The sequence below is a fragment of the Sparus aurata genome, chromosome 23, assembly GCF_900880675.1.
Source record: "Sparus aurata chromosome 23, fSpaAur1.1, whole genome shotgun sequence".
Taxonomy (NCBI): Eukaryota; Metazoa; Chordata; class Actinopteri; order Spariformes; family Sparidae; genus Sparus; species Sparus aurata.
Window position 1 is genome coordinate 15,653,676 of NC_044209.1, and position 66,153 is coordinate 15,719,828.

The window sequence follows — 66,153 nt, forward strand, 5'->3', positions numbered from 1 at the left end:
CATTTGGCAACTTTAAATTTCCACATTTGCACTTTATCCTTTTACGTTTGTGCCAGGAAGGCAAACTCCCTCTAATCTCACCTGTCAGTCACCCTGCAGTAATCGTTTCTCTCGCAGCCTCTCCCTGTTGGCTTCATCCATGTGCTGGATTTGTGCAGAGGACACCATGTTTTGCCAATACAGACGGCGAAGACAGAGAGTGAACTTTATGTTTCCCTTCGTCTGTAGCACTAATTTCCGGGAGTGAATGATCGCCTCAGAATCCGGATTAAATTTAAAATGTATTTTTTGGATGTCCGCAGATGAGCTGTCCTGCTGTCATCTGGACTGGCAGCTCTGCTGTGTCCCTGAAAACACAGACCCCAGAAAACCCAAAGTGAGACCAGATGAGTGCTCCAGGAGGGAGAGGAGGATTTGTGTGTGAGCGTGTGTGACTGTGTGTGCGTCGGTTAAAAAAGATGAGGTCAAAGACTCAGAATACATTCCCACAGGAATGAAGGCTCACAGACAGCCCAATGTGATTATCAGCTTTATGACAAAGTGAGGGTGTGGTGGTGGTGGTGTTTTAAAGAAAGAGGACAAATATCCAGCTTCACCATGACCACAACTCTTTTGAAGCTGCGCTGGTTTGTAAAAAGATTCACATAATCTCATTACATCACAAGTTAGATAGTTTGACATTTTGGGAGATTTGCTTTCTTTCTGAGTGTGAAGCCACTGAGCGACAGCCAGTTATCTTATCTTAGCATTAAGACTGGGAACAAGGGGAAACTGTCGGTTCTGGCTCTGTGTGAAGATCACACAATTTGCCTCTCAGCACCTCTAAAGCTAATTAACAAATATATCTTGTTTGTTTTATCTGTATGAACCAAGAAGTAGTACATAACTCAGCAAATATAACCCCAGAACATGGCAATTAACCCAGTTTTAAGTTTTTACACTTCACTTTTAAATACACAAGATACTGTGTTTTAATTAGTGAGCTCTAGAGGTGCTGGTAGACAGCTTTAGCTACCTTTTGACATAGCTACGCTACCTGTTTCCCTGTGTCTTAGCTTAGCCGTACTGAGTGAAGCTAACCAGCTGCTGCTGGCTGTAGCTATTTAGCATACGGGTACGTGAGAGGTATCTATCTACTCCTCTGACTCTTGGCAACAAAATAAATAAGCATATTGTCTATTTACTGTTTTTTTTATTTACCTCCATCCAAAACAATTGTTCCTGTATTTTAAATGCACAGTATATCATTTCTGCCTCTGGTCTCTCAACTTAAAGAAAGAAAACTAAGCTACAGACATTGCTTAAAGTTGTGAAGTAGGTCATGGTCACTATTACCAATTAAAATCTATATGACGTGATGATTAAAGTTGTATGTTATGTTTAAGGTGTTATATGTAAGAACTGGCCTCCTCTATGTAATACTCCAAACAAAGGGGGGCAGCATATTACCAGAGCAACCACCAACTGTATCTGCTGTTAGCTAGTTAGCTCAGTTAGCCGCGCAGTTAGTGTCTGGACTGGGAGCTCTGACTGGTATCATGTAAAAAAAATCATCGGGGCTAGCTGGTTAGCATGCCAATGTCAGCAGACATCTCTGTAACACAATGCATAAACGCCTTTGCCATGACATCAGAACTCATTTCTTATTTGGCTTATTTCTTTCAGTTCTGTTGATGACTTCCTTACTCACTCTCATGACGCATCCTCTCATGTTGCCGTGGAAGTTAGAGCCACGTGAATGTAAACACCAGCGATATGACGCTAATGATAATGTAGTCGGCATCTTCACATCAAAAGTTTGAAATCTGGGAAACATGTTCATCCACCGTGACTGCGTGTGAGCAGCCAGCATCGAGTCCAATGTGAAAACATCGAAACCTAAACTTAAATGGTTTAAACTGTGAAACATCCAATATTTAAAATTCATTTATCTCCCACTGGCCTGTTTTTTTTCCTGGGAGGTCACATATTTGGTACACTCCTGTCCCCTTTGGCCAAAACAACCATAAGCACCTTCACTGCTTGTTTGAGTCGCACATGATTTCGCATTCCTGTGAAATGCAGACAGGCCCCACAGGGTAGAAGCACATCTCCTGTTTCTGTTACACACACACACACACACACACACACACACACTTCCCCTCTGGCCTTCACAGGACAGGTGATACTATTTTAGCAGACCTGACTCAACAGTGAAGCAACGGACAGGGCAGTTTTTTCTCTCCCTTTTGGGATGACAGCTCTCTTTTTCTCACAGTCGATGTGACAGGTTGGAATTTAGAAAAACATGGGAAACTCCAGAGCACGGAGAGACAAACTGCTGTGGTTTTTACACCAGTAATTACGCTAAGTTAACACCCATCTGATGACTGTTTGTGTTTTTATTTACCGAGATCGCCCAGGTTTGAGTTGTTTACATGAATGAGCACATGGCCACTGGTTAAATAATGAGACTGTCACCCAGCGGCTCGTTTCGCATGCATCTTCGTCCCAGCCGATTGTTTTTGATTGGCTGGGCGAGCGCGAAAATTAACGAGCGCATCCATCTGGGTGGCGGTTCTGGCCCAGTAACAGTAGCGCAGTGTTTCGATCTGACCGTCCATGTCAGTGAATCGCAAAGATGGAAATAAAGTCTTTTTTCACACACTGGGCGGAAATAGATGGTGACAGTGACACATAAAAGGCAGTGCTGCGGTTTGGAGCTGACGTCATGGCAATCAACGTTTAAGTCGACGAGGCCTTTCAATGAAGGAAAGCCACACAGAGCAGCCCACAAGCATTTCACTAAGTAACAGTCTGGGATCGGGTACCGCAAGTGGTACATGTGCACGCAGACTGGAACAATAGTCGTCCACAGGCACATGGATGCATGCAAGAGACCCTGGAGGCATGGAGCCTCTGCACGCACATCCACACACTGTACAAAAACAGACACATGCTGCAGCTCAAGATGGTTCACCTCCATGGCTCCGTCAGATTTGCAGCCACACGTCTGAGTGAATCCCCCCGAAGAGAGCTGGGAGGCATGAAACTGTATCCCGAGCTCATCACGGTTGTCTCGTTTTTAACCTCTTTATCACTCCATTTTCTTCTTCTGCAAGGAAGACACAAACTGGCCCTCCCTCACTCTCTCCCCCTGCGCCTCCACCCTTCCCCAACACACCCAATATCACTTAGGAGTCAACCACCAGATCCCACTTTTCACCGCAGAGCTGTGGATTAGAAAAGAAGGCATTTCCCAAATGGTCTGCGGCTTGCGTGATGACATAATTGTCATCCAGTTTAATTCCCTCTGTGCTCTTTAGATTCTCGCTCGCCTGATTCTGCCGCTACAATAAAGCACCCAGAGAAGGTAAATAACAGTTTTAAAAAAAACTGAGAAAGGGACTCCTGTGCGGACTTGCTCCCTGGAAAGGCATCTTGTTTTTTATTGCCGAGATGAAAGACACGTTGGAAATAGTTGTGTGCAGCTGGTTTCCAGCGGTCGAGGAAGCCTTGCATACATTTTTGTTTGTATGAAAAATATCTGTGGGCTCGTATCGCTACACATGTTTATCAGTTATCAGTTAACGCAGCGAACTCTTCCTCCCATGTAAATGACTCCCATGTAGAACTCGGGGCAGTATGCAGGTCTAACACTGCTTAGTTCTTTCAAGGCCGTCGAGGCTGTTCGAACATCTCTCCTCTCAGACCTTCAGCACGTTCATTCTCTCAGTGATGTCTCTATAAACCTGCGGGGCAAGTCTGGGAGTCTCTGGGTTCTCCTGGAGGGGAAACGAAAGAGCGATGCACCTGCGTGACAGTGGTGGGGCACGAGGGGATGGAGGGTGGGGGTGGGAAGAGGAAGAGGAAGATGTGGATGGAGAGATCAGAGCGATTTTCGCCTCCCCGTCCATCCATCATTCCTACTAGCTTTGCGTACGTCTGCAGATGAAAGTTGGGAAGGCTCAAGGATAAGGGTGGGGCTTCACAGGCACTTTGTTGTCGGCTTTTGTATTCAGTGATCCTCTCCACCTAAGGGCTTGGCCGTTGAGCATCTAACATGTAGCAGAGGGTGTGTGTGTGTGTGTTTGTGTGTGTGTGTGTGTGTGTGTGTGTGTGTGTGTGACGTCTTTTATTTCTTCAAAAGAGCTGCATTTCAGACGCCACAATATGAGCATTAAAGGGACACTATGTAGTTTTGGGGAATGAACTTAAACTCTGTAATAATACAGAACACACAAGCTGTCCTAAGAGAAAAAAAAGGTCCCCAGAACACTGTTTGAAGCTAGAAAGATGGCAGGGTCCGCCACAAACAAAGCAAAACAGTATGAACTTGTGTTGCCCTTTAAGGTCGGTTTGTCTACTTAGTCATGACAAGAAAAATTAGTTTATACAATTTGTTGAGGCATAAAAAAAAAATCAGTCAATAAATATCTTTCTCTTCCGATTATAATTTCTTCCCAAAAACTACATAATGCACCTTTAAAATATATTTCCTAGGGAGAAAACCAGATTAAATAGGTTATACGTGCTACAGTGTATCCAAAGCAAAAGCAAAATTCTCTGATATACATCTTCAATTTTGTATTTATCCCAGACATAATGAAAAGCGCCGGGTTCCCCTTCGTAGGAAACTACAGCCAGGAGTTTCTCAGGGGCGATGGTTTTCAAAGATCTGTCATGACGGCTTAAAGGATTCCGCCCGGTGTCTCGCGGCTATCGCGAATGGCCGACAGCTTCTTCCTCCTCCTGGAAATTACAAAATGAGAGTGGAAAATTCTGCTTTTGCTGAGGAGGATTCGTAATTTGCTGTAATGGCTGACACATGTAGACGCCATCAGCAGGCCTCCGGCTATGGAAATCTCTATCAGTGGTCCAAGCAGGGATGCAGCAGCGGCGGGCGGGGCACACCTGCAGGCACCGGGGTTGGAAATGTAGTCTGGATTGCACACATACATGCATAAATGCCTGCACATGAATGTGAATGTACACAATGATATATCAACAGAGAGACATATGATCCGACCTCAATCCTACACACACAGACACAGTTCACGACTGGCAGTTTAGTGTTTGTTTCCTCGACACTGCTGCTGCCTGTTTGTTTCTTTAATCTCTCTGTTTATATTTCTGCGTCCAAACCTGTCAGAGGAACTCCGACTAGAGCAATTAGCACGAGGGAAAAGCAAATAAAATGTCTGATGAAAGCAAACCCTGGATCCTGACCTCATTCTGACTGAATCTAGCCAGAAGACAGTCACTTTCAAAGCTGTGAATTCCTCAGTGCCAGACTGGCCTCTCTTTGGACGGATTTACAATGGCTGTTTGCGCTTCAAAACATATCATTATTCTATATTTTGCCTGGGTCATGTCAGTATCCGCAGACCTTTGTTTGAGAGCTTTTTTTTTCGAACTGGTTTGACATCTCAGACGAAGAACATTGCAATCACAGGCTTTGGGTTGCTTGACGTCGAGAAAGGGTTCATATATACCTTAAAGGAAAAGTTCGACATTTTGGGACAAAGTGCTTATTTTCTTTCTTGTACAGGGTCAGATAGAAAGATTGATGTCACACTCATATACGCTAAATATGAAGCTACAGTCAGCAGCTGGCTAACACAAAGCTAAAAACACAGAAACAGCAAGCATGGCTCTGTCTAAACCAATCCTTGGTTTGATGACTACCGTTGTAAGCCTCTAGTTTGGCACTACAGCTGTCACTTTCTTGTTTTTTTAATTTTAAGTCACAAATTGGACGCTTTGTGTTGGCCTCACTTTTTTAGACCTCGATAATTTATAGTCAATGGTCTAAATGTTACCAAATCCCCTTACCTACTTCCCGTTGTATCTTTTTACCTCAGCCAAGGGGGTTATGTTTTTTTGTTGGTTGGTTTGCGAACTGGATTACACAGATTCTTTTGAATGGGTTTCCACAAAACTTGGATGGAGGATGGGTCTCAGCCCAGAATAATCCCATTTAACTTTTGGTGTCGATCCAGATAAGGTCCATGTATTTTTTTTCTCAATTTCTTTTTTGTGAGATAGTGTGGATTTCTTTTTTCTCTGGAAGTGATGCATGGATTTCAATGAAACATTTGGCATATTCACTTATGTGTATACCAAAAGGACCGTTGGGCCTTGGCAGAGGTATGCACTCTACTGGGCGCCATTCTAGTTTGTTTCATTGGTACAAAACAAAAGAATAAATGTGGTATATCAGCTTTTTTGCAGATGTTAGCTGCTTCCCTGTTCTATAGCCTTTGTGCTACGCTGAGCTAACCAGCTGCTGTCTTCACATTCTGTTTAACAGACAGCTCTGAGAATGATATCAGTATTTTCATCTAGCTCTCGACAAGAAGGCAACAAAGTGTACTGTGTATAGCAATAACACAGAATTTTTGTGCCAGGCTACTTCTTGGTCGGGACCGGTAACTTCCTGGAGTCTCTGCTGGCTGCTAAGAAAAAAGTCCAGCACATAAAATGGCACTTAATTTTAAACTTTGTTTTTTTTTTGTGCAGACTAAACAAAACGAGATACAACCTGTTGCATCTTTGAGCTAAGTTAAGTTAGCCAACAGCTGGCAGTCGCTTCGTGTTTACCTTGCTGACAGGAGAGTTGTATCAATCTTCTTATCTAACAAAGCAACCGAGCCGTCTGTGTGTTCCCCGAGGATATCAGACAGATACAATATAAAAATCCTCAATTAGCTAATAGTCACTTTGCCAAATTCATTTATTATCTCTGTCTGAAACGTACCGTGGCCCCGGGCTGAGTGTGTACCAAGCGTGTGCGCGCCTCTTTTCTCAGGCAGATTATCTACCTCGGTTCCCCCGTCACCTCTCCTCACTCTTTTTCCATCCCTTCCTCCATTCAAACAGCCGCTTGGTGTGCTAGTCAGGTTCAAAGCCCCAACTCCATCTCTATGCCAGAAGAAACTCTACACCTGCTCCAGCTTCACAAAGTCAGGGGGAGAGATCCTGGCGCTGATCCTTCCTGTACAGCCCCAGAGGTGACACACTGCAGCCCTTCAGATACTGTATTTACGGGACAGAGCAGTTGCAAGGGGCCCCTCCTCGCTCCGGGCCTGTTGTTTCGGAGGCTTGTGTCACCGCTTCGGCTACGTGTTGCCTTCAATGTTAAGTCTCAGGGTGCAGGCAGAGTACAAGAGGTTTTGGATAGACATCCTCGGGGGCTTCTCTTATTCACAGGGCTGCCTGAGACATCTATCACGCGGGTTCAAAGGGGCAAGGAGGATTTTCCTCCGCCGGGTCAGCTTACATTTTTGTAAAACACTGATGTGTGCCTGTAGCTTTTGATAAAGTGCTCCGCAAAAAAAAACAAAACACATCACACAAGAAGCTCTGGGCATGTTTCCCCCAAGTGGATTCTCATAGATGATGTATGTTAATAATGCATCATTTATGATACAGCCTTAACAGAAAATGCACATAGAAATAAACACAGGCCCACAGTCCCAGCCTCTATATATGTAGGCATGATTATGTATAGCTGGAGGAGGGAGGGGTGGAGACTGGTAGAAAAGGGCGTAGGAGAAGTGGAGGAGAGACCTTGAATGGGAGATGAGTGGACTTCAGAGCGCACAGATACAGCAGACTGCGCATAAAGCAGTCATGATACATGGCAAAAGTTTCACACTTATTTCAGCCTTTTTGTGAAAAGAAAAAAAGGAGAGAAAGATTATGAGGATTCTTTCTGACATACCCACCGCGTCAAAAGCTCTCCGTGTGATGCTTCACTTTTGCGCAACAGGTTCTGCGAGATAAACAATTTTTTTTTTTTTAAAAACAGCATCACCTCCGATCGATGTGGGAAGAAGCAGCATGCTGGTGTCCCCGTTTTGGCACTTTTGGCACATCGCGCAGGAGATCAACTCATGGGATGTAGTGGATGCAGAGTCAGGTTCAACTTTGGCAAGGCGCTGTCCAAAGTCTCGGTGTTTTTTACCATGCTCCTGATCTTCACCTACTTCTTCTACTGCCTCAGCGGACTCTGCGATTCGGCTCCGAGAGCTTTGTACAGCCAAGAGACATTAGACTATGACATTTTGGACGATCATCGCCGCCTTTTCGACGACCTGCGACCGTCGCCGCGTCTCCTCCCCGACCGGAACCGCACAGCCTCCACCGCGGAGGCAGAGCAGGTGGACGCGCCGGGAGAGCTGGACGGCGCACCACAGGACGGCGGCATCCCAGTGTCCAACACGTTCGGTACCAAAAGGTTTCCGCAGGCGATTATAATCGGTGTGAAGAAGGGAGGGACCCGCGCCCTGCTGGAGTTTCTCCGCATCCACCCGGACGTGAGAGCGGTCGGCGCGGAGCCGCACTTCTTCGACAGGTTTTACGATAAAGGACTGGAGTGGTACAGGTAGGTGACAAATAAACAAAGGGCGCTTAGCTCCCAAAACTCTTGGTATAGGTCCAAAACAAGGCACAGAGGGCCTGAATATGCGCTTGAATCGGTTTAAACGATGTGAAACTCACTTCTAATCCACTTTTGATGCAAGAAATGTGCTTGAAAGGGACAATTCACCCCCAAAATGAAAATTCAGCCATCATCTTACCTGTAACCCACATGCTGATGGAAGGTCTGGTTAAGTTTCATAGTCCAAAAAACATTTCTGGAGCTTCACAGCAAAAAAGTGTTGCAGCATTCTCCTAAACAACTGAAGCAAACTTATTTATATAACTTATTATTACTAAAAAGAATAAAATGTCTCCAGACTGCTCCTCTCCTTTAAGAGGGGTGTAGATAACGACTTCTCAAATCAATGTGGGATCTCAGGGCTTCCAGAGAATTGGATCACTGCAGACGAGCTGTTTGGAGCCATTTGATGTTCTTGCTTCGGTTGTTCTTCTACATTTTAAAACAAGCCCCCATCTGCTCTGGCTGTTTAGAAGAATGCTGTTTTCGCTGTGAAGCCCCAGAATTATTAGCGGACTACAAAACTTCACCTGACTTTACATCGGTGTGTGATCGAGAAGATAATGAGTGAGTTTTCATTTTTGTATGATTTTTCCTTTAAGAATATGCCAACTTTTTTTAAAAAAAACCTTCACAACAAAGCTTTGGATGCCGCCTCAGAGAGTGCAGGATGATGTACAGCAGTGATGTCCCTGCTGACACCTGGGCAGAAGTGCTGATGTCACCTGTCAATAGTCTGGACAGCTCAACACTGTCCGGCTGATATATTCAGATCACCAGAAGCCAATATTGGCCCTGCACGCTGCACTGTAGATCAAAAGGCTGGTGGGGTCCCCGAGGAGCACTTCATCATCCTGACAGTCACCCAAACACCATTTACACACTTCAGCATGACATTAACATCCCCACCTTGTTCTGAGTGGGAGTCATACAGACATCAGTGACTGACCTCACTGATGCAATTAATTCATATCAGATCTTGGCTGCACGTCACAAGGATCGTCTTTTACAGTCTTGTACGTGGAGGCACATACATTGGCTACTGTCTTTGGTGACAGCGGCTGATTTAGGGGCAGACCAGAGCTATCATTTGGGTCTAGTTTAAGGGCCCTAAAGACGAGGGATTTAGGACTGGATGAAGCTGAATCCTGATCATCTCCAGATGTTCCCCGGCTTAGCTCCTGGAGAAGGTCCCAACTTAGAGCCAAGACTTCTCACCAGTGTCAGAAGGCTATTTCTGACCTAAAGGTGCCATAAGGAGAGGGCGAGGGTTGACAGGATGAATAGCACTGATAAACAAATGCTTTGGTGTAATTTAATCTTCTCTTTTTTTTTCAGCCCCCCCCTTTAGTCATGTTTTAACTGAGAGCATAAGGACACATGGAAACACTTTCACCACTGACAATTTTAGCATGCTGCTAAGCTTCCTCTCTTTTTTCCCTCATAAACACACACATGCGTTCTGGCACTTTTGGCTTGCTTATCTTCACCCCGTCTTTTACACTTCTCACATTTGTCCTTCTTCCCACATCAGTCTCCCTGCTTTTTACTCAACCTCCGCACCACTTTCGTTTGCGCTCCACTTCTCCTTTCCCCTTACTTTTTTCCTTTTTTATTTTAGTGTGTAGGGTGCATTTATGTGGAAATACCTGTGGCAGACCTGGTGTTTCCAGGCCGTGTTTTATGTGCGTTTCTGTGTGTTTTAATTAGCCTGACTGGTGCTGTAAAGCCGTCGTGCTTTAATGCTGCTGTTTTGTTCGTGCTTTAACGCGCCGGCGATGCTGACATGGCCTGTGAAAGTCGGATCGGTCTTAATAAGGGCTGCAGCTAATGATCGTTTCACGGATCAATCTGTTGATTATTTTCTCATTTAAATTTGAGCTCACTGTGATGTAAGATGCTTGTTTAGTTCTCTTGGCAGCGTAAACCCCCCAAAATAGTCAGTTTTCTAACATACATGCAAAGAAAAGCAACTAATTCTTGGATCTAAAAAACTTGGACCAGAACACATTTTGTGGTTCTGAGTGAACGATTTGCCAGTTTTCAGAATGGATGATGTCTTATTAATTGACTAATCTAAATATTAAAGGGGCACTTTGTAGTTTTGGAGAGGAAAATAAAACTCAGAATTATAATATTTATGTATGAACGAGGTAGTAATACAAACTCTTTTCCGTAACTGAATAAACAAGCTGTTCTCAGAGGAAAATAAGATCGCCAGAATGATGTTTGAGGCTAGAAAGGTGGCAGAGTCCGCCACATATAAACAGTGTGAAACTGTGTCCTTTGAGGTCAGTTTGTTTATTCAGATTATTCAGTCATGAAAACAAGGAAAGTTTGTTTATTCGATTCTTTTAAGGCTTAAAAAAATCAAGGTTTTTCTCTCCCGATTAAAATGTCAAACCTACATAGTGCTGCTTTAATCAAGTAATCGTTTAATTGCTTATCAGTATATTCACCAGAGCAAAACAGAAGAGGAAAGACTCCATTTGCAAAATAAGATGCTTCATGATTGAAAAAATATCTCAGTATTCGTAAGTGATTATTTTTCATGCTTTTTGTACGGTTTTGCCAAATTGCTGCAGGACAGATGGCCGAGTTCAACCAGTTCTGATGGGTGCAATCTACAAGAAAAATACTCCTATGCTGCTATTTTGCTGATTTAAAAAAAAAAAAAAAATTGTAAAATTGGCTATTTTTCTTCTCTGGATGTGAACTTGGCTGTAACTTGAGGTGGAAAAGGGAGTTGGAAGGATTAACAGCAACAATGGAGACGTGAGCAATGTGATCCTGGGTGAAATCACCAAAAGAGGATTCCCACTGTTGTCACCGAATCTCAGAAATTGGGGGGGGGGGATCTGTTTGCTGTCATCCGCGATGACCCACAGAGAAGCCGCTGGAAATGGCGGAGCTCAGCAGTGTGTGTATGTGTGTGTGTGTGTGTTGATGACAGCTAAAAGTCATCCATGTGGAAAAAAGCAAGTCCTCCTCACCTTACTGTCAGTGAACGGAGAGTCAACTCACTGTCACATCTGGAAGCTGACAAACATGGGCACACTTTCTCATCTGATTCAAGTTCCCCCGCTTCATCTGCAGCTCTCAGGTCAACACTATCATATCTCTAAAATCCAAAAGGATATGAATATTTCACTGGATCATTAATTTAACCCCTATACAGAACCAGTTAGCCCACATTGTCTTGTTCATTATCGCATCGACTCTCCCCTCCAGACATTTATGACCTTTGCGTGCTTGCATTTCAGCCATAACAGATAAAGAAAAAACGCCCTCAAATGCCTCCAGATATTTCTGTCTGATTCTCATAATGAGTAATAAAAGCACAGCCTTTGCCAAAGACACATTTCAGATTGAATTATCTGACAACAGTTTGTGCCGTTGTGATCCTCCGCCTGCTTCCATATGCCTTGGACGGGGAAGTGAGCACAGGCTGAAAGGCCATTTCAGCAGATGGATGAGAGTCGTGTGTCAGAGGCTGGACCGATCTGTACACTGGAGACACTTCACAGGCGCAGCGGTCCCTTGTTCCTCCAGCATTGTCCTCTGTGAGACAAACTTAGGCCTCATTCATGCGTGTTTTCCATCGCTTTTATCTCGGGCGATCCGGCCCGTCTTCTCCTCTCCACCCAGTCCGTCTCTCCATCCAAACCCCCTTTCTCTCGTTTGCATGTGTGCATACGAGCCCATTACGGGAATGGAAAAGCCACAAATAGTGTATTCAAAATGAGGCAGAGATTTAATGAATTTTCTGTGTTGTTTTATGGCTTTAAGGGGACTTCACGGAGTGATGGGTTTCATATGGGACTTGAGAGCCACCGCAGAAAACTGGAAAACCTCAGCTTTCCATGGCACAATGGTCCTGATTGTCATGGCTTTGTCACCATGATGCGGGCTGGAATGAGAAACCCATCAGTCTTTTTAAAATATCTTTTATGTATCTTCAGTCCCTTGATGATTTTAAAATCAGAGCACTGATTGCAACTGTCTTGTAGCAGAACAAGCACTTGTTATTTTAAAAGAGATGAAACACTTTGGATCCAAAATAACATCCTACAGTTTAAATACGTCATAGAAAATCCTTTATTTCTATTTGAGGGAAAACACCAGTCCACAGATTCCATCAATATTCTGAAAGCTTGTCAATTAGCTGACCTACAGTCTTGACACCAAAGGCCATGTCCGATCGGATTGCTATTAAAATATAGTACAAATCCTTTAAGGGCGGCAGCACAAGGGCAAGGAGAAATGGGATTGGTCCTTAAAAAGACATGGATTTTTGTGAATTAGGATATGAAGGATACGAAGCGATGACAACAGGTGAAAGTGATGATAAAATATTCAGGGAATGCAGGATAATGTATGGGCCATTTTTCATATTTCATTTTCAATCTAATATACACTGACTTGGACCAATTCTGTTGGATCAGAAAATAAAGTTATATACCTCCTTCTTCCTTTTTTACTTTTATTAATCCAGATCCTCTTAATAAAGGACTTTTAATCTTGTTAAAATCATTTCATTGATCGATTTTGACGCCAGCATTGAATAACATCAAAATACCCTCTGACCCTTTGCATTTTACTGAAACATTAAAACGCAATATGAAAAAAAAAACAGTCACTGTCCAGCCGACTTGGGGATTAGATTTTACTAATTGATTAAATTAAACTGACCTTTTTTCTCATTTACATTACTCCATCCTATTTTTTCTAAACAAATGCATATTTTAAAGGAAGGTTTCTGCAGTAAATTGTGTAAAATATACCTGCTGTCCTTTACAGTTCATAAACTAGAGTAGATCCCGCTTCTATGCAGTTAGATTACTTCACTTTTTTGTCATGGCTGTAATTCATCAGGTCTTTGCTGTGTTGGCATTACATTACAGGCATATTGCGAGGCATTGATCAGACATGACAGAGTGCCACGCAATATTTTATCTCCCTGTAGGCCCATATTGAGTTGTTGGTTGACTGGTTGACTGATCCATAAATTAATCATGATTGATTTTTGATTTCGTAAATATGACTTTAAATTTTTGTAGTTATTTGTTTTACTTCCTTTACGAGCTGTCAACATTAGCTTCTCTGTCGTATCTGGTTGGTGAGACTGTGTATGGTGTTCTGTTGGGGGCCAGAGTCAAACACTTAACATGTCAGTCAGGATTCTTGACAGCTGAAATGGTGAAAGTGGACTCTAATGCTCATGGGGCGATGTTTTCCAGAGTGAGGGTGATTTTCCCAACACCTCATTCTGTGTCCAGCCCCGAGGCCATTAGTGTTAGAGGCTGAACACGAAGTGATTGGTCTAGCAGACCAGGAAGTGGTCTCTGTAGTTCTGAGTCGTATTGTGTTTTAATGGCGGTGGGGTTTGGCTGGAGCTGGGTCTAGGTGATGTTATAAGGTTTGAAACGGCCCACACTCACACCCCATATGGTGGAAATTATTATAATTTGAGGTGCAATGTGGTGCATTTTGGGGGCGCCTGTTAAATCGTGTGGAGGTTTCAGTCGTGTCAGACTGCAGTTAGCTAGTGAGGAAAATACTGTGTGAAGGAATAATGGTTTGTGTCAGTTGGCCAAAATGAAATGTTTCAGATACTTGTTAGTCATGCTCAGTTACGCTGCTATTTCCAGAAAAGAATAACACCAGGTTGGAAATTGATGGGTGTCTCCAGTGGAAATATATTTTGAGCAAGTTAAAATATAAATAACCCTAAATAACAAATTGTAACCAACGACCAAGAGAACCACCATCTGTTAGCATCAAGCTAATATCAGTACAGTACATGGGAACAAATCCTTTTCCAAGCATCAAGAATCAAAAACTGTCAGTACTGAAAGTCTTGTTGACTACTTCTTTGATTAGATATTTTACAGATATGCACAATTGTTTTGAACACTTTCTTTGTACTAATATTATCCAGCCACGCTAGCAGCTCAGTGTGTTCTGTGGTAAACACAAGCTCATGACGCTTACACTTTTTGTTCAGCAAGATAAATTTCACAGAAGAACACAAGTTTTATGATTTTTTTTAAGTGAAAATAACCCACCAGAAGTAAAAAAAAAGAAAAGCTAACTTGCAACAAACAACGTCGTGGTCACAAGTCTTTGTTGTCACACTAAGGGTCTTATAATTAACACACTTAAATAAAAATTGATTGTACAAGTTGTAAAGTTAGAGTTATAATAGTTTGCAACTAAAGTAAAGACAGGCAAGTGTGTAGATGATTCTCTGTGTTTGGTGTGATGACATTTAATGTCTAACCTTTGTGGTGTTGTCAGCACCTGCAGTATTTACATGATAACACTTTAAAATTCAAGCATGGGGCATTGAATGATGTCTTTTATATTAAATATCATAACCCTGTGGTAACCTTATTTCGGGCATTTAAACGAAAAAGCCACTGACTTCAAGACAAGAGAACCAGAAGTAGGAAAATACTTATGTCCAGCTTTAGGACTCCAATGTAAGGGTGCCATTAGATTACCTTTTTTTTTTTTGTTGTTTTTTTTTTGGCTTTTATATTTTATTAAACAAAAACAACATAAAGATTAACTGTTTTGGCGTTAGCACGGATATAGAACATTTTCTATCAATACCCATCATCAGTCAGCACTTCCACCCTGTTAAGTGTTTCTGCTACTTCCATGTGCAAAATGCCAACATCCTGTTCAGCCTCGTAATTATGACTGGACGCCATGAAGTCACTAATTACCCACTGACCAACAAAAAATATTTGATTTCTTTATAGAAAAGCCCACACAGGAACACACATGTGTATGATTTAACCCCCCCAGCCACCCACCCACACACACACATGCACACACATATTCATATTCAAAGTCATTGCACTGGTACCCTGCTGTAAACCACCAAAGATGAAAATATAAAGCACTGTAGTCTCTGTGGAAGTGTAGCACTTCAGCTCACCTCCTGTCGAGAAAACCCTCCATTACTGCATCATTATTCATAAGAGAAAAATAATCTGATAACAATGTATTTAAAATCTGTGGGTGGCATTGGTCTTTCTGCCGGTCGTGTGGTTTCCCTGAGGGATCTAACCATCCACTTCCTCTCTCTGCCTATGGAGAGAGGTGACGGGTGTCGGCAAAATTCACCTCCAGGCCGACACTTGCATCGAGTGTTTAGTGTGTTTGTGTGTGGGACGAATATTGCTTTAGCTCCAATACACACTGTGTCGCTAGCTGTTGTGTAGCATTGTTTATAACGTTTTTGCTCAGTCTCATGCTCATCCTCAGGCAGCCTTTGGTTTTTACATGTTGATTTGTGTCTCTTTCAAACTTTGATGTCCATGACACTTTGAAGCCTGGTCGCCTGCTCAGGTTCCTGTATGAACAAAGAACATATAGACAGTATGGCGACATTTGCTCTTAGTAACCCCCAGACAATGACGACTCCTCTTGTGTGTGTGTCGCTGGCCTGTCGATGTGCTGTCATGGCAAACCTTAGTGCTTTGTTAGTGTGGTGTAGTCAGGTAGGTTTGACATTTTGCGAAAAACACACAAAGAAAATGCTTTTTTGTGGAGAGCTGGATGAGAACTATTGGTGCGACTCTCATTTCTGTCAATCTAACATATAGGTACCTTCAGAATCTGTTTAGCATAGCTTAGCATAAAGAATGGAAACTAGAGGAAACAGCCAGTCTTTATTTGTCCGAAGGACACAAAAATTCACAACGTAACACGCTTTAGTCATGTTGCACAGAGCAAAGCTAACTGTTTCTCTGTTTCTAGTCTTTATGTGAGCTAAGCTCACCAGTAGTAGCCTTTAATTAAAGGTGCAATATTTAAAAATCTTCGTTGAAAACATAAAAAATGTTCAGAATCAGAACGTGAAGAAATAACATCTTTGACATCATGACATCCATGTAGGCTCTTTGTACAGTGTTGAAGAGATACCTACTCAAGTTAGCATGCTAACCAGCTAGCCCCAAGCTGGTCTAAAGGGTCCTGTAGTAGCGGTGCAAACACCAACACTGCCTTGGTGCTCCAAGCTCCTAGTCCGGATTTCTAGCTGCACAGCTTACTGAGCTAACGAGCTAACTAGCTAACGGCTACAGTTGGCAGCAGATAGCAGTTACTCTGGCCCCCAATTTGTCTTGAGTAGAAAACAAGTATCTCTACTTTCCAAAATGTTGAACTGTTCCTGTAATTTACCCCTGTGCATATTCTTGCAGAGCCACAGAGAGCAGTTCGACTCCCGGCGAGAAAATAAATAAGCAAATTTCCTGATCTGTCAAACAATTTCTTTAACTGCTCTATTTGCTGCCTGTTGAACTTATGGGATTTATTTTATTTGTTTTTCTGTTGTTTCCTGGTCAGAGGAAACTGGCAACACATGCTTCACCCAGGCATGAAGGCGTAAATCGAGGTTCCCACACTCATCCTGTCAGCCTGTCCGTGGCCCTCGGGCTCCTTCTGTCACCCTCTGAGCTTAGCAGCACTGCTGGGAAATGTTTTCACTCAGTTTGTTGTTTGCTCTCCGGCTCGTTTTTTTACGGCCTTGATTTTCCACTGCCTCATTAATTGGGTCTCAGCTATGAAAGCATTTTGGACGTGGAGACGCCTGCCAGAGCAGAAGCCTCTCCTTCAGCGAGCCGGTGTTTGGCGTAGATGGTCCAGCAAATGAGTATAATAACCCATGGAATGCGAGATCTGTTTTTGTTTTTGGAAATGACATGATAATTGGATTTTTAGGATCTTTTTGTGTACAATCAGCTCTAGACTCTGCGCAGAATGCCTTTCGTTAGGGCGCTAGAGGGGATGTAGCTGCAGCACTTCAGCGGGAGAACCCATAATCTCGGGGGGCAGGAAGTCTCTGGGCCACATCCTTGTTGCCAGAGTTAGTATTTAATCTTCTGATCCAGACATATCAGTGGTGTAATCAGCGCTGTAGCACTTCAGGGAAGAAAAGCGCTACATCCTTTAAGCAGCAGGGAGTTCCAGACTAATGTGGCTAGTCAGCAAGGCTTTCCAATACCGAGCTAAATAGAAAACATCTTCGTGCCCCGAGTTACTCTCCCTGCACATTCATACGGAGTTGACTGAGAGGTTTATTTCCCGAAGTTGAATGTCAGAGCTGCATTTGTTAGAGCATATATAGCATAACAATAGATTTTACATGCATGAGGAAATTGAAAAGAAATTAATCATCCCTGATCTGTTTACAGTTTCTCCTGACACCACATACAGGAAAAGATTTATGATAGAAAATGGCTGTTATTGATTCTCCGATAATGAGGCAGATTGAGATGAGGGAGATAGGGACGGGGTGGCAAGCCACAATTCATTAACTATTCATGAGTATGGAAAGACAACTTATGGTCAATTATTGAAGTGACACTTATGTCAAGGAGTGAAGGACAAATCCAAGAGTATATGGATGAGAGAGTAGAGGACAGAGAGGGAGACGAGCGCTCAGTTTCTCACCAGTAAACACTGACACCTCTGTGCTCGCATGTGTGTCGCACTCACACACACACACACACACACACACACAAGTGCACGCACACACAAAAGTGCACGCACACACAGTGAACAATCCGTCATATAGAGACAGACGTATTGATTAGACACAGATAAACAGGGGACAGACAGGCAGCGATAGGCCATTTGCAGCTCTTGTAGTTGGATAATAATCAATTAATGGTCTTTTATTATGGGGATCATTTAATGGGGGTGGACTGAAACGGCTTAACTTTAAGTAACGAGGAGAAACTGGAAACCAACACAAGAGCAGAGAAGTCTTTCTCCTCCTTCACATTCATGGTCACGTTGAGAACAAATACTTTTTTCATTCCTAACAGAACTACAGAAGGATCTTCATAACTTCCCAACTGGTGCATCCCTAAACAAAAAAAACCTTTAGCGTAGAGTTTCACCCTTTTTTTTATCTTATGCATCAGGTCATACACATTTCCTCCAAAAATGAAGCTTGGCAATCTTGGCAAATGTTATCAACAAGATAACTGGGGAGGACAACAGGGAGGTTACTAGGGAACCAATCATTAGTGATTGGCTGAACTACCATGAGTAATCAAGTACCATAATAACTGACGCAATGATCGTCCTTTCAGTGCTTTAGAAGCATTGACTCAGTCGGCTTAAGCAGTAGTTTTAGTTGTATTCAGTCAATAAAGTCGCTACCCTAGATCTTAGTGAATGAATGATAAGCTTTACCAGTCGCTCTATGAAAGAGGATGAGCAATTAGCGTTGAGCCCATAATTCCTTCAATGTATAATTTGGGCTAGGGAAAAGCTGGATAGAATTAGGCTACATGTTGGGTAATACAGTATGCCTTTTCCCTTTCTTGCCAAGAATTAGATGACAGGATTGATTCCACTCTCATGTCTGTACACTCTGTACTCTGTAAGTATAAAGCTACTGTCAGCAGTCAGTTAGCTTAGCACAAAGACTGTAAACAGGCGGAAAGAGCTAGCTTGGCTCAGTCCACAGTAGCTGCACCAGGCCAAGAAATAGTCCAGTGCTGTGTTCCGATATCCATACTTCCATGAGTACACTTAAACGTAGTACACTATCCACACTTACTAAGTACGCAGATTTCAGCAGATGAGTATTGTTCCAAATCTAATACTCCGTGGTGCACTTACCGGAAATTACGATCGCAACAGCCGCCGCGGCGGCAAAAACATCCCGCTTTGAACGGTGAACATAAGACATCTACGGCTTTACTTTTTAACAATTACAATCCTACAATCCTGCAGTATGGCTCCGCTGCAGGCGCTGTTGTCTCAGAAGCTATTTTAAAAAAAAAATCCGAGCGGAGCGCCTCTCCCTGCCTCCGCTTCTTCCGCTACGTAGACAAGATGGCGGCCGTTGAGTGCGCAAAGTGTACATCGTTGCACACTCAACGATTTTGCCGTTATGAGTGCAACATCCGGGTCCTTTAAGTACACTTCTTTTCACCGCGATAGATATCGGAACACCCTACGTACTCAAACTAAGTATAGTAAGTACGGAAAGTATGGATATTGGAACACGGCACAGGATGTAGCTAACCCGCTAACCCAACTGCATTAGCTTGCTTTTTATGCTTTTGCTTTTGCACAGACTTAACCAAACAGATATACTGTAGAGTACATCAGTGAGCTTTAGAGGCACTGGAAGTGGACTTGGGTTACCTTTGAACAGAGACATGCTAGCTCTTTCCCCCTCCTAAACTAAGCTAAACGTAGCTAAGATAAGCTAATTAGAACAGACAAATCAAACACAGGCTCTAGAGGGGTGTGCAGTTAGTTGCAACCTGCAAACACACCGCTAGATGTCAACACATCTTCCACAAAAGAACTCCGCTTAACCTTCATTCTCTCAGCTGGAATATAAGAATCTAAATAATGTTGGCAAATGCACACAAGGCTCAAGTGAAGTTAATCTTTCTACGCTGAAGACAAGAGTGTATTTGTTTGATTTTTAATGATCGTCTCAAAGCGATTCATGTTTATTTTTTGTTGCTTTTACTACGGTTTGCTTTTCAATTACAGTTGAATCAGCGCTCGCCCGCAGATGATCTCACTAGAACAACTGGCTAAATTAAAATAAATGTTCCTTGGATGTCCGTCCGTGATTTACATTTTCTGAGTGGCCTCTTGTCAGTGACATTTGGACTCTGTGCAGACTTTAAATCTGAAACAAATAAAGAAAAACAGACTGCATGACTTACTCAGCCACATGAAAGCTCTCCGTTTCCAGTAATACAGTAAAAGTTGTGTGGAGTAAATGAACTACAGACTTATTTATTCGCTGTTTCAAACATTGCTCATCCTCCATGTCATGCACAACAATTTGTCTATGAAATCCAAGTCCACCACAATTGGGCCTCACTCAGTATGTCAATGTCAAATGTGGACGCAAGACGAAACGCCGGGACTGGCGAGTACCCACAATGCCAGTCCGCCAGAAATAAAAGCTGTCTGTGTAAAGGGAGGGACAGTGACTTTGAACTGTGATGAGCCGCTGTTGAACACATTTTCTCAGAGTTTATAGGATGGCAGGTGCACACAATATGAGATAGAGATAAAGGAAACACATTTCAGGAGATAAGGCATTTGTTTAGCTTATTATACATCATCGCTGCACTGTAGTAACACATAATTCAGCACATGGCTTTTTACTGCCATATTTCTACACAGCATCCCCCCTGCCTCACTGCAGCCATGTGTTTAACACACTAGCTGAGCTCAGCAGCTTGCCATCCTGGTTGCACTTCCTGCACACGTTGGTCTGTTTGGGTCCTTGCAGGAACCCGGAGGGGAGGTGAGGGAGGTGGTGTTGAGGGGGCGCGGGGGGGGGGGGCACTTTGCTCTTGCAGGAAGAAGAGGGGGGAAAGGTTTGTAGGAAATTGCTGTTAAGTGGTTCTTGAGGCTTTGTGGTTTTGACTCATCAGGCCTGTAGCGAGTGGATGGTCCTTTGTGCAGGCCTTACAGTGAGATGCAGATGGGCTGTCTGGGGCCCCAGCACATAAACACACGATGGAGTATGGAGCTTTAATCACACAGAATTTGGGGGTACTTTAATGCTTAGTGTATGTAATGTGTTTACGTTGTCTCTTGATGTTATTTTCACTGAATTTGTACCCCATATGTAGACCAGGCTCTCTGCTTTAAAAGTTACAATGATAGCCTAATGGTTCAGTGATCATGCTACTGGGACGTTTTGAAAAAAAGCTGCATTTATCAATATGTTTTCATTCATGTCCGTCCGTTTGTTGGTTGGTTTGTCAGCAGGATCACACAAAAACTACGGCACAGATTTTCATGAAACTTGGATGGAGGATGAGTTTTAGCCCACAACAGACCCTGTTTACTTTGGGTTGGGTCCAGAAAAGGGAAAATTCTTTCTATCTTTTTTTTTGTATTATTATAATTTTCTTTCTATTTCTCAGGTAATAATGCATGAATCACAATGAAGAAAAAAAAGATTTATTTAAGTGTCTGGTCTCCATGAGTGAGTATAGTTTCATGCAGATCCAAATAAAAATCCAGATCTGTTGGATTTATCTATGTTTTACTTGATATTGAGTTGGACTTTAGGATTATTTTGCATTGGTGGAGGTATGCGCTCTACTAAGGCTATTCTAGTAACGTTGAGAATTGGCCTTACATCTATGTTTGATGTAAAGAGGTTGCTTGTAGGGCTTCACAGAGAAGTATCCCCAAACTTGGAAAGTTTTTGTCTCTTCTATCTCCAGACTGGTTTTGGTTACTGTTTCTGTTCACTCTCACTGCTTTCATTAGGCAGCTGTTTTCAATGACAAAGCTCTGATAAACCAACTGTACACTACCCATGCATCACCAAACAGCAGCAAATTAAAAACTAGCTAGTGAACATAGAGGAAATATTAGCAGTGAAAGAGACAGATATTTCACTCTGGAGTCGGTGGAGACCAAAAATGGAGCAATAAGAGAATTAATATTTGATTTACATTCATCTGCTGGACAGAAATACTCCAAATAAAAGCAAATTTTGCTCCGTGTCTGCTAGATGTGTGTTATCACTATTGTGTAACACAATGCTCTGATCAACTTGATCGTAATTATAAGTCAATGTCTTCTTTTCATTTAGGAACCTGATGCCTCGGACGCTGGATGGCCAGATCACCATGGAGAAGACACCCAGCTACTTCGTCACAAAGGAGGCTCCAAGCCGCATCTGCACTATGAACTGCCAAACCAAGCTCATTGTGGTGGTGAGGGATCCCGTGACGCGGGCTGTCTCCGACTACACCCAGACACTGTCCAAGAACCCAGGCCTTCCATCCTTCCAGAGCCTGGCTTTGAAAAATGTCTCAACAGGTCTGATTGACACCTCGTGGAGCGCTGTGCGCATCGGCCTCTACGCCAAACATCTGGAGAACTGGCTCCAGCACTTCCCCTTGTCTCATTTTCTGTTTGTTAGTGGCGAGAGGCTGGTGTCTGATCCGGCTTGGGAGATGGGCCGTGTTCAGGACTTCCTGGGTCTGAAAAGGGTCGTTTCAGGCAAACACTTCTACTTCAACCAGACCAAAGGTTTTCCCTGCTTGAAGAAGCCAGAAGGGAGCAGCAGACCTCGCTGCCTTGGAAAGTCTAAGGGCAGACCCCATCCACAGATCCCCTCCGAGGTCCTGCAGAGGCTCAGAGACTTCTACAGGCCCTTTAACCACAGATTCTACCAGATGAGTGGTCAAGACTTTGGCTGGGACTAACAGCAGATTATTGTCATATAGCCCAGATAAAAGCCAGTCTTCTACTCTCTCATGAGATTGACTGTTCAATGCTCTGCGGGGCTAACGTTCTCAGGGCCGGGGTAGACGAACACAGAGTCCACAGACTGAATTCTGCCTCAGTGGAATCAACATGACATGCAGCACATGAACTCAATGTTTTGCTGCAGATAGAAGCCGACATGGACACAGTGCTGCCAACATATATAATTAATGGCTTAGTTATTAAACCATTAAAACATCTTCTTGCTTGTATGTAAATGTCATTGTCTTTGAAGCAAACTATGTACCAAAGGAAAAGCAGACATTGCTTTTCGACCTTCTTTATGTTTTGTTTATGAAATAAGCTGATATTTATAGTTTCTGTTGATTTGAAACAGATTTCTTTTATAAAAGAAAAGTATTTATTACATGGTAAGGAAAGACATAAAAAGGAGTATGCTTTCATTGACAGGACATTGGGAAAAAAATGTCATACTTCATGATAAACCACTATTTCTTCTTACTGCATTTATGTTTTTCATTACGTTTTCTGTTTCCAAATGCTACATGTTAGTTTGCAGTTTTTTCTCACTTCTTAACAGTTGATATACCAATGATACCTCATCTGTAAATATTAAATGTTAACAACAGAAACCACACATACGCACATTCCATTTGTAGATACTTTTTTTCGCTTCAAAGCTACATAGCTATTTTTCATTTCCTTTGACAGTAGCGAATATATCCACTGTTAACCCATTCAAGTAATTACTATCTTGATCTGTGATTATTTTGAACCTTTTTAAACTCCACGTGTACACAAAGCACAGTGGCATGTATTAAACCTTAATTCTGACTCTGATTCTTTGTGTTTCGTGAAGTAAAGTTTTATCTGACATGGCATCCAGAGCACAATGTTTCATCCTTTTTTCGTTGACATTCATTTGTGGGGATTGTGGGTCATGATAGGAAAAGTAAAATAGGCTACCTTAAAGTTTGTCAAACACATTGGGTTGTTCTCATTCTTAAAGTCTTTTTTCTTATAATGTTGAAATTTAAAACATACTGTTCATAAGCAATTAAACAACTTAAGAATTAAAAATACACACTCTGGTATGACAAACTTATCTACATAACGTATGTAGCTAACATACTTATTTTAACACAAACCATGATTTTGTCCTAAACTTAACCACTTAGTTTTGATGCCTAAACCAAACTGTGACCATTACATTACCACGACGATGACCTGACTGTTGTTGTCATGACAGTGAAGTTCCCTCACTTCGTCCAGACACACTAATATATTAATGGCTATAACAGGCTGTCGCACAAATGGACTTTGAGTTTAATTGGATATTATGCTGAATATAGGGGTTTCTAAGTAACAGGCCATCAGAACAATGGGCAGTCCAGCTAATTGGCTTGACGCTTCAATACAAGATCAATGCTCTTGCATTATTTCGGTGTTTTCTACACGGATAATTGACTGGTGTGTATGAGACTGTTTTCCTGGGAGTAATTTCACTTAATATCATGTATGTAGTCACTTTGTTTATGCTCAACAACTCTTTTGGAAGCCTCTAATTTTAGTATGAGTCAGCTGGAAACATTAAATCTGACGCCAGGGACAGCAGTTTCAAACGAGCTAATGTTAGCTTTGTTTGCTAGCAACGGCTGTCAGTTTGGGTACATTTGCGACAGTTCAGCTGACTTGTCAGGTTGTCGCCATCTAGAAAGTACGTCTGCATCATTGTTTGCCTGATGTTTGAAAAAAGATGAAGACTTTGGACAGTGTAGTGGCGTTTTAACAGCCATAGTAATGCTAACTAAGAGGGGCGGGCTTAGCGGATGATAAGTTCTTCCATGATTAGATGTTTGTGCTGCCGCAACCGAGCTGTCACTGTCTCTGTGTCCTCGTCTGTTCCTCTCCTTTATTTATGCCCTCAAACTTTTGCTCTCTCGCTAACTTTATTTTCTCACTAGAGAGAACCCTCCCTCCTCTCCACTTCAGCTCCTCTCACGCTGCTCTTCCCCTCTTGCCACTTCCACACAGTGAGACCACATGTACAGTCTGAGGCCTGCGTGCACTGTGGCCTTTAATTATGAAAGATGTCAGCTCACTTAGAGAAACCCCTCCTTCCTCTTCTGGGCTCAGAATTAGCAGCAAAGCCTCTTCTCTTTCATGGTACACTATCCTGTACAGAGGAAGGAAAAAAAAAAACATCTGCTCTGGTGGAACAAACCATAAAAGAGAACCAACTTAAGATCCGAAACACACACTGCTGATGTCTTTTTTTAAACAATGCATGGAAATATGCCTGACAAGGATTTGCATTCAGTGATTAAACAAAAAAAAAATGTTTAAGGCAAATCGATTAACATTGAGCTTTGTTTGTGGAAACATCAGCGGTTTTTGCGATTGGAGAAAATCCACTCCGTGCATTAGCATGCTAGTGTGTGTATTCGTGCAAACGTGTATGCACACACACACCCACTGCTTTGGCTCGCCACATACGTCTTGCCTTCTCTAATTCCTGTCAGTATTTCTGTCACATTCCCCCTCTGTTTTATATGTCTGGCATTAGCTTTTAGTGGGCCTCGCTAAAATTTAAATGCGCTTGGCTCACTTCATCTGTGCCAACTTTTATTACTCTGTATTACCAGTCATAGTGATTGCTGCCTTTGGGCTGTGCCAGCCCAGCAGCAGGCATTAAAGATAACTGATTTCCCACTCTGCCATCTGGGGAAGACGTTAGAATCGGGACTCGCAGGACAAGCCCAGTCGTTAAGTTCCATTAAATCAGCAGGAGATTCTGTATAATCTACAGTTGTCACTAAACACTGGCAACGATGTGAGAAATTCAATTGAGGTGAAGGCAGGAAAGAGGCAGACAAAATATGGAGGAATGATTGAGAACGCACTCAGATTTATTTTGTTGTTTGTGAAAAACGATCTACTGCATATTTAATCAACCGTAAGCAAACAAGCCTTGTGTTTTGACATATCGCTGCGCATGAGCTCATGGACAACCGGCCTCTACATGTGGCCGCCGCAGGAATCTGCGGAAACCGCAAGCATTTAGTCATGTTTTACGACTCTGTCATCAATATTTTAGGTGCAGGGCAATTCACAAAATTCACGATCTGATTCGATTCAGTAGAATAAAGGGTTCCACAGGCATCCCCAGTACAGCTGTCTGAATGCCGTCTACATTTCCAGTACAAATGATTTTGATTTGAGTATTTGAGTATTCGGTATGATATTTGCGAGTTCAGAATAATATCTCTTAGCCATTCTGAGTGGTTTGTCCGAAATAATTTACAGTAATACACATCAAAAAGACAAAAAAAACGCAACCCAAATAAACAGAAAATGCTGTATCATCATCCTCATTCATGAGATTTTGAACAAACTTCTTTGCTCTTCATACTAAAGTACGTCACCTGTTGGTGTTGACTTTGCCATTTTTAACTTTCGAGATCTTTTACATGCACAAGAACCTATATAAAACATTGTGGGGACAGGAAAACACAGTAGGTGTCCTTTAAAAAAAGAATGTTGTGGTGTGAGCATCACAGTTTGGACGTCTGATTAAAACCATTTAACAACCAAATGAATTGTCAAACAAATGTTTTACTAAGAAAAGAGTCACTAGATTTAGCTCTTTAATGGTAATAACATAATAAATATTCACTGGTTTTGTAAGAGAGGGTCTGACTGGGGCTTTTTTGGACGTGGAAACAACATCACCATCTGACCCTCTGCCTCATAACCACGTTCAAGGCTTGGCGTTGAACTGTGACCATTTTTGTTGGCATGTTAGGCTTCATTAACCGAGTCAAAACTTGTTGCATCAATTCATTGCTGGTTTTGGTCTTCCTCTGGGGTTTATTGTCACTAATGGAGGAAAAGTATTCCCCCAAATACTCTTCAACAGCCGCTGATCAAGCTGGATATATCATGACTAAAAGTAAAAGCCTTGAAGATTTGTGTTTTTCACGTTGAGCCAAAGCCTGGATGAAAACCATTTAAAGAGAGATGTCAGACCGAACCCAGATGATGGAGAGACAATATATTATTCTTTGAGTTTGTTTAAAACATAGATATTCTGGATTACAACTGCTGAAAGCAACTAAAAGACAAAGACAATAAATTACATGTCTGTAAAGCTGCAAATCTTCCTCTTTCTCGTGGGGACGGTAATTTGTTTAGCTCCGGCTGGCATTCAGCCTCCGAGGATTTGAACCCACAAGTTAATGCATGCCATCAATTCCTCCCTTAGTGGATTTGTTTGCATGAGTGAAATACACATCCCGACGCGGATTGAGTTACGGTCCGATGTGACGGTTCGAGATCAGGCCTGATGAGGGATGTACATTATTTAGGAATAACGGACACATGGCAGACTAATCAGAAACACTCCGAGGGAGGGATGAACTGCTCGGAAGGTCTGCGCTGAAAGAAGAGGGAGCTGATTCCTACGCAACAGATAAAAAGCGGGATTAAGAGTGTAAAAGTGGTTTCCCTCCGAGGAGCCACAAATGAAGACGGTTCATACTGAGGACTCCACACATTTTCCACCCGTACCGCAGTCTCCACCGATTCAGGGAAGAAATGCTCGGGGATTTTCTCTCTTCTCTGTGGTCGAGGCCTCACAGCATCTTGTTAAATTGTGACTCCAGCTTTAATTGATGAGGGAGTAATTTGGGCTAGAGGGATTTTCAGATGGTCATGGTAGCCCGACGCAAATTGGGGGAACTTTTTTAGGGATACGGGATCAGGAACTTTTACAATAGGATTTTATAACATTGTTTTTCTGGACACGTTTCTGCGCGTGCTTCTGTTGCCATTTCAGCTCACAAAAATACCAGCGCCGGTCCGCTGAACCGGGCCTTGATTGGAAAAGTTAAGTTTATAGAGAGGCTGCACTTGGTTGATGAGGTACTAACTGAGACAGCGCTGCCAAATGGATGGAAAACGCTTCCCACTGAGAAATAAAACTACATTCTTTAAATATAAAATAAAATAAAATAAAATAAAAAACAGAAAAACAACCTCTCTGATTGGACATTTACACACATCTGTACAGTTGAGATGTGCTTAAATCAAACGCTGCCTTCAGTTGTTAAACCTACGGTGCGCTCCATGGTACACTGCCCACTTTGCCTTCCACCTGCGTCTTCAAACAAGACGCTAACGCACTACGTACAGTCAATCACTCTGAATGAAAGAGGCTCACACCTGGCCTTCATGCACTGTTTCATTTCATTTGCCAAGGAGCCCATTCATTATTCCACCGGAATGAATTACAGCCCTTAAGTTTGGCCTATTAAAAATCGCAAATTGGTTCTTGATTTGCTCCGTGGTGTTATTAATCCCCAACCGCCCACTTGTTCGTTCAGTATGAGGCTGGTTAACTGAAAGCTCTGAAACAGAACGTATTCACGCGGCAGCCATTTTCCTCTGACTCAATGTGGGAAGCTCAAATGCTGGAATATTGTTAATGCTGCTGTGCTTCAGGTTTCAAGCTGTACATATGTGGGGGTCTGACTGATCGCTATCTTTGACCAGTGTCATTATTGAACAGTAACTGAATAGATTAAGGATAGTGAAAAAGTAGAGTGACATCAGGCCAGATTCAAGATAAAACTACATTTTTGATAAATTGTTGGCTAACCTTAGCATTCAACCACTTTCTACCTCACGTCAAATTTTGATTACATCCAGTCCATATGCCCCCCGGTTTAAATAAATGTGTCCAAGATCTGTGTTGATATTTCAGAATTCATCTACGTCGTTGCTATAAAAATCATAGCAGTAATGTTAGCGCTTGAATGCTAACGTCAGCTGATAACTAACGGAGGCAAATCTGTTATCATGTTACATCATGTTTTACCTTGAAATATGGCCCATCATGACTTTCACTTTTCAGTTGCTGATCAATCAGGAAGCTCTGAAATGATTTTCCAGATTCTCTGGGATTATACGACCTGCAACCTGGAATCCAGCAGAACGACATCATGCCATCATTTGAACTTCCAAACCCGAGCGTGATGTTGGAGGAAAATGGCCGCCATGTGACTGTGGTCTTTTGTTTAGAGAGCAGAACTAATCAAATTTCATCAACGATTTCGGAAATAGGGGAAGATGTGACAAGGTGTACTTCACTACAAAAACAAGACTTGATGTCCAAGTACGTAACGTTTAACACATGTACAGTGCAGACACACACTGTAGACCTTCTGCCTGTCCAAAAAAACGGAATAAAAATCAACCCCGGGCCGTGTGAGTGTGTGTCTTGCTGATGGGACATGTCATATGCATCCTGCCTGACTCAGTCCTTCCAGTGCTTGTGTGTGTGTTGGTGGTTATTTTTTCTAAGAATGGCCACACCACAGCGTTGTCTGGTGACATACAGTGCTGCACGCAACGCCCGTTAGCACGAATGGTCATTTTCTGAACACACGTTGCCAAGTTGTAAAACATTTTCACATGTTGGACCTTGCAATACATTTTATGTCAAAGGCTGGTAGTGCAATGAGCCAAAAAAGAAAAGTCAACGCAAAAATCTTTTCATAGTTTCAGTCATCCAGGGAAGGTATATCGAAGCGTTTGTGTATTTTTTTAATTGAATAGAAGGTGTTGTCTGTTTCTTTGTGAGGGATTTAAACTGAAATTACTTGTTTCTTCATAAAAAGACCTTACAGTTTGAAAAAAGCTAGACAAATGATCGATATGAACCGTTTTTCCCATGTGAACCTGAGAGATTTGACCCGGCAACCTCCAGCAAGATAGATGCCTCTGCACTAAACCTACTGATGAACTGACAGCAACCAACAGATGTTTGAACATGTCTGTGGTGATGTGTCATACGTATATGGCGTGTTACAGTAGCTGTAAAACAAGACTCATATTCAGCTATATCCAGTCCTGTATCCTGTCTCATCTTTGCACAGTCTCGTCTCTGATTTCACATGAAAACGTTGCATTGTGTCAATCAAAAACATGCCATGGGCGGTGATCATCTCAAATCCCCAGCTCTTAATCCAAAACAACAAAAACCCTTTTCTGACGCCTTTGAATACATTAATGTCACGGGTAATACGTGTTTCAGTAATGAAGCCGAAAAAATAACAGATTAAAAAGAAAATTTTGTTTTTGAAGTTTGAAGTAGCTACCGGCTGCTGCACGCTGTTTCCATGTCATGTGAGGTCGTGGATAGGAACGCTGGTTCACTGAGCTGAATGCAGGTAGTGAGATTTAATACTGAAAGCCGCAAATGGCAACCCCATTGTCAGAGGAAAAGTCAGTGGATCACCAGGGTTAGTAGAATCATCATGTGGGGACCATGAATTTCTATCTATCTAATCTATTAAGGCTCTGAGGTATGGCCTTAAAATAAAACTGATAACTTTTTTGTGTAGCCAAATCATTTGTGTTTAAATTATACTTCTACAGAGCTTGTGGAAAGGTGCACAATACAATAAATAAAATGTTTTTCCTTTAAAACATTATTATGATTGTGAATAAATAATTTAAAGAATGTTGTTGGGGCCAAAGTGATTGTGAGTTTTATTTATCTCTCTGTAATTCAGACAGTTGGTTCCGGCTTCTAACTAGGTTTGTGATCCAGTAGTATAACTCTGTTGGTAAAAGGTGGTTTAAATGTTTCGTCAGAATCAAAAGTCTTGGTCGTCCAGTTTGTGGAAAAAAGACATAAAAATGCCTGATTTCTATGTTATGCTTCCAGCATGCTGTGCAGCCCTAACGTTAGCTAGCCAGCATTAGCAGCACTCACGTTAGCTAGTCAGCATTAGCAATGTTCATGTGAGTCAGCTGGCATTGGCAACGTTTATGTTTGCTAGATAATATCTGGCAACCCCATGAGGAGGTCAGATGGTTATATTATATATTACATTTCACAATATTTTTGACTAAATATCTTGATATCAATATTGCAGGATTTACTATTGGTATGGAAAAAAGATGACTGCTTGCTCTAATTAAGTCTACTGTACTTGAAAAACGTAAGTGTGTTTCCAAAACCAAAAGGCAATGCAGACACTCCAAATATAAGAAAATGTGTCAGATGAGGATGGAAATATGAAATAGATGCAACATGTTTTTTTTATCATTATTTTCTGCATGGACTTCTGCACATTGGACATTTCTATGTGTCATCTCATCCCCTGTTGCTTCATTGCTTCATTATTTTCTATATGTTTCACCTGTTGTTGTTATCCGGGTCACGTGATTGCCTCCAATTGGCTGTTGCTACTATTTAGGTGATATACCCCATATCCTGTTGTGTGTGGTATGGAGTCCTGATGAAGAATGGTGATTGAAACATGTTGGCTTTTTTGATGATTTAGTGACTTTTGATACTTTTATGAAATACCAACACATTTGATATTTGATAAATAGACTTTACGGGAAGGGCAAATAATAGAAGAAGAAGTTGGACCAACCGACAAAGATGCTAAAAGGGCCTCTTTATGCTCAGCATTATATGGTATTTGTTAACAAGACAATTCTCTTAAATCTGTTGTTTCGCTCAGTTACAACTTGGCTTGAATTCATACAATAGGTGACATCACTGTTGGTGTGTGTTAGATCGGAAGGCTGTGGTCTCCACGTAATCCCCCCCCCCCCCGCTCCCTGAACAGCGTCAGATACACCCTCTCCGACTCTCGCTCGATGACAACACACCGCTTCATGTGGTGAATGCTAAACCAGAGCTGAGCCCGAGCTTTGAAGCCATTGTTAAACCCTGTGAGGGTGTAATACCTTCAGTCACACGGGGACAATGAATAGTATGATTCATATCTCATAAAAGACGACACCTGTGTGCGCATGCAGTTCTGTGCACTGCTGTTCTAACTGAGGAGGGGGAGAACAGGCCCCGACTACATTTCCCAGATCCCAAATCTAATTGAATCTGTCATAACTGCTCTAATGATGGACGTGCATAACCCTGGAGTCCCCCGAGGACCCGGGCTCGGGTCCTGTGAGTCTCGGAGATAACATGCCCCACAGGTGTGTGGAGATGATGTACGCAGACTCAGGTTACAGCAGACTGGCCTGGGACAGGTTGATGGAGGCTCTGATTGATCCTGAAAACAGAGAAGCCTGTGGGAGAATTGTAATTGAACCTGGAACAGATGTTAAACAGTCCAGGAAGAATGTGGTTGTGATGAAGGTACACAGCCTGAAAGTCCAAATTACACTTCATGAGAAGAAATACCGCAGTTTTATTAACCGGCATTGGCATCGGCATTGCTGCATTCAAATGTTAATTAACCAGATGACACGCACCGAAAGGGCAGCAGGGTTCACCATTGCAGTTAAGAAAAATGTATCCATGTGGTGGTTTCGCAGCAGAAAACGTGGTCCATCAAATGCTCTGAAGAAAACACGTCTCCGCTGATCCAACAAGCAGCAAAATGTTCTGGATTTAAGAGTAACCACAGGTAGCCCCGTGCCAAACCCTCAAGTCCTCTAAACTCCTTCACTAACATGAATATTTTCTCAACTTGAACTTGTCTGGGATAAACTCTAGTTCACATTGCAGACACTGAAGGGAACGCCATATTAATTCAAACTCGGCTGTTTCATCGTGACGGTGGGAAATATCCTCTGATGTGAGTCGACTTTTATCATAAAGCACAGCAGCTCGCAGAAAGAAACTATTACATTCAGAAAAGTTCAAAATGCTCTATACGTTTGTCTTTTATATTGTTGTTGCGACACTATCAGTATATCTTTTATTTCTATGCCATGATCATCATGATAGTTTGGATCTGACTCAAGCTGTGATGCAAAATAATTTAGACTATGAGACATTTAAAGTTAATTTGAATCTATTTCAAATTTGACTATTGCTTTTGTTATGTGTGAGCTGCAGCAATGGACAGTATATTTACTCAAATACTGTGTTTAACTTTAATTTTTGGGTAGTTGTACTTGTGTTTATTTCGATTTAAGCCTATTTGAAACATCTACTCCTGTCTATTACACTTCTATGTGAATTTACCCAGTAAATATATTTACCAAATACCGTACTTTCTAAATAATGTACATTTTTCTGTACTTCTGCTCAAGTAATACACTGTTATATTAGTATGTTTACTAAATTAAAACATCTCAGTACTTCTTCCAGTGTTGGAGGGAATTTAAACCAGCATATAAAGCAGATTAAGTAGATACAATCAGCCCCAGCTGGTCAGATAAAACGTAAAATACTTATTATTTTACACTTTAATACATGAACAGCAGTGATAATCGGAAAATGTTGTTTATAATAATATAACAACAAGGGCAATTCTGCCTCCAGTAATAACTACTTTTATATTTTTTCTAGTTATACATGAAATTGACTTTTGATAAAATACTTATAATATATTATAGCAGATTTTATTTAAGAACCAGTTCAGAATGCATCCTTCACCACTGATGATCTGTGACGAAGACAAGTGACGACGTAATGAATGATTTCGTATCCTTGACTAAACTCGATCATTCGGTAAAACAGCAACAATAATGATGACAGTGATCCTAAAAATCAACAGAGTAAAAATGTTCCCATTCATTACCTCAATTTGCTGCTGTTTATTTACAATCCAGCGTATTTACATGACTTTATACACTACATCCTACACCTGTGGACAATGACACATGTCACATGCAGGCAAGTCACTGGAGTCTGTCTGTGTGCCAACATGGTGCTTCATCACATCTGGCGGCACCAAAATTAGATGCGAGGGACGGGGCTCCACAGCTGCCTGTGAGGTGGATGCCACTTGTGAATCACACCACTTCTTATACGGTGCTACACCAACAAACAAAACCAAAGATCAGTCTTTTCTGCAGAAATCTGCGTTGGACAACATTTAAACACTAATATTGAATCAAAACACGTTAATTATATAAAGTCACAACTTTTAAAGCGATACACAGTTCAGTCTTAACTTCAAGAGGCACTACATAGTTTGGGAGATTCAGTTCAAACTCAGAATTTTAGTATTTACAATTAATGTGTGGTTTTTTTTCATCTTTGACATCTGGGTGAGCTGGTTTCTCCTCCACCCTTCCCTGTATTCATGTAATTGCCCAATGGCACGCCAAATTGTTTCACTGCTTGAACTAAATACCTTCAAATATACATTTGCTTGTTTGCCATTTAACAATTTCATCTAGATCTCGTCACATTTCACATGATCGTCCTTACATTTGGGGGTCTGTCTTCGGTCCCTCTTCCTCTTTCTGCCCTACACAAAAACACACACAGTCTTTACACTTTCCATCTGACATCAGCCAATAAAAGCTCTTTGCAGTGACTCTGTCCAGTGCTGCATGTGGTGATGTACACGTGTGTGAGCGGTGTGTACTCACATAGTTTTCACTGAATGACCAGCCTGGGTGTCTCTGGGCGTGGAGCTGTTTCTCTATTTTGGCCTGTTGGTTGTATTTGACCTGCTCCTCCTCTGATAGTGAATTCCACTGAGGACATACGGATAACACACTGTTCGTTAGCACACACACACACACACACACACACACACACACACACACACACACACACACACACTACAGACACTATTATGCACACAGGTCCTCATTAAAAGGGTCAATCGTTGTAAAGATGTAAGAGTTAGTGTCTACTTGTCTAAGGCATTGATCAAGTTTGTAACGCTTACTGTCACACTTACTTTATGTGCAAGGAGTATATTCACAGTCCCACTTCCCATCCTCCTGATTTCCTCATTCACATGCGGCCTCTGCTCTTTCATGAACAACAGGAAGGAGTTTGGTGGCCTTTTTACATATGGACGGTCGTCCTCCTGCTGGCACTCACACTTTATTTCGCTACGGCACAAACACAGGGCGAAAGCTCAGCTAAACACTGTGGAAACGTTATGATGCGCAGAAAGATACAAGACATGCGTAAAACGTTTGCCTGTGCTTTTTGAAGACACTGATTTTCAGAAATGTACAGATAAATGACAGAAATCAAACAACAGCTGGTGGATGTAAAACATTAAAAGGACTGATCATGGGAAAGTCACAAAAAAAAGGAGAAAAGTGCATTTTGACAAAAAGTGTCCACAGCAAACTTACTCTGAGTTGGAGGCGCTCGGCTGAGGAGGAGCAGGGTCATGAGGAGGAGCAGGGACACTGGGAGGAGCAGGGTCATGAGGAGGAGCAGGGACACCGGGAGGAGCAGGGACGCAAGGAGGAGCAGGGACACCAGGAGGAGCAGGGACACCAGGAGGAGCAGGGACGCAAGGAGGAGCAGGGACACCAGGAGGAGCAGGGACACCAGGAGGAGCAGGGACGCAAGGAGGAGCAGGGACACCAGGAGGAGCAGGGACACCAGGAGGAGCAGGGACGCAAGGAGGAGCAGGGACACAAGGAGGAGCAGGGACACCAGGAGGAGCAGGGACGCAAGGAGGAGCAGGAACGCAAGGAGGAGCAGGAACAACAGGATGAGCAGGGACGCAAGGATGAGCAGGGACACCAGGAGGAGCAGGGACACCAGGATGAGCAGGGACACCAGGAGGAGCAGGGAACCTCACCACCAGTACACTGTTATACTGGGAACACAAACACACACAGAACAGGTTGTCAGACGAGCAGCGATGGTGTCATGCGTCCACTAGGCGTCAGGATTTCTCCCTCACAATTATTTAAAATAACTCGCTGCCATTAAATAATTCTTAAAAGTGCCATTTTTCTAAAGGACCTTTGAACTGGAGCTGCAGGACAAAGTCAGATTTTACATGTGTTAGTTCTGTAAAGCTCTCACTGTTCCAGCACTGATATCCTTCTCCTACGGCACTTAACCTGCTGTCTGCTGCAACCAAACAGTGGCGATGTGCAGAGTGTGTGTGGTGAGTCAGAGTCTTACTTTATGCGGAGGAGCAGGCTGATTGGTGGCTTCCGGTGCAGGTATCAGCCGCGGGACACCGTTCACAAGCCTGTGATACGACAGGTACTGCGGAGAGAGAGGGGGGACATTTAATAAAGCCACAGCACCTTTCTTCCATACATGAGGCAAACACTCAGTGGCACTTCAGGCACTTTACAGGTGTTGTGCATCATTACATTCAGGAGAACAAAGTGATCTTACATTTAAATGAACATTCTCTCCTGCATTTTTGCCACAAAGAAACTGCTCTACTCTTAATGATATCTTTGCCCATGATATCTTGGTATCTTACCTGTACCTGGCCATGATCGCCTCGCTGACAACCGCCATATTCTCTGACCTGACTGGGTACACGCTGAGTCTGTGTGTTCACTTCAAGCCAAGCATAGACATGAGGAGGAGGAGGTGCAGGGATGGGTCCCTGGCTTTTAGTGCCTGGGTGACCGTCCAGGTGACCTGGCTGCATCGTGTCCACCTGACTTGAGACCCTTTTTTCAGGAGCACCATATATTATATTCACTTAGGGGATATATCGTGCTCCACTACATTTTTATGAAGAAGGTGTGGACAAAGTGTAAGATCGGTCAAGAAAAAAGCGATGATTTGTTTCAGATTCAACCAAACTCAACACATGGTTGATCTAATTGGCTTCACATGGACCCGATACAAGACACAAATAGTGCTCACGTGTTAATGGATCAATAACAAAACTAACTCAGACTAAAATAAATGTTGAATCTACTTGTAGATGCCTATTTTCACATTGTGGTATTAGTAGTTTTACTCAGACTATTATATTTGCACCATCGCTGAATGGGAAATGAGTGTACAGTATAGAAACATCATGAATATTGTGCAGAAACAAACTAACAAGCTTCAAATTAAATATTTAGCTAATGTCAGCTTCACCAGTCAGCAGAGAGTCAACAATATGTAGCCATCCTCAACTTGTACAGGTGATCTTGTCTCAAAAACTGTCTGTTTAACTACTCACTCAGAAGGTGTTCTGACAGATATGTTCTCTCCCTGTTCTTCAAACTCCTCGTGGTGAATCTGAAAATACGTCTGAAGTTCGCCAGGTGAAGTCTGCAGGTGAAAGAAGCTCCTCTGCTCAGACTCAAGTCCTGTAGATACCACACGTCTCCATGACGACCCCAAAGGTACATCTTCTAGCTCCATTCAAATGTATCCAGAGACCTAGTCTGTTTATGTTTCAAATACCAGCCGCAACATTTTAAAGCCAAACAGGCATTTTTCAAAAAAATCTGCAAGTATTCATCTCCATTAAAATGAAAAACAAAAAAAATATTGTTGCCATGACACATCAATGAAAACAAGCCTTTGCGGGACCGAAAAAACAAAATTGTACACATAACATGGGTTCATGATGAACACATCTTGAAAAATGCACCACAGGTCATTTGAAATATAATATGCTGCACGGAGAACTCATTCAGACCTTTGTACAAATGTTTGTAGGTAATGAATGTTGTGTTGTGAGGCAGAGCAGAGCCGGTTTCCACTTTGAAACTGTTAAAACTGAACATAAAACATACATGTATTTGAATCTAAAGACACGCTCTGGTCACATAAAAGAAAAAACTTAGGCGATAGAAGCAGTATCACCATGATTTAAATCACTGTATTCATAAAAAAATAAATCCCAGAAATTCCTACAACTTCATCATCGACAAATATAAAACAGAGTGCCATTAGTTCATGACATTGTTGCCATATTATTAAATGCTTACATTTTATAAAAGAAAACTAAAGAGATGATCACAAGATAAGAAAGACATTTTAAACACACACTCTTTATCATTTAGAAACATTTATTGCAGCTTTTTTTCCCCTCTGTTTGTAACACAACACTCAACATACTTTGCAGCTAATACGGCACACTGACTTTTGTGCTACTTATCCTGAGAGATACATCCTGTGTAAATGGAAAGTCAAAAATGTATATTACATAATTACACAACATTAATCATGTGTTTTGTAAAATTATTCCCAAGTAGGCAGGATAGAAATCATCAGGAAAATGGTCTTGAAGGCACAGCACTGCCACCTGCTGGTCAACAATGGTATTACAAATGCATTTAAAAGAATTAGAGTTTGAGGATTTATATCTCGTCTTGTATTCATACTACTGGTCTTGTCTGTCTACTCTGAAGTTCATGGTGACAACGTCCTCGATCCCGGCCTGCAGCTCGTCGTGCTCCTGCACGGGGGAAACTCCTTTCGGGGTCCCGGTGAGGATGAGGTCCCCCTCCTCCAGGGTGATGAACTCGCTGATGTAGCTGATGAGGTAGGGGATGGAGAAGATCATCTGCGAGGTGCAGCCGCTCTGCTTCAGCTGGTCGTTCACCTTCAGCCACAGCTTCACGCTGCCCGGGTCGGGGATGCGCTCTTTGGGGATGAACTCGCTGACGGGGCAGGAGGTGTTGAAGGCTTTGGCGAGGGTCCAGGGCAGACCTTTGGACTTGCACTCGTCCTGGATGTCCCGGGCTGTCATGTCCAAGCACAGAGCGTAGCCCGCAACGTGCTCCATGGCGTCGGACTGAGGGATGGCCGTGCCCCCTTTCCCGATGACCACTCCTAACTCCACCTCATGGTGCAGGTTGCTGGAGTACAGCGGCACCAGGATGGGTGACCCCTCTCGCACATATGCTGAAGGTGGCTTCAGGAACAGGACCGGCTCCGTCGGAATCGCGTTTTTCAGCTCTTTGGCGTGGTCTGCGTAGTTCCTCCCGACGCAAATGATCTTCCTCCCCCATTCCCAAAATCGAGAGATATTTCGAGCGGTCATTGTGGAGACAGGTGGAGGTGTCAGCCGCTCTGAGGCAGTCAGCACCAGACGGTGGACTAAACTTTGACCGACGCTCCAGTTCCTGACGCGAGATTATTGACCTACGGCAAGCCTGAAGGGACACACAGAGAAGTGAAAATATCAAAACAACGCTATTATATCGCTGTATTTGACCTGTTTTACAGGTCAGATAGAGAAAATAAAGCCCCTATATATTCACTGAGTTATCTTTATGAATTCAGCGTTGAAATATGCACAAATAATAATTTAATTCACGTGTTTGACTGATTATTCACGATCCACTCCCCTTGACTTGATTGGTGGAGCCTGGCGGGTTAAAGTTGAAGCGGAACTGAATTACCAAACCAAACTTTTCTGGTTTCTACGAATGTGATAAGGATATAGCTGCTGTTGTTATGTTATTCAAGTCACTCGTAGGGAGTGCCTGCACTCTGCTTGGAGCTGCAACCGCCTTCAAATTCGGTACGTCCAAACCGATTTGTTTAGCTAGCATGCGAGTATTCTAGCTAGCGTGTTAGCTCGTGTACGTCAATTTTTAACTAGTTACAGATGATCACAATTTGATTTTGTGTGTTGCGATGGGTCGGGCGAGGACAGCTGGCCTGTCTCAGCAAACACATCTCCACCTTCATTCGGAATGTCCTCCATGACAGTCGAGTTCGAGTAATGATGTGGCAGAAAGCTAGGTGAAAGACACGTAGTGCACTTTTAAAGGTAGCATCGAAGCTAACGTTGTTTACTTTTAGCGGTGTCTGTCAGCTTGCAGGTTGTTTACTTATCCAGCCCATGGCTAGCTACTGTACAATGTAAATCATTTCCTGGTGTGTGTGGCCGCATAAAATAGACATTTATCTATTTTTTTTTTTATAAAATGGGTGTTTTATAATTACCTATTTATGATTAACAGAAAGTGTCTTCATGTCAGTATGTGTCAAATATTGACTTGTATCCTTCTCATGAAGCACCTGTAGAAGTCAGGGCTCAGGCAGCTGCCCTCCTTCACAGCGCAGTGAGGAAATCATCTCTGGTGGAACAAGCAAACATGAAGATCGAACTTGTCCCAGCTCTCAGTGACAACTACATGTACCTCCTGATGAACTGCGGTCAAGCCATCCGTCTTTCCGATCGCCGTGGTCAACTCACCCGCTCGTAAATTTTAAGTGTTCAACTATTCTCAGCCTTACGGTAAATGTGAAGAAACAGCGGACGTACTTCCGGTTTTCACAATAAAGGTATTAACAACAACAAGCTGTATAGCGAACCTACATTTAAGACGAAATATTTTACATTGAAGTGTTTCATGCGTCCGTGATGAATAAGAAACACTTACTGTCATTTTTTTTAACTGCAACAACGTGGGGAATTGCCAAAATAAAAGTCACTTATTTGTACCTGCAGACTGCATGTTTTCTTGTTTGAAGTACTGTTAAAACACTCTGCTCAATAATTCAATTATTCCTGTCTATGGGTAATGTATTTGACTTCTACACACAGAGGACTACAACTACAGCTGATATCAAGCATTTTTACTGTAGCAATGTGAAAAAAGTGTGAAAGTGACATATTCACCCATGGAGATGGCATATTTCACTGGATATGACTTACTGTAAAAGCACTCTGCTAAATAATTCCTGCATATGGGTGGCATATTTGACTTCTACACATCCAAGACTACAAGTACAGCTGATATCAAGCATTTTTACTGCACCACTGTGGATAAATTCAATTATAAATGTCACATATTTGTACCTGCAAATTGCACATTTCCCCATATTTGACTTACTGTAAAGACACTTTGATGAATAATTCCTGTCTATGGTCAGCATATTTGACTTCTACACATCCAAGACTACAACTACAGTTAATATCAAGCTTTTTTACTGCACCAATATGGAGAAATTCAAGTCTAAATGTCACATATTCATATCTGCAAATTGCACATATCCCAATATGCACCAATATAGAGAAATTCAAATCTAAATGTCACATATTTATACCTGCAAACTGCACATTTCCCCATATTTGACTCACTATAAAAACACTTTGCTCTATAATTCCTGCCTATGGTCAGCATATTTGACTTCTACACATCTAAGACTACAACTACAGTTGATATCAAGCATTTTTACTGCACCAGTGTGGAGAAATTCAATTATAAATGTCACATATTTATACCTGCAAATTGCACATTTCCCCATATTTGACTTACTGTAAAAACACTTTGATGAATAATTCCTGTCTATGGGTGGTATATTTGACTTCTACACATGCAAGGCTACAACTACAGTTGATATCAGGCATTTTTACTGCACCAATATGGAGAAAAGCAAGTATAAATGTCACATATTCAAATCTGCATATTGCACATTTGACCATACTTGACTTACCGTAAAAACACTTTGATGAACAATTCCTGTCTATGGGTGGTATATCAGACTTCTACACATGCAAGACTACAACTACAGTTGATATTAAGCATTTTAACTGCACCATTGTGGAGAAATTCAATTGTAAATGTCAGATATTCATCCCTGCAAATTGCGCATATCCCCCTACTTTACTTACTGTAAAAACACTTTGATGAATAATTCCTGCCTATGGTCAGCATATTTGACTTCTACACATCCAAGACTACAACTACAGTTGATATCAAGCATTTTTACTGCACCATTGTGGTGAAAATTAAGTTTAAATGTCACTTATTTGTACCTGCAAATTGCACATTTCCCCATATTTGACTTACTGTAAAAACACTTTGATGAATAATTTCTGTCTATGGGGGGTATATTTGACTTCTACACATGCAAGACTACAACTACAGTTGATATCAAGCTTTTTTACTGGACCAATATGGAGAAATTCAAGTCTAAAGGTCACATATTTATACCTACGATTTGCACATTTCCCCATGTTTGACTTACTTTAAAAACACTTTACTCTATAATTCCTGCCTATGGTCAGGATATTTGACTTCTACACATCCAAGACTACAAATACAGTTAATATCAAGCTTTTTTACTGCACCAATATGGAGAAATTCAAGTCTAAATGTCACATATTCATATCTGCAAATTGCACATTTGACCATGTTTGACTTACTGTAAAAACACTTTGATGAATAATTCCAGCCTAGGGGTGGTATATTTGACTTCTACACATGCAAGACTACAACTACAGTTGATATCAAGCTTTTTTACTGCACAATCGTGGAGAAAATTAAGTTTAAATGTCACATATTTGTACCTGCAAATTGCACATTTCCCCATATTTGACTTACTGTAAAAACACTTTGATGAATAATTCCTGCCTATGGTCGGCATGTTTGACTTCTACACATCCAAGACTACAACTACAGTTGATATCAAGCTTTTTTACTGCACCATTGTGGAGAAATTCAATTGCAAATGTCACATATTTATACCTGCAAATTGCACATTTACCCATACTTTACTTACTGTAAAAACACTTTGATGAATAATTCCTGCCTATGGTCGGCATGTTTGACTTCTACACATCCAAGACTACAACTAGAGTTGATATCAAGCATTTTTACTGCACCAATATGGAGAAATTCAAGTCTAAATGTCACATATTTATACCTGCAAATTGCACATTTCCCCATATTTGACTTACTGTAAAAACACTTTGATGAATAATTCCTGCCTATGGTCAGCATATTTGACTTCTACACATCCAAGACTACAACTAGAGTTGATATCAAGCATTTTTACTGCACCAATATGGAGAAATTCAAGTCTAAATGTCACATATTTATACCTGCAAATTGCACATTTCCCCATATTTGACTTACTGTAAAAACACTTTGATGAATAATTCCTGCCTATGGTCAGCATATTTGACTTCTACACATCCAAGACTACAACTAGAGTTGATATCAATCATTTTTACTGCACCAATATGGAGAAATTCAAGTCTAAATGTCACATATTTATACCTGCAAATTGCACATTTCCCCATATTTGACTTACTTTAAAAACACTTTGATGAATAATTCCTGCCTATGGTCGGCATGTTTGACTTCTACACATCCAAGACTACAACTACAGTTGATATCAAGCTTTTTTACTGCACTATTGTGGAGAAATTCAATTTTAAATGTCACATATTCATACCTGCAAATTGTACATTTCCCCATACTTTACTTACTGTAAAAACACTTTGATGAATAATTCCAGCCTATGGTCAGCATGTTTGACTTCTACACATCCAAGACTACAACTAGAGTTGATATCAAGCATTTTTACTGCACCAATATGGAGAAATTCAAGTCTAAATGTCACATATTTATACCTGCAAATTGCACATTTCCCCATATTTGACTTACTGTAAAAACATTTTGATGAATAATTCCTGTCTATGGTCAGCATATTTCGCTTCTACACATCCAAGACTACAACTACAGTTGATATCAAGCTTTTTTACTGCACCAATATGGAGAAATTCAAGTCTAAATGTCACATATTTATACCTGCAAACTGCACATTTGACCATATTTGACTTACTGTAAAAACACTTTGATGAATAATTCCAGCCTAGGGGTGGTATATCAGACTTCTACACATCCAAGACTACAACTACAGTTGATATCAAGCTTTTTTACTGCACCATTGTGGAGAAAATTAAGTTTAAATGTCACATATTTATACCTGCAAATTGCACATTTCCCCATATTTGACTTACCATAAAAACACTTTGATGAATAATTCCTCTCTATGGGTGGAATATTTGACTTTTACACATCCAAGACTACAACTACAGTTGATATCAAGCTTTTTTACTGCACTATTGTGGAGAAATTCAATTGTAAATGTCACATATTCATACCTGCAAATTGTACATTTCCCCATACTTTACTTACTGTAAAAACACTTTGATGAATAATTCCAGCCTATGGTCGGCATGTTTGACTTCTACACATCCAAGACTACAACTAGAGTTGATATCAAGCATTTTTACTGCACCAGTGTGGAGAAATTCAAGTCTAAATGTCACATATTTATACCTGCAAATTGCACATTTCCCCATATTTGACTTACTGTAAAAACACTTTGATGAATAATTCCTGCCTATGGTCAGCATATTTGACTTCTACACATCCAAGACTACAACTACAGTTGATATCAAGCATTTTTACTGCACCAATATGGAGAAATTCAAGTCTAAATGTCACATATTTATACCTGCAAATTGCACATTTCCCCATATTTGACTTACTGTAAAAACACTTTGATGAATAATTCCTGCCTATGGTCAGCATATTTGACTTCTACACATCCAAGACTACAACTAGAGTTGATATCAATCATTTTTACTGCACCAATATGGAGAAATTCAAGTCTAAATGTCACATATTTATACCTGCAAATTGCACATTTCCCCATATTTGACTTACTTTAAAAACACTTTGATGAATAATTCCTGCCTATGGTCGGCATGTTTGACTTCTACACATCCAAGACTACAACTACAGTTGATATCAAGCTTTTTTACTGCACTATTGTGGAGAAATTCAATTTTAAATGTCACATATTCATACCTGCAAATTGTACATTTCCCCATACTTTACTTACTGTAAAAACACTTTGATGAATAATACCAGCCTATGGTCAGCATGTTTGACTTCTACACATCCAAGACTACAACTAGAGTTGATATCAAGCATTTTTACTGCACCAATATGGAGAAATTCAAGTCTAAATGTCACATATTTATACCTGCAAATTGCACATTTGAACTACAGTTAATATCAAGCATTTTTACTGCACCAATATGGAGAAATTCAAGTCTAAATGTCACATATTTATACCTGCAAATTGCACATTTGACCATGTTTGACTTACTGTAAAAACACTTTGATGAACAATTCCTGTCTTTGGGTGGTATATCAGACTTCTACACATCCAAGACTACAACTACAGTTGATATCAAGCTTTTTTACTGCACCATTGTGGAGAAAATTAAGTTTAAATGTCACATATTTGTACCTGCAAATTGCACATTTCCCCATATTTGACTTACTGTAAAAACACTTTGATGAATAATTCCTACCTATGGTCGGCATGTTTGACTTCTACACATCCAAGACTACAACTACAGTTGATATCAAGCTTTTTTACTGCACCAATATGGAGAAATTCAAGTCTAAATGTCACATATTTATACCTGCAAACTGCACATTTGACCATATTTGACTTACTGTAAAAACACTTTGATGAATAATTCCAGCCTAGGGGTGGTATATCAGACTTCTACACATCCAAGACTACAACTACAGTTGATATCAAGCTTTTTTACTGCACCATTGTGGAGAAAATGAAGTTTAAATGTCACATATTTATACCTGCAAATTGCACATTTCCCCATATTTGACTTACCATAAAAACACTTTGATGAATAATTCCTCTCTATGGGTGGAATATTTGACTTTTACACATCCAAGACTACAACTACAGTTGATATCAAGCTTTTTTACTGCACTATTGTGGAGAAATTCAATTGTAAATATCACATATTCATGCCTGCAAATTGTACATTTCCCCATACTTTACTTACTGTAAAAACACTTTGATGAATAATTCCAGCCTATGGTCGGCATGTTTGACTTCTACACATCCAAGACTACAACTAGAGTTGATATCAAGCATTTTTACTGCACCAGTGTGGAGAAATTCAAGTCTAAATGTCACATATTTATACCTGCAAATTGCACATTTCCCCATATTTGACTTACTGTAAAAACACTTTGATGAATAATTCCTGCCTATGGTCAGCATATTTGACTTCTACACATCCAAGACTACAACTACAGTTGATATCAAGCATTTTTACCGCACCATTGTGGTGAAAATTAAGTTTAAATGTCACTTATTTGTACCTGCAAATTGCACATTTCCCCATATTTGACTTACTTTAAAAACACTTTGATGAATAATTCCTGCCTATGGTCGGCATGTTTGACTTCTACACATCCAAGACTACAACTACAGGTGATATCAAGCTTTTTTACTGCACTATTGTGGAGAAATTCAATTTTAAATGTCACATATTCATACCTGCAAATTGTACATTTCCCCATACTTTACTTACTGTAAAAACACTTTGATGAATAATTCCAGCCTATGGTCAGCATGTTTGACTTCTACACATCCAAGACTACAACTAGAGTTGATATCAAGCATTTTTACTGCACCAATATGGAGAAATTCAAGTCTAAATGTCACATATTTATACCTGCAAATTGCACATTTCCCCATATTTGACTTACTGTAAAAACACTTTACTCTATAATTCCTGCCTATGGTCAGCATATTTGACTTCTACACATGCAAGACTACAACTACAGTTGATATCAAGCATTTTTACTGCACTATTGTGGAGAAATTCAATTGTAAATGTCACATATTCATACCTGCAAATTGTACATTTCCCCATACTTTACTTACTGTAAAAACATTTTGATGAATAATTCCAGCCTATGGTCACTATGTTTGACTTCTACACATCCAAGACTACAACTAGAGTTGATATCAAGCTTTTTTACTGCACCAATATGGAGAAATTCAAGTCTAAAGGTCACATATTTATACCTACGATTTGCACATTTCCCCATATTTGACTTACTTTTAAAACACTTTACTCTATAATTCCTGTCTATGGGTGGTATATTTGACTTCTACACATGCAAGACTACAACTGCAGTTGATATCAAGCATTTTCACTTCACCAATATGGAGAAATTCAAGTGTAAAGGTCACATATTTATACCTACGATTTGCACATTTCCCCATATTTGACTTACTTTAAAAACACTTTACTCTATAATTCCTGTCTATGGGTGGTATATTTGACTTCTACACGTGCAAGACTACAACTACAGTTGATATCAAGCATTTTCACTGCACCAATATGGAGAAATTCAAGTCTACATGTCACATGTTTATACCTGCAAACTGCACATTTCCCCATATTTGACTTACTTTAAAAACACTTTACTCTATAATTCCTGCCTATGGTCAGGATATTTGACTTCTACACATGCAAGGCTACAACTACAGTTGATATCAAGTATTTTTACTGCACCAATATGGAGAAATTCAAGTCTACATGTCACATGTTTATACCTGCAAACTGCACATTTCCCCATATTTGACTTACTGTAAAAACACTTTGATTAATAATTCCAGCCTATGGTCGGCATGTTTGACTTCTACACATCCAAGACTACAACTACAGTTGATATCAAGCATTGTTACTGCACCAGTGTGGAGAAATTCAATTATAAATGTTACATAGACATTGCAGTTGGGAACCATGAGTTGAACTGATTTACTGAAAACTGAGAAGAGTGTCACAGTTGTATATACAATGAATGATTGTTGTATGTTCTGTTTTTTTTTCTGTTTGTTTGTTTTTTCTTTCTTTCTTTTCTAACTTCTCTGAACTGGGACCTGTAAACTGAATTGCTCATATGGGATAAAGAAAGTTTTCTGAACTGAACTGAACTGAATGCATTCATACCTGCAAGTTGCACATTTGACCATACTTGACTTAGTGTAAAAACACTTTGCTGAATAATTCCAGCCTATGGGTGGTATATTTGAGTACTACACATCCAACACTACAAGTACAGTTGATGGCAAGCCTTTTTACTGCACCATTGTGGAGAAATTCAAGTGTAAACGTCACATGGAAATGGCATATTTCACTGTATATGATTTACTGTAAAAACACTTTGCTCAGTAATTTCTGATAGGTTGTATATCTGACTTCTACACATAAAGGACTACAACTACAGCTGATATCAAGCATTTTTACTGCACCAATGTGGAGAAAGTCAAGGGTAAGAGGCACATATTCATCCCTGCAAATTGCACATTTCACCATATTTGACTTTATATTTGACTTGTTCACATAGAACACTAAAGCCATAGTTGATATGAAGTATTTCTACAGCATCAATATGTTCCAAAATTTCACACTTCCTGTTATTACTGTATACCTGCAAAATGCACATTTGACCATACTTTACTTTACTTTACAATTTTCCCAATTATTCATTGATGTAGGTAGTATACTGTATCAGATTTCAACACATTTCAGATTAAAAATTTAAAAAATGTTTTTGTAAAAAAAATTCTTTGACATTTTTTTTACTTTTATCTAAATATTTGATACTGTCATACATCTATCTTAATAAACTACATCTCCTTTTAAGAGATTCTGTCAAAGGCAATCATAAAAGTTTAGGGGGTATACCTGTAATGACTTTTAACTTGAAGACTGATCTTGGGGTGTTTTTACACCTACACGACCCATCCCCCATGATACCTTGAGGCAGGTTGTTGTTGTTGTTGGCGAAGACATATGACAAACAGAGTGACAAGCCTTAAAGGATAATTAGTTAACCTGTTTGTTTATTACTCATGACGTGTTTATTACATGACAATGCCTGGAAATAGCGGGTAAGTATTGCTTTAATAACTATTATTTGATAACGACACTCAGAACTTTTAACTTTAAATTAGTGTAACTCTGCCAGTTCACCGACGTCCTCGCCCGACCTTTTTTTCTTTCTGAGGCCTAAGCGTGGTTTATAATGACATCATATAATATTAAAATTTAAGACATAAGCCAACCACTAGTATACTAAATGTCATAGTTAGTTGTCAGTACACGACACACAACTTCGGCAAATGATGCCACATTTTAATGACGAACAAACATGCACGGCCATTGTCAACGGTCCTTGGACTTATTAACATTAACGAACGGGTTCTGTGGCTTTCCACCACTGTCGTGTTAAACATGACCATTTTCCGCTAATTCAATGCATTTCACACACGTCTTTACAACATGTGTGATTAAGTTAGTGCCCCTCGTTGTTAAGTCATGTAATTAAGGTTATTTTTCTATATTTATTAAAGTTTAAATTTGCTTTTCAAAATCAGGTATAGTAAACCTCTACAATAAAAACGGCTAGACATTCAGAGAATAAGGCTTTTCCATTTAGTTTAATGTTTATTTAACAGGGATGATACATATAACATTGCCACAGAAAATGGCAAAATGTGATGCATATAAGACGTCTAGCTTCAGCTAATTTGCAATCTTTGTCCCTGGTCAGGCTTTAGAATAGAATCAAATATTCTGAATGCAATAAATGCGATTATACAAAGGCAGTGGATAACCCAGTGAATAGGTACAAATAAACACAGCTGCAGATGAAATATGTTTAAATACTGAAAATACTGCCTTAAAACAAGTGTTATTACATAAATCTCAAACTGTAAAAGATTTTTCATATCAAATCACAGCTATAGTTTTTTCTGGGCTGTTCTTCACTGTCTTTGTGTATTATTGTGATTTATAAGATTTGAGGTGTACAAAATAGGTATAATGTTATCCTATCTGTTTAGCAAATTGGCTCAACCTAAAACGTACTGCAACAACTTATTAAACATAGTTGAGACATAGTTTGACCAATATTCATATACTTTCATCCTATTTATCTAAACCACAACATTCTCAAAATAAACAATTTGAATCAGCAGCTTGCCGAAGCACGATATTTATCACAGGTATTTATACAGTTGATTCCCCCCCCCCCCCCCTTTAAACATCTCCTGTAACCCAAAAATGTCCAATGTTACAATACAACAATTGCATTTCAGAGAACACATTACTGAGTCATTGCGAATTTGTGTAGTGTATGACCACTGATTATGTTAAGTGGATTTTTTTTTCCTGTAAATGTTGGTTAGAGTCTAAATATGAATAACATGTTTCAATTACTATTTTATTTACTTTGCCTCTTGTCTTTTTTTGTGACATACAGACACTATGTTTTCTCTACATTTGGACGGGTACGTGTTAAGCAATTCCATTGTCAAAAAAACATCTTTATCTTCTTTGAAACAATATGCTTTCTAATAATTGTTTTTTCTTAATAAATCACTGTTTGTTCTGTGTCCTACAGTCCAGGAAAATAACCAAAACATTGGAGGAAATACAATCAAGCATTGGCAGGTTAAGGGCATCAGCTGATGTGTCCGTTGCTGATGAAAAAACAAGTTCAGCTAAAGGCTTCTGGGGAGATGTATGCCTTGATATAGCAATCCCGAATGTAAAAATAAATAGGGTGAGACTGAAACAGGTGTACCTCAAACATCAAAAGGTAATGTTCTATATTTTACATATTTGTAATGTAACACATTTGTAGTTTATTCTGTTCATTTTTATTCATGACTCTGTTGACATTTCTTTACTTTTTTCAACCACCAGTTTTTGGAATTGTAATTTGAATTGTTAATAGTAATATCTACAGTTATATTATAATTATCATTGTTTCTTAATATTACTATCAGTATTACTATTATAATTAATGTTAATATTGTTTGTACTGGTATCTGTAATGTCAGGCTGAAGTCACCTAAGCTTGAATTAATGTGCAGTTATGTCTTTAGACGTTTGAAGATTGTGTTAAGATATCATTAATCTTTGCTCTTGAAATTTGCTGAAATAGGGTCTAACAACAACGACTCCACCTGATGGAGGCAGCACCTTGACTCCTCCTCCTCGGCCATCTGACAGCAGCACTTTGGGTACTCCCCCTCTTCCAGTGGAAAGCGGCACCTTAAGTTCTCCTCCATCTGACAGTAGCAACACTCCTCCTCCTTTTCAAGTGGACAGCAGCGCATCCAGTCCTGCTCTTCCTCCTCCTCCTCCTCAAGTGGACAGCAGCGCATCCAGTGTTGCTCTTCCTCCTCCTCCTCCTCCTCCTCCTCCTCCTCCTCAAGTGGACAGCAGCGCATCCAGTCCTGCTCTTCCTCCTCCTCCTCCTCCTCCTCCTCAAGTGGACAGCAGCGCATCCAGTCCTGCTCTTCCTCCTCCTCCTCCTCCTCCTTCTCCTCCTCCTCCTCCTCCTCAAGTGGACAGCAGCGCATCCAGTCCTGCTCTTCCTCATCCTCCTCCTCCTCCTCCTCCTCCTCCTCCTCCTCCTCCTCCTCCTCCTCAAGTGGACAGCAGCGCATCCAGTCCTGCTCTCGCTCCCCCTCCTCCTCCTCCTCAAGTGGACAGCTGCACTTTGATTTCTTCCCCTCTTCTGGTTGACACAGGCACTGCCAGTCATTCTCCTCCTCTAGAGGAGGGCAGCACTTTGAGTCCTTGCCCCGCATCAGATGAACATGGAACCTTCAGTACTCCTTCTCCTCCTCCAGAGGACCGATCCACATTCAGTCAATCAGACAGTCCAGACAATCACACATCCTCTTCAGGTAATGCAGAAGACTCAGATAGTTTATTTTTTATCAAGGAACTGCCACAGCAGCCATGCTTTTTTTTCATTTCTGCAGAGGACTGGGCAAATCTTCGCAAGACACAGCGCAAAAATCAGTTCAAGACATCTCTGTGGACACATGTCATTTCAAAAGGGATTCGCACAGTTCATCCCTATTGTTGTTTTGCGTTTCAAAATCACAGTGTCAAACTGATTGGGTCATCAAGAGGCAACACACTCTTCAGATGTTACGGGTACTGTATGTTTGATGACTGTGCTATATGTGTGACGGTGAAGGTGTTCGATGAATCTTCATTGAAAGCAATGGTGACCTTCGATGGAGACTGTGTCAGACACGATCGTGATGAGTTGAGACGTAGGCCTGTCAGAGGTAAACAAAGGGAAGTCATTGCCAAAACCTTGACTTCAAAACTCCCCCGTTCTCTGTACCTGGAAAAGCTTGGTGAACTAGATGACACTGTGCTGGACTCCGGGTGCAGGGATGAAGTGCCAACAACGGGTGTCCTGAAGACAATTTCTTGGAGTGCAAGGAAGAAACAGCGCAGACACAAGAATGAAATGATTAGCCTCCAGAGGATCATTGAGGATGAGCTTCAGGAAGGGGGGGGTATAATCCAAAAGGTGCTTCAGCACCCAAAGGGAGTGATGCTGTGGTCTCTGGAGACCATTCAGCTTTTTGCTGAAAGGGCAAAGGAGGACATAGTTTATGTTGATGCAACAGGGAGCATCATTAAAAAGGCAAAGGGGGAAACTGCGCCATTTTATATTTATGAAATGGTGGTCAGACACCCTTTCAAAGGTGGGTCGCCAGTCCCTGTGGCCACATTTGTCACATGTGACCACACAACAGCATCTGTGTCATTTTTCCTGGGGTCATTCATGACGGACTGCATCAGATGCCATGGAAGGCATATCAAGAAAAGGTGTGTGATGTACATATGTGATGGATCTCTGGTTCTCATGGAGTCCATATCACAGAACTTTTGTGGGATGAGTCTTCGGGAACTTCTGTCAATGTACTTTGACATTGTCACTGGACAAGGACAGAAAGAGGCCTATCACATACCTATTCTCCACCGATGCCTCAGCCACATAATGAAAAATGCAAAGGCCCTTTGCCGGAAGCAGTAAGTGGTCTCTTTATGTGTATTTCTCTTTGCCATGATAAGTTGTTCAAATGTATTTAACTTTTTGTATCTTTTTACTTTTTTCCACAGTGCTAACAAACACTACCACCTGGCTATGCATGTCTTCGGGCTGATGACACAAGCCACCACACTCCATGAGCTTGATGACATAGTCCGCAGCACTACTGTGGTGTTCTCAAGCCTATGCAGCGGGCAGGAGGTTGAAAAGCATTTTCAAAACCTGCAACAAATTCTGACCAGAGCTGGACCTCCTGAAATAGATGAGAATACAATCGAGGAGGAAAACTATGTGGTAGGTGATAAATTCTCCAAATGGCGCATAGTATTTTGCTGTGTTACTCAAAATGTATGATGACAGAACCAACAATATTTCAGATGGGGAGCTGTTGCTTTTTCTAACAAAGGCAGGTATCACTATTTTGGCTTATTGTTGTCAAGTTCTGTGCTGATCAATAATAAGTTCAAAAACAGGTAATAATCCGAAAATAGCTAGAAGCTTGTACAGTCAGTTTTAGATCTTTGAATGTTGGCCCTTTAATGTGGCATGGTTATGACGTTTAATTGAATAACCAGTGTGTTTACTTGTTTGATGTTACTTAACTCAGTGTGAATTTACATGGTAATAGACAATAATATTCAAATTCCTTTGTTAAAATGTAATTGAAATACAATAATTTAGATGGTTCTAACTTTAGTGAAGAAAAGAAAATCATTGAGTTTTTGGTACTCCGCAACACAACAAACCTAAACTGCTACATAATTTCCTCCAGAATGATGTGGGAACAACGCAATTCCAAAGGCACTTTGAGCATGTCATCCACAATGGAGTTCTGGACAAAACTGGTGAACCCAATGTGTACTTCTGCCCAACATTTGTGCCTGCACTAGAGAGGTACTTTCTACCTCACGCTGCTCTGTGGTCTAATATGATGCTAGGTGAGTTTGTCCTTAGTTTTTAAATACTTGTCATTGATCTGTCAGGATTCCTGTCATGGATAGTTCCTATTGTTATGTATTTCATTTGCTAGGTGACCTTAGCCGCCATGGTAAAGGCCCTTTATACGACAGGCTGAGGAAAAGATTCCAAAGAAATTCAAACAAAAGAACACAGGTAAAATCAATCCATTTAATTACTAATGTATGCCAATTGTGTTTCTGTTATAAAGTGAGAGCACATAATGCGATTATCAAGTAATAACAATTATTAAAATTTTGTTTTTACTTTTTGGCTAAGAACTTCACAAAGGACAACCAGACCCAAGGAGTAATGGAAAAGAGCCAGTGGGACCTGAAAAGGGTCCGTTTCCAACGACGGACTTTTACAAGGCTTGATGACTTTGTCCTGGCATATCGCTTGACTCATGATGCCCTTTTAAGGGAATACAAGGACTCTCTGCGTTCGATTAAGAGGGTAAACTACAAACTTTGATTTCCAAGTATATCTAAAAGGGAAATAATGTTATTGGTAATTATGTATGACTAACAAATACATATGCTTCATCATAAAATGTATGTAATTAGTCATCTCAAAGATGACATATGTAATATGTTACCCAACATTTATTTCTGAACTATTCATCTGTTCTTTGGCCATTTACTACAGATAATGATAAACATGGTATGTTAATTGTCATAGTATTATCTTCCAACATGTGCTATTCTAACCTTGACACCTTAAATTGCAGTGTTCAGTAATCATACCTACTCTCTCCTGTAAAAAGAAACACAGAGTTGACCTTGAACGCTGGAAGCAGAGGAAACAGAAGCGAAGAGGAGTTTATGTGACCCCTCTTTCAAAGGCATTTGTGTTCAAGAGCCACAAAGCAAAGGTAACCAAATACCATTTAGTGATGAAATCTGTCAACATGTTGATGTTCAAACCATGAATACTCAGAACTAACTCTGACATTATTGCAGGTTCTTTAGGAGTCATGTGTTTATGTTTTTTATACATTGTATATTGCTAGGGTGACACACATTGACTCACAGGATACCAGCCACACGCTGTTGCAGAAAAAATGTTTTTAAGGTCTCCTCAATGTGCCATTGTAATTCAGGATGAAAACTTAAAATAAAAAATAAAAATTAAGGGATGTTTAAAGTTTAATTCTTTTTGTTATGAATTTTTTTCAGAGACAAAGCACATCAGCGTCTCAGTCAAGACCATCTGAGACCAAAGACGCTTCCCTAGAAGAGGACACAGTCGCAGACGTCATAGTCCATGCTCAAACACAGGTTAGATTACACATTATGTTTGTCTAATATGAAAACATAGCTCGATGTTCTGTGTTCGGAATATATAGTTTACATTTAGTGTTATGAGTCTTATTACTTTTGGTGTCTTGCACATCCGTGAATTTTTTGCTTTAATTGGCCATGACATGAAGGTCTGTTGAAAGTCTGTCATAATATTGGTGCATTTGTGAACTTTACTTAGTATGTAGTTCATTGCATTTATCATTACTATGTCTATGTTACAAACATATTTTCTTAAGGGACTGTCTTGTGAATCATGACTAACACATATTTGTTGACACTAGGAGGATGATGGAGCACCTGACACAATGACCAACTGCAAGAGACTATCAACACAGCTTTCCAACAATGTCACAATGTCAGTTTGGAAAGCTGACTTGACTGACTTCAAAGTTGATGCAGTTGTGAATGCTGCCAATTCCAGTCTTGCACACAACGGGGGACTTGCAAGGGCATTGTGTGATGTGGGTGGCCCAGACATCCAGGGAGAGAGCAATGAGTACATTTCCAAAAAGGGACAGTTACAAACCGGAGAAGCTGTTCTCACAACAGCAGGAAAACTGCCATGTCAAAAAATAATTCATGTGGTGGGTCCATGTCTACAGAAGAATCCCAAAAAAAAAATGATTGAAATGGCAAAACCCCTTTTGAGGAAGGCTGTAGTAAGTCTACTGAAAATTGCAGAACAGCACAAGTTGGGTTCTGTTGCCATTCCAGCAATAAGTTCTGGAATTTTCAACTTTCCACTGCCGTTATGCGCGGAAATCATAGTGAAAACAATAAAACGGTACTGCCTGCAGAAAGACCCAAAGTGTCCACCGTTTACACTTCACCTTGTCAATAATGACAATAAAACTGTCTTGGAAATGGAAAGAGCATGCAAGAAAATACTTTCTTGTCATGAGGAGAAGGATATGCCACCAACAGCCACAGTCCATGTACAGGTGAGATGAATATAAATCATATATATAAATATACAAGTGTGACAGTAAATTGCCTCAGCATGCAATTACCTATGCATATTTGAACATAATGATGATTAAACCCTTACATGACTTTTCATTTATGATAACATTGTATTTAAAAATAGCATCCAGAAGAGAAGGCCAAATCTCAGAAACCTTCAACATTGGAAAAGACTGAGCTTCAGGAGGAGGAAGCACAGGTAAGAACCATTCGAATTATATAGAATACTCTGTCATAGGTATGGACACTAAGATTTAACATTTAAACAAATACATTAATAAAACTATATATATATTATATTTTCTAGTTAGTTAATTAACAACTTTCATTAACACATAATTGCATTCTATGTACACTGAAAAATACGTGAGGAAAAAACACTTCCATGTTAACATGGAATAGATTGCTGAATCAAAATGGAAAAGACAGGGAAGTTAAAGAGATTAAATTTCATAGGAAAAAAGATGTTTAGGGGGGTAGGTAGGTAACAGGAAATCCACTGGCCTGAAGTGTACAAATGAAACACTTTGGATTTTATTTGTGTCCCAGTTTTAACAGTTTATTTTTGTGTCCCACTTTGAACTTTTTTTTTTCACCCTCAGCTTACTGCATTTTGGAAAGGTAGGGCTACAGAGGTGGTTGTTTCTGTGGTGCCCTCTCAGATAAGAGGAAACAGCTTCCTCATACACCACAGCGAACTCCAATCCCTAAAACCTCACCAGTGGCTTACAGGCGAGGTATGTATTTATAATAATTAAAAAAAAAATTGTCATCTAAAGAAAATATGAAAAATGCCAAGTAATTAAAAGAATGTGATAGTTACATTACTTTTAGTAATTACATTTGCCAACCCATAAAGGCAACAGTTGATTCTTAGTCTTTGACATATTTGTCTTTGTAAAGGTGTTTACTTTAATGCATCTACAGGGGGTATGTATTTACAGTAATTTTAAGATGGACAAAAGCTACATACGTTGCAAAAGAAGTAGTGTCAGTTTTATTAATTAGTAAGTAATGCAGCTTCAAGGGCTCTCACAATTGTTCTACAGGAACGTGCAGACTCACTGCATGCTATGATGAATGTTAACTTGACGGTTCATATTGAATATTTGCCATATCTGTATTTGCATATTAGGACTGTAAAACATATTTGAGAAAATGAATCTGTCAACAGTCACAGTGTTTAATAGCCCAAGTGGTATTTTGCCTCCATCACTGTTAGTATAAAAGTAAACATATTAAGCCTGTCAGTAATATTTACAAATTAAATTGAATTTCACTGCTGATAAACTGTCTGTCTGCATGTCCATCAAATGTTAAGGTCATCGAGTGCCTCCTTCATGACACAGCCATTACCAATAATTTGGGAAATACCATTTACATCCTCAATCATTATACTGCTGGTGTGATCCTCTTTGGGAAAAGAGATCAAGTCAGAAGGCAAAGTTTGTCCAAGGTAACTCTGTGTGTGTACAAAAATGTCCACACTTTATTACAAATATTTATTTTATTTTTACATTTTCATATTTGAACTTCTTTTTTTTTTACAGGTCAACTTTGACAGCTATAAAGCCATTGTGTCTTTTGTCAATATCAGCAATGTACATTGGCAGTTCCTGGTTAGTAGTGAATACATTTGTATGATCTAATTGTGTTATCATTTGCTTGTTGTTGTATGTACATTTTGATTTATATTTTTTGTGTTTCCTATGCTTACAGTACATCAACGCAGCCGAAAGTAGCGTCTATTTGGTTGATCCAGCAACCAATTACAATGAGCAGGAAGAGTCGGACAGTGCTGCAAAAAGATTCCGGTACTTACTGTCTTTCAGCTAATCAGCATAACTACCTGAATGTTTTTGTATTTGTTGCTAGTGGTAGTAACACAGTGAAAAGGTAACAGGCATTTTCAAACAGCATGAAAAGCGTAATAAGAAAGACAAGAAAAATGTACATGGAAGTTCAATATGGGCAATATGATCCATGTTTAAGTGATTTTAATCTTTTCCTTACATGTCAGTCACTCACATTTAAGATGCAAGGAAGAGACAAATGGGAAAATATTCTGCATGCACATTTCTTTTATTAATGACAGCTCCTTCCCTTGCCACATCAGTTGCTGTACATGTCTTCAGCTTAAATGCTAACATGTGAAATAGCTATTGTCAACATATTTTTTAAACACTGACTTTAGGTATTATGTTAGAGCACAGGTTACGAACTTTTGGATGTGGGACACAAACAATTTTATTATGTCCTCAGGGCCTTAGCTCATTAAGCATAAAACACAAATCGATACTGTCATAACAGAACATAAATCATCTGAACCATCAATTAGGCAGCAGTTACACTGACAGGCACATTACAAATGTAGAGCGGGAGTGAGAGGAGGATTGCGTGCCACAATACAGTAAAAGCATGTAAGGATCATGATAAATGTGCCCCAAAAAGACACATAATTATACATTAAATGATTATGCATATCAGGATGTCTTATCAAGACAAAATAGGCCATATAGGCCAATTTTGGAGATGACCCATTTTTATGATGCAATGTCTTTATATAGTGCAACATATTTTTAGCCTTTCAATATCCAATCCATAAAGCTGTGGTCAACACCATCGGCTTACATTGTGTACATATTGTATGTGTAAGTACATTCATAATTTGATTCCTTTTTTCTCACACAGAGACTACTTCAAAATGAGGAGGGTATCCCACAGTAAAACTGACTGGGTGGACATAAAACTGAAAGGGGCTGTCATGCATCACCCAGTCCAAAAGGACAGCAGCAGTTGTGGTGTCATAGTCACCATGGTAAGATTGAAATTAAAGAGAAAAATCGTTTTTAATACAGCTATCATGTTAAATCTTAACTTTTTTGTTATTACATATACATAACATATGGTGTCATTATCTAGATGGCGAAAGCAGTCATGGAGGCTTTTCCACAACCTCCAATTATGACTTTTGGGACAACAAAAAAACAAATGGCAGCGCAGCGCAAGCATTTTGCTCTGCAAATACTGAAAGCCTCAGGTGTGTGAAAGCATTTTTACAGTACATTTATTGTGTTGATGTAGTGTTCAAGATCTAAAATTTCCATTTCTTTATTAGTGTTTAACACAGAAACCAACTGTGCCATGTGTGCAGCAACTAAACCACCTGCTCCAGGTCCTTCCTTCACTGACTGGGTAAGGATTAGTTAACTCCCTCTCTTTTCCCTCTCAGATTTTAACATTTTATCTACATTGGGCATCAGAGACTGATGACAGTAAATGAAGGTAGATAGAAAAAAAAAAGACTGTTAAAAAAAGTGCACAACCAATAGTACTGTCAGGCCTAGGCAAAATGAGGACTCAGATGCAGACGGAGAACAGTAAATGCAGGCTTTTATTCTGAAACTCTTAGTATCGACTTCCGACAGAGTGACAACTCAACAGGCTATGAACACTAAACTCATCTGCTCAGACGAGAGACTAATGAAATAAACAAACGAGACACAAGGCACAAACAAAAACAGAAAATCGCTCCAGAGGGAGGAAAACACAAAAGGCTATATCTGCACTGATATGAAAGGTAAAACAATCTATGAAATGTTAATCAAACGAAAATCGCTCACAGGGAGGATAAAGCAAAAGGCTATAACAGAAACTACGCTACACAGAGCTAAGAAAACTGCAAAACCAAACGCTCCTAAAGGAGGAAAACTCAAAGGAATGAAATTAACTGGCTTCACACAAGAACAAGCTGACCAAAAACTTAGCAAATCAAAATCACTCTTCATCAGAGGAATACAAAGAACAACAGAAAATCAAGCAAGGCAAAACGTTACGATAACTGTGGCAAGGCTGTGATACGGGGCTGGAGGTACACGACAGGACAAAATACTATGGCAACAAGACAGGGGAAGACACAGACTATATACACATCAGGGGAGTGAGCACTGGTGAGAACAATCAGGGATTAGGGGAGACATCAGACCGGTGACACAGAAGGAAGGGCAAGTGACCTGAAACAAGAGGAAAGTTACTTTTCAAAATCAAACATGAAATTCACAAGACAGAAAACCCAAGACAGGACGACCCTCACCGTGGTGTGACAAGTACATGTTTTACTGCTCAATGTGCCCACATAATAATGCATATAATTTGAGATATCATGCTATATGGATTACATATTAAGCTGTTTTGTTGTGTGGAGAGATCAAAGGATACAAAATGCTGGACGAAATCTGTCGCAATGTTTGAAAGGTAGTTTTACTTTAAGATAAAGATAAAGACTAAATTGCTAGGAAGACACTCTGGGGGAAAAGGAAGAGGGTAATGACAGTGCATGTTTGGATCGGAAATGGCAGAGTGAAGCTGAGTGTTACAGAGGTGAGGATAATGACAGGTTGTGCCTGGCATTTGCAAATCAAATGAAGACTACTGAAGTGGGCCTACATGCAGGTAAGTATGATCCTGGAGCAGAAACTAGCTGAGCCTGGAGCAAGCAAAAAGATCCAACTAATTAATGAGCAAGTTTTGGATTGAGTAATGAGGGTTGAGCAACTGGCAACAAGGAGGTGTAGAACCCAAGAATATATACTGCTGTTTGATGACATGATGGGGAGTGGTAGGGGTTGATAGTAAGTGTGTGAAGCCCGGAGCCAGGGGGTAAGACAATGCCCAAACACATACACACACACTGGGTGCTTTTCATTATGATAACTTTTTACCTATAGCTTCTCTCAATCTCAAGTTGTTCTTGTGTCTCCTCTAATTAAGTATTTGACTGACCAACATGAGGAAGACATAGTAGGTACAATGGTGTTTTGCATTTAAAAGTAATTATGTTCCCCTTTTACAGATTCAGTGTGACAGCTGTTGCAGGTGGTTCCACATACAGTGCCTAGAAATGGACACAGCAGAGCTGCAAAAGATGAAGAATGTGGACTGGAATTGCATGTTGTGTGAATAGTAAAAAAGTAGGATGGTGTAGGATATGGTGTACAGGTCAAAAATACCACCCACTCCTCCCTCTGATCATTGGACTAATTTGGCTATTTCCAAAGCCACACAAACAATATGACTACTCATTATCATGTGATTTATGATGCTCCAACCGTTTCAGAGTACATTGTATATACTTCAGATGGTCTACTTTACAATTTTATTCTTTCTTTCTATTTTACTGCATATTTTAATATCTTATTTTTCTAATCGTTACTTTAATATTGGATTTTATTGGATTTTAAATTTATTTTGGTATTTTATGTTATTTATGTCCTTGTGTATTTTAGTATTTTATTTATATCTTCCTATTTATCTCTTGTTTCCAATATTGCAGCTTTTATATTTCTATTTTGCACAGAACATTAAAAAAAAAACAATTTCCCCCCGGGGATTAATAAAGTGTTCTTAAATCTGAATCTGAATCTCAATCAGAGTCCATATCCAGGAATTATCGAGGCAAGTTTACATTGAGTTAAATGTGTTGAAATGTGCAATTTGTAGGGATAAATATAGGACTTATATACTGTGAAATCTCCACATTGGGGCAGTACAAATGCTTGATATTAACTGTAGTTGTAGTCTTGCATGTGTAGTAGACTAATATACCATCCATAGGCAGAAATTATAGAGCAAAGTGTTTTTACAGTAAGCCAAGTATGGGGATATGTGCAATTTGCAGGGATGAATATGTGACATTTAGACTTGAATTTCTCCATATTGGTGAAGTAAAAAAGCTTGATATTAACTGTAGTTGTAGTCTTGGATGTGTAGAAGTCAAATATGCTGACCATAGGCTGGAATTATTCATCAAAGTGTTTTTACAGTAAGTCAAATATGGGGAAATGTGCAGTTTGCAGGTATAAACATGTGACATGTAGACTTGAATTTCTCCATATTGGTGCAGTAAAAATGCTTGATATCAACTGTAGTTGTAGTCTTGGATGTGTAGAAGTCAAATATACCACCCATAGGCAGGAATTATTCATCAAAGTATTTTTACAGTAAGTCAAATATGGGGAAATGTGCAATTTGCAGGTACAAATATGTGACATTTAAACTTAATTTTCTCCACAATGGTGCAGTAAAAAAGCTTGATATCAACTGTAGTTGTAGTCTTGGATGTGTAGAAGTCTGATATACCACCCAAAGACAGGAATTGTTCATCAAAGTGTTTTTACAGTAAGTCAAACATGGTCAAATGTGCAATTTGCAGGTATAAATATGTGACATTTAGACTTGAATTTCTCCATATTGGTGCAGTAAAAAAGCTTGATATTAACTGTAGTTGTAGTCTTGGATGTGTAGAAGCGAAATATGCTGACCATAGACAGGAATTATTCATCAAAATGTTTTTACAGTAAGTCAAATATGGGGAAATGTGCAATTTGCAGGTATAAATATGTGACATTTAGACTTGAATTTCTCCATATTGGTGCAGTAAAAATGCTTGATATCAACTGTAGTTGTAGTCTTGGATGTGTAGAAGTCAAACATGCTGACCATAGGCTGGAATTATTCATCAAAGTGTTTTTACAGTAAGTAAAGTATGGGGAAATGTACAATTTGCAGGTATGAATATGTGACATTTAAAATTGAATTTCTCCACAATAGTGCAGTAAAAAAGCTTGATATCAACTGTAGTTGTAGTCTTGGATGTGTAGAAGTCAAACATGCCGACCATAGGCAGGAATTATTCATCAAAGTGTTTTTAAAGTAAGTCAAATATGGGGAAATGTGCAATTTGCAGGTATAAATATGTGACATTTAGACTTGAATTTCTCCATATTGGTGCAGTAAAAATGATTGATATCAACTCTAGTTGTAGTCTTGGATGTGTAGAAGTCAAATATGCTGACCATAGGCAGGAATTATTCATCAAAGTGTTTTTACAGTAAGTCAAATATGGGGAAATGTGCAATTTGCAGGTATAAATATGTGACATTTAGACTTGAATTTCTCCATATTGGTGCAGTAAAAATGCTTGATATCAACTCTAGTTGTAGTCTTGGATGTGTAGAAGTCAAATATGCTGACCATAGGCAGGAATTATTCATCAAAGTGTTTTTACAGTAAGTCAAATATGGGGAAATGTGCAATTTGCAGGTATAAATATGTGACATTTAGACTTGAATTTATCCATATTGGTGCAGTAAAAATGCTTGATATCAACTCTAGTTGTAGTCTTGGATGTGTAGAAGTCAAATATGCTGACCATAGGCAGGAATTATTCATCAAAGTGTTTTTACAGTAAGTCAAATATGGGGAAATGTGCAATTTGCAGGTATAAATATGTGACATTTAGACTTGAATTTCTCCATATTGGTGCAGTAAAAAAGCTTGATATCAACTGTAGTTGTAGTCTTGGATGTGTAGAAGTCTGATATACCACCCAAAGACAGGAATTGTTCATCAAAGTGTTTTTACAGTAAGTCAAACATGGTCAAATGTGCAATTTGCAGGTATAAATATGTGACATTTAGACTTGAATTTATCCATATTGGTGCAGTAAAAAAGCTTGATATTAACTGTAGTTGTAGTCTTGGATGTGTAGAAGCGAAATATGCTGACCATAGACAGGAATTATTCATCAAAATGTTTTTACAGTAAGTCAAATATGGGGAAATGTGCAATTTGCAGGTATAAATATGTGACATTTAGACTTGAATTTCTCCATATTGGTGCAGTAAAAATGCTTGATATCAACTCTAGTTGTAGTCTTGGATGTGTAGAAGTCAAACATGCTGACCATAGGCTGGAATTATTCATCAAAGTGTTTTTACAGTAAGTAAAGTATGGGGAAATGTACAATTTGCAGGTATGAATATGTGACATTTAAAATTGAATTTCTCCACAATAGTGCAGTAAAAAAGCTTGATATCAACTGTAGTTGTAGTCTTGGATGTGTAGAAGTCAAACATGCCGACCATAGGCAGGAATTATTCATCAAAGTGTTTTTAAAGTAAGTCAAATATGGGGAAATGTGCAATTTGCAGGTATAAATATGTGACATTTAGACTTGAATTTCTCCATATTGGTGCAGTAAAAATGATTGATATCAACTCTAGTTGTAGTCTTGGATGTGTAGAAGTCAAATATGCTGACCATAGGCAGGAATTATTCATCAAAGTGTTTTTACAGTAAGTCAAATATGGGGAAATGTGCAATTTGCAGGTATAAATATGTGACATTTAGACTTGAATTTCTCCATATTGGTGCAGTAAAAATGATTGATATCAACTCTAGTTGTAGTCTTGGATGTGTAGAAGTCAAATATGCTGACCATAGGCAGGAATTATTCATCAAAGTGTTTTTACAGTAAGTCAAATATGGGGAAATGTGCAATTTGCAGGTATAAATATGTGACATTTAGACTTGAATTTCTCCATATTGGTGCAGTAAAAATGCTTGATATCAACTCTAGTTGTAGTCTTGGATGTGTAGAAGTCAAACATGCCGACCATAGGCAGGAATCATTCATCAAAGTGTTTTTACAGTAAGTAAAGTATGGGTAAATGTGCAATTTGCAGGTATAAATATGTGACATTTGCAATTGAATTTCTCCACAATGGTGCAGTAAAAAAGCTTGATATCAACTGTAGTTGTAGTCTTGGATGTGTAGAAGTCAAACATGCCGACCATAGGCAGGAATTATTCATCAAAGTGTTTTTAAAGTAAGTCAAATATGGGGAAATGTGCAATTTGCAGGTACAAATATGTGACATTTAAACTTAATTTTCTCCACAATGGTGCAGTAAAAAAGCTTGATATCAACTGTAGTTGTAGTCTTGGATGTGTAGAAGTCAAATATACCACCCATAGGCAGGAATTATTCATCAAAGTGTTTTTACAGTAAGTCAAATATGGGGATATGTGCAATTTGCAGGGATGAATATGTGACATTTACAATTGAATTTCTCCATATTGGTGAAGTAAAAAAGCTTGATATTAACTGTAGTTGTAGTCTTGGATGTGTAGAAGTCAAATATGCTGACCATAGGCTGGAATTATTCATCAAAGTGTTTTTACAGTAAGTCAAATATGGGGATATGTGCAATTTGCAGGGATGAATATGTGACATTTACAATTGAATTTCTCCATATTGGTGCAGTAAAAAAGCTTGATATTAACTGTAGTTGTAGTCTTGGATGTGTAGAAGTCAAATATGCTGACCATAGGCTGGAATTATTCATCAAAGTGTTTTTACAGTAAGTCAAATATGGGGAAATGTGCAGTTTGCAGGTATAAACATGTGACATGTAGACTTGAATTTCTCCATATTGGTGCAGTAAAAATGCTTGATATCAACTGTAGTTGTAGCCTTGGATGTGTAGAAGTCAAATATACCATCCATAGGCAGGAATTATTCATCAAAGTATTTTTACAGTAAGTCAAATATGGGGATATGTGCAATTTGCAGGGATGAATATGTGACATTTACAATTGAATTTCTCCACAATGGTGCAGTAAAAATGCTTGATATCAACTGTAGTTGTAGTCTTGCATGTGTAGAAGTCAAATATACCACCCATAGGCAGGAATTATTCATCAAAGTGTTTTTACAGTAAGTCAAATATGGGAAAAATGTGCAGTTTGCAGGTATAAATATGTGACATTTATAATTGAATTTCTCCACACTGGTGCAGTAAAAATGCTTGATATCAACTGTAGTTGTAGTGTTGCATGTGTCGAAGTCAAATATGCTGACCATAGGCAGGGATTATAGAGTAAAGTGTTTTTGAAGTAAGTCAAATATGGGGAAATGTGCAGTTTGCAGGTATAAACATGTGACATGTAGACTTGAATTTCTCCATATTGGTGCAGTAAAAATGCTTGATATCAACTGTAGTTGTAGTCTTGCATGTGTAGAAGTCAAATATACCCCCCATAGGCAGGAATTATTCATCAAAGTGTTTTTACAGTAAGTCAAATATGGGGAAATGTGCAATTTGCAGGTACAAATATGTGACATTTAAACTTAATTTTCTCCACAATGGTGCAGTAAAAAAGCTTGATATCAACTGTAGTTGTAGTCTTGGATGTGTAGAAGTCAAATATGCTGACCATAGGCAGGAATTATTCATCAAAGTGTTTTTACAGTAAGTCAAATATGGGGAAATGTGCAATTTGCAGGTATAAATATGTGACATTTAGACTTGAATTTCTCCACACTGCTGCAGTATAAATGCTTGATATCAACTCTAGTTTTAGTCTTGGATGTGTAGAAGTCAAACATGCCGACCATAGGCAGGAATTATTCATCAAAGTGTTTTTACAGTAAGTAAAGTATGGGGAAATGTGCAATTTCAGGTATAAATATGTGACATTTGCAATTGAATTTCTCCACAATGGTGCAGTAAAAAAGCTTGATATCAACTGTAGTTGTAGTCTTGGATGTGTAAAAGTCAAATATTCCACCCATAGAGAGGAATTATTCATCAAAGTGTTTTTATGGTAAGTCAAATATGGGGAAATGTGCAATTTGCAGGTATAAATATGTGACATTTGCAATTGAATTTCTCCACAATGGTGCAGTAAAAATGCTCGATATCAACTGTAGTTGTAGTCTTGCATGTGTAGAAGTCAAATATACCACCCATAGACAGGAATTATTCATCAAAGTGTTTTTACAGTAGGTCAAGTATGGGGAAATGTGCAATTTGGAGCTAGAAATATGAGACATTTATAATTGAATTTCTCCATAATGGTGCAGTATAATTACTTGATATCAATTGTAGTTGTAGTCTTGCATGTGTAGAAGTCAAATATACCACCCATAGACAGGAATTATAGAGCAAAGTGTTTTTACAGTAAGTCAAATATGGGGAAATGTGCAATTTTCAGGTGTAAATATGTGACCTTTAAACTTGAATTTCTCCATAGTGGTGCAGTATAAATACTTGATATCAACTGTAGTTGTCGTCTTGGATGTGTAACAGTCAAATATACCACCCATAGGCTGGAATTATGCATCAAAGTGTTTTTACAGTAAGTCAAATATGGGGAAATTGGCAGTTTGCAGGTATAAATATGTGACATTTAGAC

At 39.9% G+C, this 66,153-nt stretch overlaps 4 protein-coding genes and 1 long non-coding RNA gene across 5 annotated transcripts in view; 3 read left to right on the plus strand and 2 right to left on the minus strand.

The window, feature by feature from the left end:
* LOC115575367 (heparan sulfate glucosamine 3-O-sulfotransferase 6-like) overlaps positions 1 to 23,568 on the plus strand; it is a 28,171-nt gene extending 4,603 nt beyond the window's left edge. Inside the window, exons 2-3 of the mRNA XM_030407391.1 lie at positions 7,793 to 8,368; positions 22,047 to 23,568. Coding sequence (XP_030263251.1) covers positions 7,878 to 8,368; positions 22,047 to 22,665 — 1,110 coding nt within the window. The 5' untranslated portion in view covers positions 7,793 to 7,877 and the 3' untranslated portion in view covers positions 22,666 to 23,568. The remainder of the gene's footprint in view (positions 1 to 7,792; positions 8,369 to 22,046) is intronic.
* Positions 23,569 to 33,253: 9,685 nt separating this feature from the next.
* Positions 33,254 to 36,063, minus strand: LOC115575229 (basic proline-rich protein-like). Its single transcript, XM_030407093.1, has 8 exons — positions 35,890 to 36,063; positions 35,577 to 35,663; positions 35,240 to 35,262; positions 34,787 to 35,020; positions 34,378 to 34,534; positions 34,061 to 34,168; positions 33,897 to 33,931; positions 33,254 to 33,497 (listed from the first exon to the last, which is right to left on the minus strand). Exons 1-8 carry the CDS (start codon positions 36,061 to 36,063, stop codon positions 33,488 to 33,490), a joined length of 828 nt encoding a protein of 275 aa, XP_030262953.1. The 3' UTR covers positions 33,254 to 33,487.
* A 1,346-nt stretch (positions 36,064 to 37,409) lies between these two features.
* On the minus strand, positions 37,410 to 38,518 carry fahd1 (fumarylacetoacetate hydrolase domain containing 1). Its single transcript, XM_030407413.1, has one exon. The coding sequence runs from the start codon at positions 38,404 to 38,406 to the stop codon at positions 37,744 to 37,746; it is 663 nt and encodes a 220-aa protein (XP_030263273.1). The 5' UTR covers positions 38,407 to 38,518; the 3' UTR covers positions 37,410 to 37,743.
* Positions 38,519 to 48,843: 10,325 nt separating this feature from the next.
* Positions 48,844 to 50,229, plus strand: LOC115575387 (uncharacterized). The gene is made up of 3 exons (XR_003982656.1): positions 48,844 to 49,310; positions 49,424 to 49,621; positions 49,970 to 50,229. It is a non-coding gene; the product is annotated as an uncharacterized LOC115575387 (long non-coding RNA).
* A 238-nt stretch (positions 50,230 to 50,467) lies between these two features.
* Positions 50,468 to 60,357, plus strand: LOC115575346 (uncharacterized). Its single transcript, XM_030407357.1, has 17 exons — positions 50,468 to 51,870; positions 51,961 to 52,183; positions 52,662 to 52,827; positions 52,920 to 53,002; positions 53,126 to 53,302; positions 53,613 to 53,720; positions 54,025 to 54,126; positions 54,432 to 55,091; positions 55,238 to 55,312; positions 55,716 to 55,850; positions 56,435 to 56,569; positions 56,664 to 56,732; positions 56,833 to 56,927; positions 57,805 to 57,931; positions 58,036 to 58,153; positions 58,232 to 58,308; positions 59,966 to 60,357. Exons 1-17 carry the CDS (start codon positions 50,984 to 50,986, stop codon positions 60,074 to 60,076), a joined length of 3,348 nt encoding a protein of 1,115 aa, XP_030263217.1. The 5' UTR covers positions 50,468 to 50,983; the 3' UTR covers positions 60,077 to 60,357.
* Positions 60,358 to 66,153: the final 5,796 nt, after the last annotated feature.

Coding starts and splice junctions, on each gene's coding strand:
- LOC115575229 (XM_030407093.1), bottom strand. CDS start 36,063: ATGCAGCCAGGTCACCTGGACGGTCACCCAGGCACTAAAAGCCAGGGA. Junction 35,263..35,576: donor AGCCTGCTCCTCCGCATAAA/GTAAGACTCTGA, acceptor TTGTGTTCCCAG/TATAACAGTGTACTGGTGGT. Junction 34,535..34,786: donor CCGAGCGCCTCCAACTCAGA/GTAAGTTTGCTG, acceptor TTTGTGCCGTAG/CGAAATAAAGTGTGAGTGCC.
- fahd1 (XM_030407413.1), bottom strand. CDS start 38,406: ATGACCGCTCGAAATATCTCTCGATTTTGGGAATGGGGGAGGAAGATC.
- LOC115575346 (XM_030407357.1), top strand. CDS start 50,984: ATGTTTGATGACTGTGCTATATGTGTGACGGTGAAGGTGTTCGATGAA. Junction 56,928..57,804: donor AGTGCTGCAAAAAGATTCCG/GTACTTACTGTC, acceptor TTTCTCACACAG/AGACTACTTCAAAATGAGGA. Junction 58,154..58,231: donor GCAAATACTGAAAGCCTCAG/GTGTGTGAAAGC, acceptor TTTCTTTATTAG/TGTTTAACACAGAAACCAAC.